This window comes from Hibiscus syriacus, unplaced genomic scaffold (assembly GCF_006381635.1).
Source record: "Hibiscus syriacus cultivar Baekdansim isolate YM2019G1 unplaced genomic scaffold, ASM638163v2 tig00111644_pilon, whole genome shotgun sequence".
Classification (NCBI taxonomy): Eukaryota; Viridiplantae; Streptophyta; class Magnoliopsida; order Malvales; family Malvaceae; genus Hibiscus; species Hibiscus syriacus.
The window spans coordinates 1,196,909-1,268,997 of NW_024063144.1; the positions used below are offsets into that span (position 1 = coordinate 1,196,909).

Genomic DNA, 72,089 nt, shown 5'->3' on the forward strand with positions numbered 1-72,089 from the left:
TATAATCTAAAAAATAAAATATATACTAAAGTAAAAAAGTAAAAAAGAAAATGTAAAAAAATATTACATGAAAAAAAAATAACAAAACAATTAAATAAAATGAGTAACAAGGGAAATGTGCATATAAATAAAGTTAAATAAATATAATAATAATTAAAACGTAAATGTAAGAGATCGAATCAAAGTAAAAAGATGATACCTTTTATTTCCTTTTTGAATCATTTACAATAACTTTATCTTTGTATTTTCCATGCTTTTCTCTGTATTTTGTATGTAAATCGTGTCTTACAAATGGGTAGGATTACATGTATTTATAGTGAAAAAACTAACTATTTTTAGAATCCTATTAACAATAGAATCCTAATGCAACTAGACTCCTTGCTTGGTTGTTGCAAGTTTTTTGGTGTGGTTGTTGCTTTAAAAGATATGGTGGTGGAAGAGTCATCCTAGGAGAGAAACTCTTGCTAGTTCTATCTTTTAAGAAAATGAGTGTCTACACTAACCTAACACTAAAAATTAAGTAAAATATTTTTTTTGAAAAATCAATTATAGTGAAACAACAAACCTGAATCAAATTGATGACCTTAAGCATACTTCAAACAATACCAAAATTTAGGGGTGTTCAAAACTTGGAACTTGCATTTTTAGGTATCCAAAATATCGGGTCTCCAAAATACAGACTACTTGAGATTTTCGGATATTAAAATATCGGCCTATGTCCCGATTTTTTAAGTCTAGATAATTGAACATCGGGTTGCGTCTCAGATATTTGATTCATTTTTTCTTTAAATTATGTTTTTAAAAAAAGATAAACATAGAAAGAAAAAAAATTAAAATTTAAAAGGATACAATACATAGTCCACACATTAAATTTAAAAATTCAAATTAACTAATTGTATGATAAAATTTATTTAGAAGTGCAATTAAATAAATATAATTAAATGGAAAATATTAAAGTTGAAAGAAATAATTTAGAATATTAGTGTGAAATAATTTAAAACTTTAGAATTTAGAATTTTATAGTGAATTATTTAAGAAATTAAGAATTTATAATGTTAGGATGAAATAATTTGAGAATTAAGAATAAAAACTCTAATATAAAATAAAAATAAAAAATATATAAAAAGTCAGATACCGAGTAATCGAGTACCCGACTAAGAGATATTTCATAAAGCGAGTCTAATCCAAAAACCCTAAGGTGACGTTTGGTCCGTTGGAATGTTTATGAGAGAATTGGAATCTGTGAAGGAATTGGAATCTGTAGGAATTGGAATCCAATTCGATATTCTGTTTGGTTGGCAGAAAATGGAATTGGAATCCAATTCCATTTTCTGTTTTGTTCGCAACATGTCAGATGAATTTGATTTTAGTAATGTAAATGACAGAATTGCCCTTCTTGTTTTTTTGCTTTATTTTAGTTTATTTTACAACTTACATGTAGTAATATATTATAAAAAATTAAAAAATATTAAATTTTCATTTTATTAATTGATTATTCATTTCAATAAATTATAAAAATCATGCTAATAAACATTATAAGTTGAAATCATCGCAATCAAAATATGTTAATAAGTTACCAAAAGATAGAGCAATATTTCGATACATTCTAATAGGAGTATGTTAATTAGTTACAAAAAAATATACCAAAAACTATTTTTATTCAATATATGAATTAGAAACTCGACCCGACACGACTCAAAATAATAAAAAATTATTTTTATTCAATAAAAATATTGACTTAATTGAAAAAAAATTATATATAGATGGGTATTATTGTAATTATTCTTAAATATATAAGGTAAAATTATATTTTTTTTCGGGTCGGTCCGGTTTTTTTCACCCTAAACTCGAACCCGACCCGAATATCACACTTAAAAAAACCCGACCCGACTCGACCCAAATATCACACTTAAAAAACCCGACCCGAATATATGAATTAGAAATCCGACCCGACCCGACCCGAAATAATAAAAAATTATTTTTATTTAATAAAAACAGTGACTTAATCCGACCCGACCCGAATTATATATATTTTCAGGTCGGTCCGGTTTTTTCACCCTAAACCCAAACCCGACCCGACCCGAATATCACACTTAAAAAACCCCAACCCGACCCAAATATCACACTTAAAAAAATCCGATCCGACCCGAACAAAATAAAGTTTCATCCGACCCGACCTGAATATATGCATTAATCCAACCCGACCAGACCCGACCCGAAATAATAAAAAATTATTTTTATTTAATAAAAACAGTTACTTAATCCGACCCGACCTGAATTATATATATTTTCGGGTCGGTCCGATTTTTTTCACCCTAAACCCAAACCCGACCCGAATATCACACTTAAAAAAATCCGATCCGACCCGACCAAAATAAAGTTTCACCCGACCCGACACGAATATATGAATTAGAAACCAGACCCGAAATAATAAAAAAATATTTTTATTCAATATATGAATAAGTTACCAAATGATTGATAAGGGTAGTATAGTCAAATTTCAATTCCCTATTGAATTACATCCATCAAATTTCAATTCTCATTTGATGGAATTGAATTCCATCAAGGATTCTAATTTCCTTGAAAAACTTGAACCAAACATGGAAAAGTGGTGGAATTGGATTCTAATTCCCATCAATTCCAAGAGATTTCATCCAACTAAACGACACCTAAAAGTAACGGGACAAGCACCCAACCCGGTTTAGAGGTTTAACTACTGTATATATTAATTTGCATCTTTCATACTTTTTTTTAAAGTATGTAATAATTTCAAGTATGTAGGGATATCTGAAGAGATGTTATGCGACAGACAACATATGGTTGAATTATTTACCATCAAGGTCTACAGAAATCTATGAGTAATTATTTTTTAATAGTTTGAGGATATCAAATAGTATTTATTTATAATTTTTTTAATAATTTATGCCTATCTTTTTCTGCTGTCTTTTTCCAATAGTTTAGGCTCCCCTGTATTGCACTGAATGCATGGCCCCATTTTTACCATTTTCCTTTATTTAGTATGATCTTACTTGAAAAGTAATTGTTCCTTTGTGTCAAAGTCGGTCTATTCTAGACTTGGATCCAAAAGCAAATTGAAAGCGAAGCTATCACGCTTGGAGAAGAAGCTCCATTATTTGTACATGTAAATTTTCTTTGTTTTGACAACACTAAAGTTGTTATTCTCGATAATATAGGCTAAACTTCGCAGTTAGTCACATAATTATGATTTTAGACCCTAAACAGGAGAGATCCCTAGGTAGGTTCCCCTCCTACCCATGCTTGACTATGGGCCTGAAGTTCATTTTATATTAGAATTTAATATTATTGTTACATGCGTATTCATTCTCAAAAATATTTTAAATCCGTTATTTTAACTTTATTATTAGAATTTATTATTTTTAGATTCTACTTTGAATTATAATTTTTTTCAACAATTTATTTATGAAACTATTTGTTGAAATAGTTATTAGATTTTAATAAATTTCATTAAATATTCTCGATAATTAAAAAATGTATTTTTTTCTAAAAGTCTTAAATTTGAGTAGTTACATTCATAGGGTTATTAATTAATTAATAAAATTCTTAACAAATAATATTTTATAATCGCTCTAAATTATTCAAAAAAATTTATTAAATTCCAATAAAATATGTTTTATTAAAATTTAATATACAATTTTATTCTAAATATATTCACTAAACTTGTCAATATCTATTTATTATGTTATAATCTTTTATATGGTGTAATTGATTCAAATCCGACTTAACAAACACATGTAATTATATATAGGGAAAGAAATTAGGAAAAATTAAGTTTTATTCGGTTTTTTGAAGAAGAAAAATCTTAAATTCTACCCTCAAACTCTAATTTTAAACCTTCAAACCCTAAATCTCAAATCATCATTATTCCTCCCCTCTTTCAAAGACCCAAAATTCTAATGTATCTACAGTTAAAACTCTATAAATTAATAATGTCAGGACCGGAGAAATTTATTAATTTAGAGAGTTATTAATTTATCGATAAATTAATAATTATTAATTTAAAGAGTTTTTAAGTAATTATAATGTACATATCAAACAAAAAGGCAAATTAGTCTATGCCTCTTAGAATTACGTTGCAAGAGATGAGTTAAATTAATAATGAGCTCTAAATAGACTTGAACTTTAAAGGAAAACAGACAACTATTGAATCATATTTCAATAGAGTGTAATATATTTTTTCAGTTTCTATGAATTATTAATTTATGATTTTCTTGGGACCGAAAATTATAAAGGGATCTCACGAAAAATTATTATCTTATTATTTTATCGAGTTTTTCAACTTTTTACATTGGCTCAAGTCGAGACCGGACAAATTTATTATTTTAGAGAGTTTATTAATTTACTGAGTATTAATTTAAAGAGTTTCTACTGTAGTTTGAATCCTTTTCGGCTTTTAATATCATAAAGCAATGGTTTCATCTGATTACTTCTTGTGACAAGCCTAATTCAGTGATAGTTCTAACTCACCCAATTTTGAGTTCACCCTATCCTTCAAGTAAGAGTTCTATGATGCCATCCCCAGGATTTTTTTTTTTGGGGAGAAGTGGCAAGTGACTAACAATCTAAACTTAATCTCAATTTTCAAAACTGAATTTCCTAAACCATTTGGGTCTTCATCGGATTCTAGGGATCTAGAATTTGCTTTTGATTTATGATAAGGATGGTAGGTAATTCTTTTGGGGTTGGGAACAACCCACGTTCTGAGAAAGAGCAGCGGATGTAAAAGCATCGCATGAAGGTGCTGCCATCTAAGGTAAGGTGAGAGTTTGTAGGAATTACAATTTAGGATTTCGGGTTTGGCTGATTTTGGAATATTTTCCAACACTAATTTGCATTCAAAATGGTGAGACATGTTTAGTGAAAGATTTTGAAAGTCAATGATTTTCGAACACAATAACCGACGATAATCAAACAATTATGATGACCGAAATCTAGATTTATTCAAGTTGAAGAAAGAAAGAGAGAGATTGAGAAAAGGAGGAAGAAGATTAAATGAAAGTGGAGGAAATTTTAATTTTTTAATTTTATTAATAATTAAAAAATATTTATTTAATCCACGTCATAGTGTCATTAGAAAGTTAATGATGGAATAAGTAAAAAAATTTAATGTATAAAGTTGAATGAAAATTGAAAACATTTAAAGTAAAGTTAGTGAAATAAAAGAAAGTTCAACGAGGAATGATGTAATTTATCCTTAGGTGTGTTTGGTTCACGGAATATAAGATTACCAATGAAAATATAATATTATTAAGGAATAGAATTACTGAGAATATTGTATTTTGTGTTTAATTGGTTTAACAAGAATGTAAAATTATCATATTTAATTAAAGGAATAAAAAATTATAAAATGTATTTAACCAAATTATCTTTATTATATATTTATTTTTTAACAAGTTAGAAAATATTTATATATTTTTCTTAAAAAATTAAATTCATAAAATTTATATAACTTTTTTACAAAATATAAATATAAAATATTTAATAAAAGTGTAAAATTTTATTTTAACCTATAAATTTCATATAAAATTTTAATTATAAATTTTTTTATAAATCTAAAATAATTTAAGGATAAATTTATAATTTAACATTCGTCGAATTTTTATTATTCAATGACAAAAAAAAGGATATTTTTGAAAAAAAAATTAAAGACATTTTAGTCCAAAACGCCGGTAATCCAACAATACCTAAAGAAAATGAGGTAATAACATTCCCAGTAATATACTCAAAATAATCTACTATTGATAATCTTACATTACCGGGAATGAAATTCTCAGGTTATCCAAACGGGAGAATGTAGATTTTATTCCCATGATAATCTCACATTCCCCAATCCGAACGCCCCTTAATGTAAACATGAAATGAAAGATCCCTGGGAGCCCGGGGTGATCTTTTTCACTATGATCAATGAGTAACAAATCACTAGCAACCATGTATATATATCACATTTCACGGGTCATTATCCCTTTAAACATCCAAACCGCACTTTGTAACTATAAATACTATAATCCAAAAAATAAAAAAAATAAAAAGACTTGTAATCTACAGTGTTCTAATCAAAGGATTGCCTGGGAAAATGGAGTAAGCATGTCCAGTGTAGCAATTACTTTGTTTATAAACTAACAAATGAGGCAGTTGGCAGGGATTGGTAGCTTTAAAACCCTTTGACACAAGATAGCTGAAGCTGATTATTTCAAGTTTCTGGATATAACCTGCAAATTCAAGTCCACATCTTGAAATGAAAATGAGAAAATTAAAGGAAAACTTGCTTTTTTGTTAGAAAATACATGGTGAAAGGTAATACACCCAGTATGGTAGGAAAGGGAGAGAAATGAGTAATACTTTCCACTACAGATATAAATCAGGTAACTATCCTTCTATGGTTCAAGATCATACTGTTTTATTTGACATCGGTTTATTGAGAAACATCATATAAAAGATTAATTTTTTTTAATAATAATAATATAATAATAACTTAAGGATCTAACCTCTGATATTAACGGCTTAGCATGTTCTTCCCACTCAGTGGCCCATCTTGCTGAAGAACCTGTTTCCAGTGCACCATTCTCGAGGGATTTCAGAGTATCACATTCATCTGGAAAGCCCCTGAAGAGCATCTGCCAAAGTTCACAAGTAGAATTGAAAACCAAGAAATATTAGAAATCATCAACTGTAACAGTCAGAAATAAAATTACAGTTTACAATCAACTACATAATTAGTTATCCCGGATCAAGATTATAATAAGGTTTAACAGCCAAACGCGAGCTAACAAAGATCACATTGAGACACTAGGACCAGATTCCAAATCAAAGAATTTGTGGGTACAATTGGTGTAAATCCATCCCAAAGACACCTTGGCAAACTGCTTTAATTATTAGTGTTGTTGAACCAATAGGCCGAGGGAAAGAAAAGCAGAGAATTTTTAAGGAATTTGGCAGATGAACAATACTAGGGGATTATTCTTCTTCGTTTTTTAAGAAAACGTTATCGAGCATTCCAATCTAAACCAAATGGGTAATCAGTGGAGGGAGACTAATACTCGACAGATGTGGGATATTACCACTACATTCCACCTCACGTGTAGCTCATAGGGCAAAAGGAGCTACGGTTTGAGAGTCATCATGACGCAGTCATGTATGACTGTTCATTTTTGGGGAATTTGTTGTCGTGGATTAAGTTCGTCATATTTAGACACGCGGGAGGAGCATTGTGAAGTGTAGTGGAGTTATTCTCAATTTGCCCACAATGCTGCTCCAACAAATAATTTAGATTTAGGTGAATGGATGCTTAAAAAGAATTACCATAATTCCTGAAGGGCGGGTTGTACCAAGAGAGTGAATTATCCGTTTTTACTTGAAAGTACCAATTGTCTTTCTGAAGTACAAAACACTTACCAAGAGCTCATCAGCTAGCTCAGATGACGATGAAAAGAGCAGTCCATTTTTCTCAACTTTAACAAGTTCTTCAATGCTTCAGAAGTCAAACGTAGCAGATTACTAGAGAGAGTTTAGCATTAAAAGGAATCAAATTACAAGCCAATAAACCATGAAATGATAAGTGCGACACAAGTTTACCAAGAGTAGGAAACAGCGCATACTGGAAGTCCACAACCAAACATATCCACCACCTACAATCCAACACAAGTTTTAGTGATGGCCAAAAGGTTTCAGTGAAGTCAGAAAGTTCTATCACTGCAATGTTCTTTATCCTAATAAGGCTTTAAAAGGAACTCCATAATGACATACCTTCATGGGAAGGTCTAATCCTGAGGATGAAGTATGCAGACAAACACCTAAATCTGCTGAACCTGTAAAATGAAGCAAGAAATGTCAAACAGGTAGCATGATTCATGAAGCACTTTTCCATTCTTCCTAATGGACTACAAGGAACGCCAGAGAAATAGATGAAAAATATCATACCAAGAAGCAATGGATAATCCTCAGCTGACAGCCACATGGTACGAAATGCAACACGTTTAAGATTTAGCCTCTTTATTTTCTCTTCATACTTCCCCTTTTCAGGACCTTTGCCTAAATGAAGATTGGAAATTTTTAAGAAAAAATGGAGCACAGAAAGCTCATGCTTCTAGGACATACAGAAACATTACCTGTAATGATGAACAACAACCTTGGGTACAGGTATTGCTTTCCACGAGAGATCTCCTTCCAGAGGACCCCTTCATCAATGGAATCATTTTCATCCAATAGAGCAGCAACTCGTCTATCATACATTACTGCTGCTTCCAATAGAATCCCAAAATCTTCATCCGGCGTCCTGGGAAGATGTTATTCTCTAAAATGAATTACTTAATTGATTAGGAGATAAACTTCTACGAGTATAACTACAATGAAAGGAAGGAAATGGTTGCAAATGACATTAAGTAATATGAAAATAGAACGGGAGATAAACTTCTACCATCTAGGATCCAAAGCAACCAAAAAAATAATTTCAATCAGAAGTTGCCATCAGAAAACCATCATAAGTCAGCAACATATTAGAAAATCAAATATCATGAAAAAGTCAATTTTAAGAACCAAACTTGATCGATTTGAGCATTTTTCTAATTCCACAGACTACCATCTATCAGCATATCCTTCCAATTATCACTCTAACATGATTAAAGCTTAATAATGCTAGGGTAATTAAGGGTACAACAAAAAAGAAAAGAAACGTAGAAAAATTGAGTGCACGGAGTGCATGAATAGAACTTTCACAAAGGATGGTCTCACCAACTTGTACTGCTAACAACAAGAGCAGGCCTGCTTGGCTTCAATAAGATATCAGAGCCAACCTGAGTTGTAAATAATGTTTCATTTTGGTCATCGGACCCAATTCCTGTAGTTGCTGCATGACGGATGAAATCAGTCAACAGTGTTCTCTAAGGCTGCTCAATCAAAAGTAAATTCAATTATTTATTAGACTTACTAATAGTTACACAATCTCGAACACCAAGAGGATGACAAAGATCTCTATTTAATCTACAAAACAACTAAGAATGGAACACAATTACAAAATAGATATTAGAGCAGAAAGCTTTATGAAAACTTAAAAACATAAACCTCACCTTATGCTTCTCCTGAAGTAAAGTTGGACAAAAAAACTCGGGAGGCTGGTCATATAAAACTGTGGCTCTACAAATTTAACCATTATAACATGCAATATAATTATACATTTTCCCATAAAATTTCATCAAAAAATGAAAATAAGTAACCAACAATGAGCTGGAAATCTTACTTAATTCCCCATTTTTGAGCTAATTCATGTTGCATTGCCCTTGTTACACATAGGGAACCATTTGCCATCTGCCCATAACGCTTCTCCAAACTAAGGAGATACTTAAAATTAAAATCACATACATCCATCAAACAACTCAAGAAAGGTCCTCTTCAAAATTACTCACCAATGGTATATTGAGACAAATGGGCTGCTTCTTCCCACAGACAAACCAAGTAAGGTATATCCAAAATTATGCCAATCAACAATGAACGCTGACTTTCTCAATGAGCTCACCCATTTTACAGCTACTAATGTCGGAACAGAAGGAGGATTCTGCACAAATGGAGGAAACATCCAAGATATTTTTTATGGAGAAGGAAAAAAAGAATTCCATAAAATAAAGAATATGCAAGACCTAGCAAAAAAATTTCTAATGAAAAATCAGGCATGTACAGCTTTTAAAATCTGCAATGAGGAGAAAAAACAGCTAACTGAAAAATATGATAACTGATAACATGGGAAATATAATAAGATGATAAGACATGACCTACAAAGGAACATTACAAAGTTTCAAGTCGCAACTTGAGATTTTTAACTCCTAGGTCTATGGTCGAAACATTGGGAAAGCAGTGGCTTTATAAGAAAGAGAAGAGTTTTACCCCCAGTTGCATAGACCAAATCCAAACAGGATGCTATGCATACCAAACACAAAATTACGATGATAGGGTCCCATCACCACTTATCGATATTGGCCTTATATGATGTCAATACTAACACTGGTACATCATGAATAAAACGTATAAACAACTAACAGAAAACAGAAGAGAAAACTCATAACAGAAGAAAAAACACTGGAAATCTTCTTATTTTCTGTTCTCAATAACAAAGGATGTCATGAGAGAGAGAGATCTCCACCAAGACTCCTCCGGTGAGGAATGGACAGTCTGTACGCACGAGTTCCATGCATAGCCCCACCTGGCGACCTTCGCTTCTATTCCTCCACTTGATAATGCCTGCTGCACCAGCTCCAACTCAAAGGACGATTTGATAATCCCAGTTAAAGAACGTTCCATCCAACTCTAGTCCTCTAGAGGGATGCGCATCTCCCAAACATTCTTCATCCTTGTTGAAACTTGCCGATTACACCCTCTGTTCTCCAAGGTTCCAGGTCCATTCATCACCTTCTCTTCCGAAACCAATACTTCTTTGTAGGATCTGTCATCCCTTACACTTCTTGGAGACTCACCTCCCTCTCTGGATATCCTCTTTTCACCACCAGCTAACTGTTTAGCTTCCACCTGGACTTTACCTGTAGCGCCTTCTCCCTTTCGAGCTTTCTGATATTTGGCAACACCCACTGAGACTCTCTTTCCATCAATCCATGATCCATTATTATTCGCAGTAGCATTCATCATACCAGACTCATTCGCAAAATGAACAAAGGCGAAAGTAGAAGTTTTATACTTTGGCTTGTTCATAACACTCGGGATAAAAACCCTAATGACTGGACCATGGAAATGGAAGAGTTCCCTTAACGTTCTCCTTAATACTTTGTTGCTCAGATTGTTGACAAGACTGTCCATTCCTCACTGGAGGAAGGTTGACGTTTCAAGTTCTCTCTCGCTCTCTCTCTTTCTCTCTCTCTCAGGACAAAGATCTTTCTTGCTCAGATCCCTTCTTTGCTGCATTGAAGGTTGTTTTTCATTCCCAAATTTGCTGCATAATCTATGTCTGTATGCTTCTAGTGAAAGCCTGGATTCATTTGATGTTTAAACAAAATCCCTTCCAAGGCTGCCTTTCAAGTATTAAAATATCCTATTTACAGCTTTAAAATGTGATTCTTTGGTATTGTGCATGAACTGGCCGACTACACTCACCGTAAATGCTCTATCTAGTCTTGTGTGTGATAGATAAATCAATCTTCCAACCATCCTTTGATAGGATCCTTTATCTATTGTAGGCTCTTCAGGGGCATCACATAATTCATGATTTATTTCAATTGGAGTTTCGACTTGTTTACAACCAATTTTTCCTGTCTCTTTAAGCATGTCAAGGACATCTTCTGTTGGGAGATGAAGATTCCTTGCTTTGAACGTGCTACCTCAATGCCTAGGAAGTATTTCAGTTTTCCTAGTTCTTTGATGTCAAATTCCTTCAGAAGACATTTCTTCAACATCATTACCGGCTACTACGATGTCATCTATGTTCACCAATAATGTTGTAACCAATAAGCTGCCACTCATCACTCAAGCTTTAGAAAGCATTTATTCTTAGCCTCTCGAGCAATTAATAGAAGAGCTAATTTATGTTTAATCTCTACTTAAAACTTTGATACAGAAAAATAGTACATCAAAATCTTTGAAAGACATATTCCATTGAAAGGATTCTACAAATTCTGGTGGAAACGCCATAGCAACATTTAATAGCAGCTAAGACTATTTGTTCTAAACAATTTGAGAAAACAGAACTTGCACTCTCTCTAGTGGAAAATAAAAGCTCACCTGCACTATGAAAGCATCAGGAGGAGGAACTTTGAAGCAAAGAAACCAAATAAGCATTATAAATTGAATGATAGTCTTCAATAAGAGCATCAGTGGATAAAGTATCTTTAGCAAGCTATGAGAGTTTTTTGGCCATTGTATCTGTGGATCAATAAGAAAATAAATAAATAACAGACATTAATAGCCTTGTAATAGTAACTAAGCCCCAACATTATTCCTCCAGACGATACCATAGTGTGAATATGAATAGATTCATTCTCTATAACAGCAGGGTGGGGTTCCGAACCTATCAAAACATTGAAATTCATATTCAATTAGTAAATTTATTAAAATAATAAATTATTAAGATAGTATCTTTAAATTTATATTTTGAAAAGAATACTCTCTCACATTTAGTGCATACTGCATAATGCAAAATTTAGGTTCAGTAAACTTCCAGTCTTCCATCCTATAGGAATATTTCCCTAAGTTTTTTCTTGATATAAACTGTTCAGTACACATGATTATCTCCTAATAAAATTTTACTAAAATAAATATTCCACGGCAGAGAAGTGAAAGAAGAAAATGTAAGCAATTTAACTCATCATTATGTAGAAAGGTATACCTCCATAAGCAACAATATCCACTTCCAAGGATGCCTGCAAAAAAAAAAAATTGTAATCAGAAATGAGCAGCTTATTCATTTATTTAAATTGTACTTTTCTTTTAATGGGAGTTCTACACATAATTTATTACACACAAAAAAAAGATATTTTACATGATAACCCGAATTACAATTTTCTTTTTCTTCGTTTCTAAGACAAATTGAACCTCCTAGAACAGGTAACATGCTATCTTTACCATGTTCGGTTTTTCTACTATTTGTAGAGCATGTAGGAAAAGTATGTCATTACATCGGGCAAGTATCTGCAGTGTGGCAGATATGAGAGGATATGATGGGACTTGGGAGAGGGTGCCTATTTGGGCAAGAGAGGGAAAAAAAGGAAACAAAGCACTTATTTGCAACTAAACTTTTAGTAGTGAGCTAACTTTACAAGAGCTAACCTTACAAAAAAAATTCTTTAAATCCGATAACTGAAAGTATGATAACTCAGAAATTTTAAAGCCCATATTTATCAGAAGTAATTTCTTCCTTCCAAGACTTCCAAAAACTATGGTAATGACTTGGGCGGTTGGGCCTATCCACCAAGGATTGAGCATCGAAGAACATTGATATCACATAAAGAAGTTAGAATGAATTTTTTCGAATTTGTTCCCTTCCCATCAACTAAACTCCATTTTGCTTAATGTAAATGTTTCAGCTCAACCAAAATATCAAGCATGTTAAAACAATTAATTTCAAAGAACAAAACCCTAAATCCAGATTACAAAAGAAAATTAGTTCAATACCTGGCGTGCAAGTGAAAGGGCATGATACTGCATACGAGGGCTACGGCCAAGATCTCCTAGAACCACCAAGCATGCTCTTCCCCTCTTCCCCATCTTTTCTTTTTCCTTTTACCCTACAAATATGTAGTCAGGATGTCAACCCAAAATTTTCAGCTATCTTCTAAAATTTCTGAATTTTTGGGTTTCGTGGTATCGAACAGTGTTGGTAGCCACTATTTCGCAGTAGCGAGTAAGGACCTCAATAGCAGTGTGAGAAAATTTTCACACCAAGAATCAAAGGCACTAATAATAGTGTAGCAGAAAATAGGGGAGATCACGATCCGTTATTTCAGCTAAACCGAATCATATAAAAGAAAATCAATGAATCAGATTGAGAAGCAGTGGGATCGAAGACTTGACATGAAATATGACAGAACGATTCAGAGGTAGAGAGCAGATAACACAAGCCGAGACAAAAATTGAAATCCCACGACACAAGTAGAAATCGTCAAATTAAGTTTAGGGTTTCAAAAAGTTACCTTATTTAATTTCTTGATATTTTGATTGATCAGTCGGAAACTTGAAGACAAGTTCTTAGGAGGGGATGACAGTAGGTCGGATTGTTTTGGAAAGACTTAATTTTTTGAACAAGGAACACATTTTTTTAGTAACTCTTCATCTTTTATTTATAGGATTAGCTTAGTTCTTCATATGTCGAAAATAATATTATTTTAGTGTCAATCGGATCTTATTTGGATCTAAACTATATTTGAATTAGGTTTGATTCCGGTATTCAATCTTGGTTCTGGTCTATGAAAAGTTAGTTTAGGTCGGCCATCGGATTAGGTCAATATCGAATAGATTTGTTTCGGGTTTAGTTAAGTCAATTTTAGATTGATCAATTTTCGAGTTAAGACAATAGCGAAATAATTGATTTTCGAGTCGAGACAATATCAAATTGGTTAATTTTGATTCCGATCAACATTTAGATTTTCGGATCAATTCAGATTGAATTAGATATAAGTCCAATCGAGTATATATAAAATTTTTGATATATTATTACAAAATAAATCTTTTTATTTGTCAATCTTATTATTTAGGTTCAAGTTCAACTCTTAATCATTTAATGTTTTTAATTCAACTATTATTTAGAGATGATAATTTGACTCGAACCCAACTCTATAAGATATATTTGATTTTTATAACTTGAATTTCGTATTTATTCAGTTCGAAAATTTTGTAGTACGACTTTAAATTATAAATTTTATTTTCAATTAAATGTTTGATTTTTAATTATAAATATAATATTTAGTTAATTTAAAAAATAATACTACAATTATAATTGAATGAATGCTTATTTAAAAAATATTAATATTGATTTACATTTGATAATTTTTTAATTTTAGATCATAAATAAAAATAAATATTTGTATATCACAAAAATAAGTTATTTATCAATTTTGTTTAAAAATAAAGACTTAGAGACTGTTTGTTTACTTCAGAATGATTAAGTGCTAAATGATTCAAATGTTGAATGATTCAGAGGCTCTGTATGAATTAGCTCTGAATGTGACATGTTATTTGATAATGGCTCTGAATCATTCAGAATGTACTTCTGTACTGAATCATTCAGCACTGTTTTGTTGAATCAGTCAACACTGAATCATTTAGATGTGAGAAACAAACGTACTGAATGTCAGCACTGTTTTGTTGAATCAGTCAACACTGAATCATTTAGATGTGAGAAACAAACGTACTGAATGTTGAACGGTTCAACATTCAGCACTGAATGGTTCCATTAAGAGGTAAACAAACAACCCCTTAGATTCTTAAATAAAGATGATACACATTGTTGACATGTCATTTTTGCAAAGACAATATCAAAGTAGTTTAAACGACTAAACCCTAATTATATTTATTTTTCATATATATTAAATTTGGTATCGTCATCACTCTTTATCATCATAATCGTCAGTGTTGCTTTTTAATACTTGTAATTCATTGAATTTCAAGTGAACATATATCGTCATGTCCTAAATTTTGGGAATGGAAGCTTTAGTTTAAATCAATCCATCGATAAATATTTAAAATCTAAAATTTAAGATCATTAAAATTTTTGGAAGTGTAAGAATAACTTTATAAATCCTAAACTTTCTTACTACTATTAACCTTCAACAGTTTTATACTTTTATAATTGATTATCATGTTATCATATTTTAAAAAAATACACAAATTATATATATTATTGTTATCTCTTGAAGTTCAAGTATCATATATACAAGGATACGAGTATTCATTGTCACATGTATAACAAAAATTAGGATGTCTTTTTTTAATTAATCATTAGTATCTGATCTATTAACTAATTATATTATTCTATTCGAAGAGCGATAAAGAAAAACAAAATTCCACACGATGCAGGAAAGCCTCAACCGAATGCATGAGTCAGGTCATCGTGAGCAGATAATACAAGATGCTGGCAATTGTCTCTTCATTCTTCAGACCGCTGTGAACTTAACATCCAAGAATCGAGATGTGAACCATTTGTCCATACCTGATAATGTTGCGGAAGACGGCTATCGGATAGAGCAAAATAGCAACTGATAATTTGAGAAAATAAAAATGAAGATAAAAGAGACACAAATTTTACGTGGAAAACCCCTAAAACATTTAGGGTAAAAACCACGGGCAACGGTAGAAGAATTTCACTATGAGAAAATAGGAATTACAACCTCTCTCGATCTACCAAGGAGAAAACAATGATAATTCTCTCTTGATAAAAAAAGGAGAAAACAACTCTCAAGAAACTCTCTAAATTCTCTCTAGTATTGGAAGAAAGCTAGAATGCTTTGGGATGGTTTTGAAGCTAAATGAGATAGGGTATTTATAGCTAAATCTTAAGGACTTAATCTTGTAAATACCCTAAATTTTAGTGACTAGAGTTTGTAATTTGACCATATAAAAATAATAAAAAATTATGCACCTAATTTTCGGTGCCAACCCATTTATTATTTTTGACTTTCTACAATCTCCCACTTGAAGATTTGATTGGAACAATCATATCTTCACACCATTATTTCTACCTTGTACCATCATGTTGCTTACGTCTCTGACAGGCCACAGGAGGATCGACACCAAGTAAATTTATCAGTATTGATCGCCTTCGTCATGAAATCTGCTATGTTGTCTTTGGTATGGATTTTCTGCATATCTATCGTCCCTTCTTCCACCTTTTCACGAATGAAATGGTATTGAACTCGTATGTGCTTTGTCCTTGAATGAAATGCTGGATTCCTTGCTAAATGCAATGCGCTTTGACTATCACAAAATAGAGAGACATACTCTTGATTGTGCCCAAGCTCCTCCAATAGCATCTTCAACCAAATTGCTTCTTTACTGGCTTGTGTAGCTGCTACATATTCTGCCTCTGTTGTGGATGTAGCCACAACTGACTGTAATTTTGAAACCCAGCTTACAGCTCCACCAGCAACTTTGAATACATATCCTATAATAGATTTGCTTTTATCCAAATCCCCTGCATAGTCAGAATCTACATACCCATTGATTAGTAAGTTTGATCCTCCGTAACATAATGCAACATTTGAGGTCCCTTTGATGTATCTCAGGATCCTCTTTATTGTATTCCAATGCTCTTTGCCTGGATTCGCCATGTACCGACTAACCATTCCCACTGCTTGTGCAATGTCTGGTCTTGTGCATATCATAGCGAACATTAAGCTTCCCACTGCTGATGCATACGGTACTCGAGACATCTCCATCCTCTCTTCTTCACTGCTAGGACTCATACTGGAGGATAATTTGAAGTTAATAAGAAGAGGGGTAGAAATTGGCTTACAATCTTGCATGCTAAATCGTGACAAGATTTTCTTCAAGTAATTCTTTTGTGAAAGTCAAATCTTCCTATCACTTCTGTCTCTGTGAATTTGCATCCCTAGAATCTTGTTTGCTGATCCCAAGTCCTTAATTTCAAATTCCCTAGCCAGTTGTGCCTTCAATTCTTCAATATGATCTTTGTTGGGTCCTGTAACCAACATGTCATCCACATACAACAACAATATAACAAAATCGTTATCACCAGACCTCTTGAAATAAGCACAAGGGTCAGCATTAAGTCTGTTGTATCCAAGGCACATAATGAAGGAATCAAATCTCTTATACCAACACCTCGGCGCCTGCTTTAGACCGTACAGAGATTTGTTTAACCTGCAAACCAAGTTCTTCTTTTCGTCTTCTTCAAAACCTTCAGGCTGGAGCATATAAATCTCTTCTTCAAGATTTCCATGAAGAAAAGTTGTTTTAACATCTAGTTGCTCTAGATGTAAGTTCAATGTAGCACACATTGCCAAAACTACTCGAACTGTTGTTAGTTGAACCACAGGAGAAAATATTTCATTGAAATCAATACCTTCCTTTTGAGCATATCCTTTGACCACCAGTCTTGCACGATACCTCTCAACTTGATCGTCATCATTTCACTTAATTTTGAAGACCCATTTGTTACCAATTTGCTTCCTTCCTTGTGGTAGTGACACAAGGTCCCATGTATTATTTTTATGAAGGGCTTCGATTTCTTCTTGCATCGCCATCATCCACAGTGAAGCATCTGAGTTGTTTATTGCCTCCTAGTATGTTGATGGCTCACCGTCATCTGTTAAAAGACAGTATGCAATATTACCTTCTATAACATAATCTGAGTGCCAATTGGGACGTCTTATCACACGATCTAATTGACGAGTTGTTGGAGCTTCAGAACTCTCTGGTTCTTGTTCATCATGTGCTGGTTCTGCTTCAGAAGAATCTCCTTGTTCAACCTCCTTTTCCACATGTATCTGAGTAGTCTCTAACTTTTCAGTGCTATCATCGTCTTCTTTTCTTTGTAGTTTATCCTCTATAAAGATAACATCCTTCCTGATGATCACTTTACGGGTAGTGGGATCCCACAAGCGATACCCCTTGACTCCATCAGCATACCCCAAGAATTTGCATTTCCTGGATTTTGGATCCAACTTTAAAATTTCTTGGGCGTTGTACATCACGTACACAATACTTCTAAATACATGGAGGTTTGAATAATCAGCTGGTTTACCAGTCCACATCTCTATTGGTGTCTTCAGCTCTATTGCAGTTGATGGAGCTCGATTCACCAAATAACAGGCGGTATTGACTACTTCTGCCCAGAATGATTTTTCTAGGCCTGCATCCATCAACATTGCTCTTGTTCTTTCTAACAAGGTTCTGTTCATCCGCTCTGCCACTCCATTTTGTTGAGGAGTGTTTGCCACTGTGAACTGTCTTTTGATGCCTTCTTTCTTGCAAAAGTCATCAAATTCTTCACTTGTGTATTCTCCTCCATTATCTGTTCTGAAACACTTGATCTTATTTCCAGAATCAAGTTTCACCCGCGCGCTTTGAAGTTTTTGAAAGTGGAAAACACATATGACTTCTTCTTAATAGGGTACACCCAACATCTCCTTGAGTAGTCATCAATAAATGAGACAAAGTATTTTGCTCTGCCTAGGGATGTAACTGGTGCTTGCCATACATCAGAGTGAACCAATTCTAGAACACTTTTTGGCTCTAGAATTTGACGTGTTGAATTTTAACCGGTGCTGCTTACTTGTTACGCAATGCTCACACAAAGGAAGTGTTACCTTTGTTAAGCCTGGAAGTAGTTTTTGCTCCACAAGGACTTTCATTCCTTGTTCTGACATGTGTCCAAGTTTCTGATGCCATAACATTGCAGAATCTGAACTACATGAGGCAACAGAGGCTTCTGCTTCTAGCAAAGTCTCTCCCTTCAGCATGTACAAGTTTGCTGCTATCTTTTCGTCTTTCAGCACCACAAGTGCTCCACGGAACACCTTCATGATTCCTTTATGTGTTTCAATCTTACTTGCATTATTATCCAACAATCCGTAGGATAATAAATTTTTCTTCAGGCCTTTCACGTGCCGCACATCTCGAACAACTTTAATTGTTCCATCATACATCTTCAATTTGATGGTTCCCACACCAATGATCTCTAAGGCATGATCATTACAACTATACACATATCCTCCTGAGACATGTTCAAAATGATGGAACCATTCTCTTCTTGAGGTCATGTGATATGTTGCTCCCGAATCAATGAGTCATATATCTGTAAATCGTTTTCTACCTTCCACGGTGGTTGACGCTTCATAGCATAGAGCATCTCCATCACCTGAAGTGTTTGCGATATTGCCTTGTGGATTGGAGTTTTTATTTAGACTCCAACAATCCTTCTTCAAGTGACCCTTCTTTCCACAGTGGTAGCACTTTAAATTCTTTTTGCTTCTTGACTTCGATCTACTATGTTTGTGACTGCTGCTTTGGCCACGTTCTGTTGATCTCCCTCTCATCGTTGTCAAAGCTTCTGCTTGTTGCATATTTACTTGTCTGTCTTCCTTGTTCTTGCGCCAATTTTCTTCTTGTAGAATAGCAGCTGCAACGTCATCAAAGACTAGACTGGTGACATTATTATTTGTCAAGTTGATGATGAGTTGATCATACGAATCCGGTAGACTTTGAAGTAGAAGTTCAACATGTTCTTGTTCTCCTATTTTACATCTTAAGGATGTAAGTTGAGAAAATAAAGTGTTCAGCGTGTTTAAGTGCTCCGTCACTGAAGTAGATTCTGGCATCTGGAGAGTGTACAATTTCCTCTTAAGGAAAATTTTATTGTGCAGCGATGTGGCCTCATACAATTTGGTGAGATGATCTCATATCTCCTTAGTTGTCTTCTTCTCCTCGATGCTTGACAATACCTCATCTGCTAATGCTAGATGAAAGTTTGCCATAGCATTCCCGTCCATTTCGATCCATTTGTTGTCATCTGTGAAATCCACCGGCCTTTCACTGATAACTGCTAGACAACCGTCTTTTCTCAGGATGACCTTCATCTTCAATTTCCACAATGAGAAATTTCTCCCATTGAATTTTTCAATATCAAATTTCGTTGCCATAGCTTCTTTTACGGATAGCTCCCACTATTTCACTATCGTGAATAGTTCTCTGGAACCTTCAAAGAATGGGTAATAACTTCTTATTTTCTTATGTTGGAGGATCCACCTTTTGGTGGCAACCACAAAGACAATAAGCAGATATTACACACTCTAATCTAGCTCGGATAACAATTGTTACGGAAGACGGCTATCGGATAGAGCAAAATCGCAACTGATAATTTGAGAAAATAAAAATGAAGATAAAAGAGACACAAAATTTACGTGGAAAACTCCTAAAAATTTAGGGTAAAAACCACGGGCAACGGTAGAAGAATTTCACTATGAGAAAATAAGAATTACAATCTCTCTCGATCTACCAAGGAGAAAACAATGATAATTCTCTCTTGATAAAAAAAGGAGAAAACAACTCTCAAGAAACTCTCTAAATTCTCTCTAGTATTGGAAGAAAGCTAGAATGCTTTGGGATGGTTTTGAAGCTAAATGAGATAGGGTATTTATAGCTAAATCTTAAGGACTTAATCTTGTAAATACCCTAAATTTTAGTGACTAGAGTTTGTAATTTGACCATATAAAAAATAATAAAAAGTTATGCACCTAATTTTCGGTGCCAACCCATTTATTATTTTTGACTTTCTACAGATAAAACCTGGCATCAAAGAGAAAACCTTTCATTTCAACACAACAACTAATTAAACTTATTCGATTACATGTATGGTATAGCAAGAGAACCAGCTACAGAAAATGGTAAGGTGACACTCCAAATATCGAGAAAAATATTATGATGAAAGCAGGGATAGAGCTAGGGAAGGAGGCAAAGTATAATTTTTTTAAAATTGGGGGACAATATTATAGTTTATCTCATAAATATTTAAATTTTATATATAAATTAAAGGTAAAAAACAAATTTTTGGCTGGATGGAGAAAGCCACATACCCTCCCAAGCCCTTAGTGGCTCCGTCCTTAAGAAAAGAACGGACCATATCAACTACTTGGATCAGTTCGATCAAGCTAGAATATGGCTTCGTCCAGTTTTGATCCCCAAGTATTACGTATAAAATATATGGCTTAAAATTACCCCCAATATTTGTACAACTGATCACTCTGCCCCTCTATTTTTTGGGCATTTTATTCTTATAATGTTTCAATTTTTTGTTAAAACATATCATATTGGATCTTGGTTAGTTGAGTAATGATCAACACATGTTGTTGACGTGATATTTTTTCATGTGTTCAATTAATGACGTGGTATATGCCATGTCACTCAAAGTAATGACATATCATGTGTCACGACACTCAAATGAATAACATAGGATTTTGCTATTGTAAAATGCTCTAAAAAAAGAATTGGGTACAAAGTGACCCATAATTTTGTCATTATGCCTAAAATAAACTAAAATCAGGTTCAACCATTCAAAAAAATGGGGTTTTGCTATTGTCCATCAAAACTATTTTTGTAAGAGATAGATCTGAACCTTCATACACACAAGATTATACCATTATGCTAAATACATAATTTTGTTAACTAATGACTATGTTTATTTAATTTCAAAACCATATAATTAATATAGAATTCATATTTTAATTGAAAAATCCGATTCAATTGGTCCAACCGATGACCGGAAGTTAGACCAGCTTGACCTCCCAACCTCCTTTATTTGTTCATTGATAAAATGTATGCCAATGTACAACAAGTTAATCTCAGGTGCGCAAAATCATACCAGCAACACAGGCACTTTTAGTGTTCCAAAAGTTTGATCTTCTCAAGACAGTTCTGAATATGATGGGAAACATCAGCTGAGAGTCGTGCTCCGACCATAAGCTTGTATTGCTCAATCTTTAATTCATCACACTTCAAGGCAGCATTTTTACATGCCTTTATACTTCCTATATGAAAAGGAGTCAATCTTAAACAATCTGTTCTGTTTCGAACATTTCATGAATTTCACACCCAATTGTGCACAATGTTCAAATCTCATTTCAACATCAAAATCATGTAAAAAAAATGGAGTTGTAATACGATAATGTGGGCAGGTCGTGGTGGGGCAAATTCGAACATGCGTACTGGCACATGAACTTCACGCATAAATGAATTAATTCTCTAATTCCAAACAGTTCACCCCAAAACTTGAGCTTCAATTCCAAAAGTCTATGAACTAAATCAAATGCATGCAATAAATTCTGGTACAAACTAAAATATATGCAAAATAGTTATAGAATTTGAGGAGAAGCATTCTAGAAAACACCCCAAATTGGAGACATGGTGGATTTCAATAAGTTGAAAGATCATTAGAAGCAGAAGGGGGTGGGGGGGGGGGGGGGAAGGAACTTCCATTCAACAACAATCAATGGGAAACTGAAGTAACAAGAATAGACACCATTGTTTACATTAAACCTTGCAAGATCCGACCGAAGAAGCTAGACCACATTCACCAAAGTTGAGAAGAATGCTATCCTTGATTGCTTTGGATATGTTAAATTGGGTAATTACAATGGGATCATCCCCTGAAATGTCTTTATTTGGATCCAACACTACCTCCATTACCTTGTATCTGTTCTTAAATCCAACCATTGTACAGCTTTACCTGATGTAAAACACAAAGTCTCATCAAATAGTTCTGACAATTCATGGATTTTTTCTCATCATTAGCCAAATTTCAATGTTTTTCAACATATATAGAAAGAAATAGCACTACAACACATATACTTCATTGAGTAATTCAAAAAGCTATCAATTTTATTAATATTCTCCAACTCTAAACAAACATAGGCTCATTAAGCATAAAACGAAAACGAAAGACCCAAAGTGGCTTTAACCACGAATCTCAAAATTAAAATACTCTCAAGTTAGGGCTGTGAGGGAAGAAATAAGCTATGCAACTCTCAATTAAGGAATAAAAAACAAGAACCACAAGTTATAATCGAAAAGCTATCATTTATATTTTTAAATAATAATAATAGTATTACATCTTTAATTATTAATAATTTTGTATATCAAATTAAACTAATAAAATTAAAAAAAAAATCACCCAATGTATGTTTAATAATTAATATAATATTTTGTTTAATAATATAAGTTGCATGTTTTTTTAAATTAATAATTTGAAAATGATAAAAAGCTGGGTACTCGATTACATGAATTACGAGTATCCGCAACATCCAGGTCGAGCCACGGGCCAGCCAATCAACTACCCGAAGACTCGGGTACCTGAATTTGAACATCCCTAATTTTGAGGGAACAAATACAACAAACACAAACTAGTTAGGATCTTGTTAGATAAAATACTCAAAGTTTGTACTAATTAGTCGATTAGTTTTGAAGTTTGAGTCTTTTAATTTTGTATAATATATACATATTATATATGAAAATATTGAAGAAATATATATGCATTACATATGATTAAAAAATGTTTTAAATTCAAATGAAATAATATCATAATATTATTAATATTTATAATTAAATTAATAAATACTCAAACAACTCGACCCGTTTTAAATTTTATAAACTTCACTCGTCTCAAATTATTTTAAAAACAAAGTTTGAGTTAAAAAATAGAATTCGTCAACTCATATAATTTTAAAAAATTTATTCGATTCGACTCAATCAAAAACTCTCCCTTAACAATGGTGAAAAAAATTAAAATTATTGACCATCAAACGTATTTTTTGAAATATTAAACAACGTCGTGCAGGAAAGAAATGTTCAATGATTTTTTTTTATAAAAGACCTAAATCTAAACTAACACGCTCTTGTAAACTATGTTGTTTGAATCGAAATTGTTGAGCTAGAATAAAATTTTCTTAACCATTAAAATCATCCTAAGGGTGCGTTTGGTTCACAGAATGTAAGATTACCAGTGGGAATAAAAGATTACCAGGGAGTTGTATTTTGTGTTTGGTTGGTTTAGCAGGAATGTAAGATTATCGTGTTTGGTTAAAGGAATAAAAGATTATTGGAATGTATATTTGACCAAATTGTCCTTATTATATATTTGTATAATATTACAAATTGTAAAATATTTATATATTTTGTTTAAAAAATTAAATTCATAATATTTATATAATTTTTTTTACAAAATTAAAAATATAAAAAAGGTTTAAGGTAAAATTTTTTTACCCCTGAACTTCATATAAAATTTTAATTATAGACTTTTTTTTTGTAAATCTAAAATAATTTAAGGATAAATTTGTAATTTAACCTTCGTAGAATTTTTATTATTCAATGACAGAAGAATGATATTTTTGAAAAAAATAAAAATTTAAGGGAATTTTAGTCCAAAACACCGGTAATGTTACAATACCTAAGGGAAGGGAGATAATGACATTCCCGGTAATATACCCCAAAAAATCTACTATTAGTAATACAATATTACCGGGAATGAGATTCCTGGCCAACCAAACATGGGAATGTGGGATTCCCACAATCCTTGAACCAAACACCCCTAAGAGTTGAATACATTATATTTTAATATAATATATATAGTACATTCTAATCCTGTCTATGCTAACTTACACATTTACCTTTTATATGTATTCTTGTTTTGGTATGCTTTAATTGGTTATAATTTTATAAATTTTTTAAATTTATATATTTAATTGATATTTTATAAAAATAAATCTTTTATACAATTTTTAAAATATTTTAAAAGTATCAAATTAATATTTTTAAAATTTTAAACTAATAATAGATTTAATATTTTTAATTATGTAACATCCTAAACCCAAATGGGCCTAAGTGCTACATTGGGGATGTCGAGAGTACACTGATTTTTAAAATCTATTCATTTTCTTTTTGAAACATACATCATGGTATCAAATGGACATACAAGACAATTATAAAAACTTTTATAAACACTGATTTTTAAAATCTATTCATTTTCTTTTTGAAACATACATCATGGTATCAAATGGACATACAAGACAATTATAAAAACTTTTATAAAGTGGAGCTATGTGACATATTTTTAAACCAAAATAATACAAACTCAAAGTTTGATAAACCAAATACATAGTAAGGTTCTAAGAATACATATGTCTACTAAAGCTACAATACAATACTCTGAAGGAAATGTTGGATGTCCTGCTGCGACGGTGCACCTTGAACGGCTCAAGCTAATAACATGCGAACGAAAAAATCCAAACGTTGAGTTTATAAAGCCCATCAGTATAATCGCTAATCTAGAGCAGTATTATGAGTCTCATAAACATAAACATTCTAAAGACATGGTACTAAGTAGTAGGTACATGCATGATCCTAATCAAGTGCTACCTACTTACGGCTCAATAATTATACCTCTTTAGTGTAAGTCTCATGCTTCCCTTTGTCTTTGCTAAGGGTCTTGTCATGAGTAACGTATACTAGGTCTCTAACCTCAGTATCATACTGCAATGCATCATTATGCAACACACAATAATAGTATCCGATATCATAGGGATGCCGATACTATCACACAACAATAAGTAAGCATCATGGTGTATCTTGGAGTTACATAGCATTAAAGAACTTACACCCGTGTTTGCTTACTAGAAATACCTTGGGTAGACTTGAGTCACACAATAAAGAGTAGAAAGTTTAACTTGGGTATCGAAGCCGGTAAGAGAGTACACCTAGTTAAATGGCTAGATGTTTGTCGTCCATTCAAGCATGATGGTTTGAGTTTTTGGAATATTGAACAGCAAAATTATGCATTTATAATGAATAATGCTTTTAACATTTTAGCCAAGAAGGATCAGTTATGGTTGAATTTTTACGGTCTAAATACAAATGCAATGAAGAAGTCCCAGATGCAATCCGAAGGTCCAACTGTTCTACGATGTGGAAGGGAGTGATGTGCATTTGGGTAGATATTAGATAAAATATTAGTTGGTACATTGGTAATGGACGCACTGTAAATTTTTGGTTTGATGCTTGGTTGGGTGATTACGAATCACAAATCAATCATGTAATGTTAGCTGGAGCGATCGATATGCATCGAGTTACAGTTGTAGATATGCCCAATGAGGAAGGGAACTAGTGCTGATCACTTTTCGAGTAGTATCCTCCATTAAACATGTTGTTGAATATTACAGTGAAGAAAGACCCATCACAACAATTTGGTATGGATGTCGTTGGTTGGAGCTTGCGCGATGATCGTCATTTTATGGTTAAATCAGCGTATGATTTTCGAGTTGGATATCCTATTGTAACACCCCCAACTTGTATCCGACACGGATACGAGTCTGATATGTCACATTGACTTTTTGAAACAATGTTCTTACAAAATATTAAAACATTTGAACTTGTATTAAGAAAATACGATAATATACCATTGAATTATGTTCGTTATAACAAATTTAAGGAAAGAAACGTTTTTATAAATAGTATTATATGGTATGAACAGTACTGTGAACAATAATGAACAATATTGAACAGTACCGAATGCTAAAATTTTCCAGAATACTACAGGGGTATCGATACCCTGCTACATGGGCAGGGTATCGATACCCTGTTACAGTGTACCGATACCCTTGCTACAGTAAATTTCGGTCCACTTATATAAAACTCATAAAAATTTAACTTTCATCACCATAAAGATTACCATTTACATATATACGTTTAAAACATTACAAAACTCAATCATATGATTTTACAAAACCGATTAGAACATATTGAATTCAAACCTTTATTTACATGTCAACCACAATTAGTATTACAAAATACATACTATTCATTTATTTTCTAATCTGATCTTTGGAAAGGAGAAACTGACCTGCCTTGCATAACTTTTATCAGTCTTCCTCTTCTCGGAACCTACGTATGAAACAATTACACGCTAAGTCGTTGACTTAGTAAGGCATATAAAACATATAATAAAACCATAGAACATTTCATATAACAAAATGCATACATGTACATATATACTATCATTATCAACATCAACATCAACATCATTATCATTATCATGATCTCTACCATTATCATTAACCCATTTATCATATGATATTGTACTTATCAATTCGATATATCATGTAACACATATATCATATAATAATGCAAACACTTTTGATATCTTCTATAAGCCCATGTACATTACTGAGAACTTTAAGGTATTTGAGTACATTGAGATTGTGCACTTATGCTGTCACCACAGCTTGTATGGGGTCCCACTAGGGGCATGTGAAATTTGTCCCGAAGGACCTATGTATTTGTCCTGAAGGACCTATGCATTTGTCCCGAAGGACCTATGCATTTGTCCTGAAGGACCTATGCATTTGTCCCGAAGGACCTCTGTATACTGTATATGTCCCGAAAGACCGTGTAGACCCTCGACTCTTGACATGCCAACTATACCTATAGCTCTCGTATCATATAACATGAGCAATTTTTCTTATGCTTCATATATTCATGTACTCATGTCATTTCTTCTATCACATATCACATATGCATATAATCATCCATCTCATATCATATAACATATGTCATTCGAATACGTTCCCATATTATCTATCATATAGCTTATATCATTTCTCTTGTGTTCATGTAAACATGTATGCCATATCTAATTCACATATGTTCGTATATACATCATATATCACATAGAATAACATATAAACTTATACATGTATTCATGTACATACTTTCATATATTCATGTAATTCAGTATCACATATAATAACATTTGACACATATACTCATTTTCATGTACTCATGCACACATAAAAATCACAAGTCAAATAACATTTTAGGAGTCACTTCTTACCATAGTAACTCCATCACTAGCTCATCGCAAGTCAATGTTTGTTCGATAACATAAGTACAAATTAAATTGCACTCACCTTGACACTTTATATATTCAAATCCACTTCTATGATTTATTTCTTTGGATTGATCCTATCTTTGCATTCGTTTCAGAACTTGCTTGTGTTCGATATCTACACAATCATACATTTTTAAGGTAATTATCAGATATCTACACATTGTAATTTGATGCTAATAACTTAAAAAAATTTAATAGACCCATATTCACTTTTTTCCTTTAGGGGGTATCGATACCCTCTCTAAGGTATCGGTACCCTTGTTATATTCTGGAATTTTTCGTTCAAGAGGGAATCATACACATACATAGGGTACCAATACACTGCCAAAAATAGACTTTTTCACCCGAAAATTAATCATTTTCAGCTTAAATTCTTCATGTTCATTCCCTTTTCTGTTCTTAACTCAAGTACATATACTTAAACTAATTTCTACTCATTCAATACATCCTTAACCTCAAAATTCCATCTTTCATATGGAAATCAATAATCATACCAAATTTTCAAGATACTCTAAATCCAATTCTATCACTTCATATCTCTTAATTAAGTTGATGAAAAGTCAAATTTAATTTCAAATTTAACTTATCAACTCTTTTCCAGAAATTCACTTAACTCATTCTCTTTAATTTTTCATAACTTCTTCATCTTTTGATTTTAAGACAACTTAAGCTTTCTTTAAGCTTAAGTATCACTTAAGGATCAAAACTCATACTTAAAATCAACAAATAATCAACTAATCAGAAAACTTACCTTTGCTTGGGGTGCTTCACGTTGGAGAAGAAGAAAGAAGATGAAGAAGAAGTGGAGAAAATATCTCCTTATCCTTATCTCCCATACATATATATCCTTATCATATCCTATTTTTAATACATTTCCAGGTCAAATGACCATTTTACCCTTTAATTCCTTTGATAATTACTAACAACTCTCACAAAATATTTTCAAATAAATCATTCAACTATTCAACTTTAATCACCAAATTTTAAAATTTTACAATTTAGTCACTAACCCGATATTGAGAATGTTACACCTATTGTTCCGGGGAAACAATTCGGGTGGTAATTAATAAATTTTGAGGTCTTCAGGAAGTAAAAATGTTCTTATAAATGATTAATAATGATCAAGTGATAACAAATGTAGAACGTATGAGGCATCATTTAACTACCAACAACAGATGTCTATTATGTCCAGACAGTGACGGATCTAGAAATATTTTTCAGGATAGGCACACATATGTTAACAACATGAAATTTTTAAAAGAGACGAGTACAAATACAATTTTAGGATGGGCACCGTCCGTAAAATAAGTAATTAATCGAATAAAATTCAAATTTCAAGGTAGGTAGCAATAGTGAAATAAATAATTAATCGAAAAAAACTCGGATTTCATTGCGCAGCCTCACTAATATGTGGCTCCGCCACTGTCCAGACTTGATAGAAGACGCTTATCATTTATCACGATTATGCCCATCCACACTATCCATATGGGTTGCCCTGGTGAAGCCAGAGAAGTTGCTAGCTTTTATTGCAATAGACATTAAAGCATGGAAAGTTGCGAATGTCAGTAATGCCAAAGAGTTTGTGGGACAAATTGAGAATGAGGATCTTTGATTTAGATATATAGTCTAGCACATGTAGTTATATCACAACTTGGTTGTATTCGATTCATCGTTAGAGGTTGATCAATCAATAATAGAACGAAGCAAATGTTTTGTGGAGACCACGACTCGAGCTCTGTCAATGAATTTGCAACAAAGAGTTCCGACTACGAGAATAAATACTCGCGTAAATACCTGGTAGCGACCTCATCCTAGCTGGCTAGAGGTGAATTCGGATGGTGCCCGATACAAGGAATCCGACCTTGCCTCGTGTGGAGGAGTTGTTCGAGACCATGATAGGGAATGAAAGATGAGATTTACTAAATTTATGCTCTGTTCTGGAAGCTGAGATTTGAGGAGTGTGTATCGGACTGTTATGTGATTTGAGGAGTGTGTAAATTATGCTGCTTAAGTAGTTTTCTTTCATTTATTTACCCAAAAAAAAGGTTTATGTATTGTAGACACTTATTTTTGTCTGGGTCTACAAAAATATTTTATTATATTTTTTATTATTATTACTAATTTATATACTATAATTATTTTGTAGGCCCCATGCTGAACTCTACGTATCTCAATTGTTGCTATTTGTGGGAATCAGGTTGTGCACCCATTATCTCCTCACATCTTTTACCGGGCAAGGGGGAAGAGAAAAAAACGCGGAGTGGAGATCAGTTGGTAATTCTATAGTTATTTAATGAGGGGACGTGCAAACCAGCGAAAGATGCATTTCTCTTTCCGTTCTCCGTATCATTTCTTCATTCCCCCTTCGTTGCAAGCTTGAATCCTCTTCTCCAGTCGAACAACCGCATTTGATTCATCTTCACGCCTCTTGCTTTTATGAATTTAAGACAGCCATGGTTTTGGTTGGAGATGAGGAGGTTCACTTAGTGGCAATTCCGAGTAAACAAAAGAAGTTTCAGCGCTTGTGGTGCTTCTCTGTTCCTACGGATTGTACAATTCCTGCTTCGGGATGTTGAACTTGAGGTGTCTCGCAATTTTTGATCTTGATGAAACGCTGATTATTGCCAACACGATGAAATCTCATATTCAAGCCTTGGAAAACTGAAGCTGAGGCGAGCAGTGTTTTCATCCCGTGGAGTGAGAGATATGAGAAATAAACCAAATTGAAATATGGTTTTCAATAACACGTGTGGTTGCATTTTCTAAGGGGTAACATGTTGGTCTTGGAAGGTTAGGACCAAATTGTTGTTTTAGTCCTTCTAGGTTTGGAGAAATTTTATTTGTTTGCTTAAAGTCATTTCTCATTGTGATTTGGTCCCCTAACTTTTTAATTTTTCTTTTACAGTTCATTTTTTAGTACCAATTTAATCTATCAATTTTAATTTATTTCAATTTAGTTATTTATTTTTTCCTTTTTAATTTTAGCATTTTTTTATTTTAGTTATTCATTTTTGTCTCTTTTAATTTTAGTGTATTTTTTTTTATTTTTCTTATTTTTATTTTACCTTTAAAATCTAACAATTTTTTTTATTTTTTAGGGATATTTTCAATCGAACAAAGGTAATTATTGGAACTAAATTTTTAAATTTCAATTTAAATTTTTAATTTTCGTAAATAAAGACAACTGACAAATTAATTGGTACCGAAAGGGCAGTTCAAGGGTGTTAATCCTTCCTTGATCGTAACCGACTCCCGAACCCGACACATTTCTGGTAAATGCAAATCAGGTAAGATGGTGTCCGATCTACTTAAATGTTTTTTAAAATGATCGGTGGTGACTCTAACCCGTTTATTCAAGTCGAAGCCCAATCCAGGGCCCAACCGAAAGACGGTTCTGACAGCTTGGCGACTCCGTTGGGGATAGGTAAGTGAGTCATGCCAGAATTAATTTTCGGTTGTCTTTTTATGCAAAATAGTAAATTTAAATTATAATTTATTTATTCGATTTCAATTATTATTTTTGATTATTTTTTAAATAAATAGTTGTACTGACATTTTTTCTATGATTTCAGATTTTCAAAGTTTCCATCTAAGGCTCTATACCGAGTTCTGAACCCTATTTAAGCGGGGGTAAAAGCGACGCCTTCGTGTGAATTTATTTTACCGTGCGGGCCTAGCAAGTAGCCTTCGGATTCATATACCTTATGCCTTCGTGTGAATTTATTCTCCGTATGGGCATAAGGGAATGTTTATTCTCGAGTTTAACTTAGTCCACACAAGCTTGTAATGAGCTTAGGACTAAGGTCTAGCAAGCCCAAGGGGCACCGACAAGGAGAACTCGGGTACCGTTTTTTAGAACTTAACCGAGAGACTACAGGGAATTAGAGCTCACCCCAAACCTCATTTCAACCCTAGGATGCCTGAATATTTATTGCTTTACTTTATGTTCAAAGCATGCGAACTAGACAAATATGCGGTTATATTTGTTTGAAATTAACATGCGGGATATAGATCATGTCCGGGTAGGAATAATGAGCATGTTTGGTAGATATCATGTGGGGTAGGATTTTTATTATTATTTTGATTTACCTCACTAACTCTTTTTGTTCTCTTTTATTTCGTTTTCATCATTTGCATCATTTAAAAGAGATGTTGATCTACCAAAAAAATGTGTTCGTTAACCATAAATAATTTGCATTAATGGACAAAGGGTTGTAATACAAGAGATGAAGAACGCAAACTATGGTCAGAATGGACTCAAAAAGAAAAGGAGGACAATCTGCAAGGCAACTATGTGTCACATTCGATCAAGAAGACGTGGTGCCCACAATCAAGTACATCAAAAGTTAACTTTTCAAAATGGGTTGACAAAGGTGGCAGGGACAGAGACGAAAAAATGTTACTAATCTTGAGAGTCCATTCAAAGACAACAAGAACAAGATGACAAGTCATTGTCGACAAACTCAAGAAACAAGCAATGAACTTCGGATAATCCCTTTGATGGAGGATTTCAATGGAGTTTCCGATTCAGTAAAGGATGAAAGCCAGAGATGCAGTCATTCGATACTTTTGGGAACCAGTACAAAAAATAACTCAACATTTTCACGGTTCATCCAAAGAGGCCGGAGCTGTTCGACAGGTTATTCAACCGGTGAAAGACGAAGGCAAATGACTAGTCAACCTGTTCTGGGTCTAGAAGATTTAGTTCAGAGTCCCTTTAAATATGTTTATTGTCTCTTAAAAGATAAAACACTTTTGTCCCAATAAGATTATTTATAATACAGACATGTTTTTGGATAAATGCCTCGAATATTTCATGCATTTTTGCATTTTGCAATTTGAATATACATTTCATTTTTAAGCATTTTCATAAACATGAAATTTCTCATGGAGGATTCGATGAAGTGGTTTTAACCACATGACACCACATGGAAACAAGATTGTAACATCAAAAGAAAAAAACTGAAATCACAACGAATGAGCCCGATTAGCTGGTTGTATGACTAAGCCTGCCAGGATGATCTGAGAAAAGAGTCCACATATCTTAAGGGCTACGATGTTGAAGCTGTTTGCAGTTGCCACATAGGATGCTCCAAACATTCCTCTGAGAAATATAAGGTACTGAAGCGCGAGATCTAAAACCTGATGGATTCAGGGGCATGGACAGCCGAAGAAGGGGGCATTGTATATATCATTTGCACTTAGAGGATTGTTTTGTTTGAACACGCCTTTGATCTTTCATGTTTGCTTAATCTTTTAAACGATTGAATTTATACTACTTTCTAAGATGGAGCAATTGAACAAATTTTAATCTTTAGTTCTTCGAATATTAATGAATTAAGGATTCTTTTAATTCTTCAAGAATTATAGATTTTTGACATATGACAAGATTAGATCTTTCTTATCCTGTCTCAAACCCTAAAATAAAATACCTTGATTCTTTACCCAAAATAACTCATGATCATTACCAAAAGGACCAAATTTTGACATTACCTCCCTTTGAAATTTTTTAACAATGTCTTTATCTTTTTGATACACCCATACCTTTCATTTAGTCAATAAAGTCACACTATTTTCTTTTTAGACTTAAATTGACATTTTATACCATTAAAACCCAATGCATTGAGTTGTTCATTTGAACATAATTTCTTCTAAGACACAACTTGGGGCATCTCGCAGGAGCCTGAACATTGAGACACGTTGGGGGCAAGAAGCAGAAAGAAGAATTCACTCGAAATAATTTTATCATGCATTAATTACACTGTTTTCATGTGAATAAAATTAATCCTGAAAATCTATCCCCCCTGGGATACCTCTTTTGTTAAAGCTTCCATGTATGAAATGATGAACGACTTTCTTTCTTTACCCCTTCACAACAGGAGAAAATATATATCCCTTGTATCCCCTTTTGAGCCTATAGTATTTTTCTTCTGATTCAACCCTAACCAAGGATCACCCTCCACACTGGGGGAAAAGTGGAGAAAATCTGCTCGCATGAGTGAAGACATTGATTCAGATAAGATACCGAAAGGTGAACCAAATGCCAAGTGCAAAGATTCAATCAAGAACAAAAAAAGAAAAAAAGAGAGAAAATCAAAGAGAAAATAAAAAGAGAAAAAACAAAGGAAAATTGAAGAAAAAAAGAAGACAAGATGCATATGAAAAGATTCCCTCGATTCAAACGACGCATCGAGATTCAAACTATGAGATTGATCAAGCACAATCATTTCCGAATCATTGAACCGCTTCACTCGAAGATCATAGAGCATCAAATGAGATTGATCAAGCATAATCATTTCTGAATCACTCCACTCGAAGATCATAGAGCATCAAGAGAGAGACACATATGAGCAAATTCAAATTGAGCAAGATATAATTGAAGACATCATAATGAATTGATCTTTGGTTGAATCACCCTTAAACACTTGTTTGGGCCTTTTATCCCTTTCTTTCATAACCATGAACCATGACCTACGTTACGTGCCTTAAAAGTCCCTTCTAATCATACATGGATTTCTAAACAGAAGAGACTATCTTCAGATTTCATCCCGCCCATCAGGATTAATCTTTATTTGCAAAAAACAGTGTAATTAATGTATGATAGAGAAAAATAGCAAAGGGGGTTCAAGACGTAAATTACGAATGACGTCTTGAAACCAAAGGAGAATTCAAGTTAAAAACCTGAAAAGGCGGCTTGAATACAAAAATTGGGCAGCTGAGGCGATTACACAAATTCCTTGACAAGGCATCATACAATCCGAGCGTGACCATGAAAGCTGGGAATCGGAGAACACTTCCAATAGAGGAGCATGCAAGCTACCCCATCAAACCTTTGAGCATCAAGTAAACAAAAATGCCAAACCTTTGACCAAACACAATAACCTGAGACATTTTATCTTTTCCTTACTTAACCATTTCCAAAATATATTTGATCTTGGCACATGTCAAATAGCTATAATTTATTGAAGGATTAACAATGTAATTAATTCTTTGATATCCAATGAACTCTAGTTTTGATTTGTCTCAATTGTAAAATCGTGAAAGGGGCAATATTTTCAAAACTTTTGATTAAATATTTTTCAAAACTCTTTTTTTGATATTTTCCTTTAAAAGAGAAAGAAAAACATTTTTTTTCAAAACAAGACAATCTCTCTAGAGTGGATCTTGGTAAATGACATGTGGCTCTCAAACACAAAGTTCATGCTTAGAATCAACGCTGAAGCAAGAAATGAGGAACAATGAGGGCATCTTTGAAGATTCAGCATCAAATACTGGGGCATTTTTTGAGATTTAACATCAAATGTTGGGGCATTTTTTAGATTCAACATCGAATATTGGGGCATCTTTGGGAATTCAATATCCTAATTCATTATGCATGCATTTTAGAGCATCATTTTTTCACATATATAATTTTTGCAGCTTTAGAGTCAAGTTTCAACTTCAAGACGAAAGATACTCGATTCAAAGCACATTTAGAAATTGATGGTGGTTGCTCAACTTCACAGCGAAAGGGAAACTGTCTGTCGAAAAATACTTTCCAATTTCATTCAGGGTCAATTTCAACTTCACAGTGAAGGATATTGGACTCAAAGCGACACAATTTGCTCGAGAGTAGATTTCAACTTCACGACGAATGATATCTAGCTCAAAGCCAAACTTTACAATAAAGGGGTCATCCACGGTTTCAACTTCACGACGAAGGGAATCGTGTCCACCCGCCACACACAATACTTGGATTTCAACTTCACGACGAAGGATATTCAAGTCAAGGCTCAACTTCACGATGAAGAGGCCATCCGCGATTTCAAGTCCACGACGGAGGATATCGTACCCACACATCCATGATTTCAACTCCACGACAGAGGATATCGTGCCATTTTGAGGCTCAACTTCACGACGAAGGGGCTTCTTAGTTTCAGAACAATTTCAACTTCATAGCGAAGGATATTGGACTCGAGACAACACAAGTTCAACTTCACAGCGAAGGGACGGTTGATTGTCAACAAATAATTTCCCAGTTCTAGAGCCAATTTCAACTTCACGGCGGAGGATATTGGACTCGGAACAATACAACTTACTTGGATTTCAACTTCACGACGAAGGATATCCAATTCCTGGCTCAACTTCACGACGAAGGGGCCACCCACGGTTTTAACTTCACGACGAAGGGAATCGTACACACAAGCAACATCCATCACCAGATTGGATTTCAACTTCACGACGAAGGATATCCAACTCAAGAAATGAGTGTCTGTCAATAAACTTTCCAGTTCATATCCAATTTCAACTTCACGGCAAAGGATATTGGACTCGAAACAACACAACTTTCATTTGATTTCAACTTCACGACGAATGATATCCAGTTCAAGGCTCAACTTCACAACGAAGGGTTCATCTACGGTTTCAACTTCACGACAAAGGGAATCGTGCCTACAAGCAACCATGTTATCCACAGATTGACTTCCTTAAGCCAACGATTAGAGCTTTGAGAAGATTTCTTTAATATGCAGGAACAAGCAGATTATCAGTTGCCTTTGAGATTGTTTTTCTCGATGACATGAGGAACTACTTTCTGGAAGAATTTCAAGCCGAAATCTTTAAACCGAGAAGAAGACAAATACCCAATTCCAGGAAGTACCGGACAAAAACTGGTTATCTTTTTTTCGTCTTTGCCCTATTCTTTTTAACACAAAAATGTGCAAAGAGGGCAGCTGTAGACAACTATTTTTGTCCGGGTCTACAAAAACATTTTATTATATTTATTATTATTATTATTAATTTATATACTATAATTATTTTGTAGGCCCCATGCTGAACTCTACGTATCTCAACCGTTGCTATTTGTGGGAACAGGTTATGCACCCATTATCTCCTCACGTCTTTTATCGGGCAAGGGGGAAGAGAAAAAAACGCAGTGGAGATCAGTTGGTAATTCTATGGGACCCTCCAAAAGCTGGTTATTTAATGAGGGGACGTGCAAGCCATGGGAGGGATTTCGAGACTCCGGTCATAAGCCACAAGAAACAAATCCTTCTTCGCTTCCCTATTCGGTTCCTTCTCTACAACTCGCCATTTTCCTTCTCACACAACCACCAAAACTCCGAACAAACCTTAAGTATCAAGGAAATTTGAAAAGAAAATTCAAAGAAATAAAAAGCTTTGTCTGCGTTCTTGTGGGGATGGCGAAACTAGACAATTGTTGCTCGACATAATTGATCGATGGAGATGAAGAGTTTAATGTGGATGGACCGACCAAAACCTATCCAAAATAACCTAAACACTTCGGTTCTCCCTTCTCTTACCACCACACCTCCCCTACCAGCGAAAGATGCATTTCTCTTTCCGTTCTCCGTATCATTTCTTCATTCCCCCTTCGTTGCAAGCTTGAATCCTCTCTCCAGTCGAACAACCGCATTTGATTCATCTTCACGCCTCTTGCTTTTATGAATTCAAGACAGCCATGGTTTTGGTTGGAGATGAGGAGGTTCACTTAGTGGCAATTCTGAGTAAACAAAGAAGTTTCCGCGCTTGTGGTGCTTCTCTGTTCCTACGAGACTGTACAATTCCTGCTTAGGGATGTTGAACTTGAGGTGTCTTGAATTTTGATCTTGATGAACGCTGATTATTGCCAACACGATGAAATCTCATATTCAAGCCTTGGAAAACTGAAGCTGAGGCGAGCAGTGTTTTCATCCCGTGGAGAGAGAGATGAGAAATAACCAAATTGAAATATGGTTTTCAATAACACGTGCACTGCACTGGTTGCATTTTCTAAGGGGTAACATGTTGGTCTTGGAAGATTAGGACCAAATTGTTGTTTCAGTCCTTCTAGGTTTGGAGAAATTTTATTTGTTTGCTTAAAGTCATTTCTCATTGTGATTTGGTCCCTTAACTTTTTATTTTTTCTTTTGCAGTTCATTTTTTAGTACCAATTTAATCTATCAATTTTAATTTATTTCAATTTAGTTATTCATTTTTTCCTTTTTAATTTTAGCATTTTTTTATTTAGTTATTCATTTTGTCTCTTTTAATTTTAGTGTATTTTTTATTTATTTTTCTTATTTTTATTTTATTACCTTTAAAATCTAATATTTTTTTACTTTTTAGGATATTTCAATCGAACAAATGTAATTATTGGAACCGAATTTTTAAATTTCAATTTAAATTTTTAATTTTCGCAAATAAAGACAACTGACAAATTAATTGGTACCGAAAGGGCAGTTCAAGGGTGTTAATCCTTCCTTGATCGTAAGTGACTCTCGAACCCGACACATTTCTGGTAAAATGAAGATCAGGTAAGATGGTGTCCGATCTACCTAAATGTTTTTAAAATGATCGGTGGTGACTCTAACCTGTTTATTCAAGTCGAAGCCCAATCCGGGGCCCAATCGAAAGACGGTTCCGACACGTATAGTATAGAGACTAGTATACTTTAATCTTCGTTATGCTAACTTACACATTTTTTTATAGTATTCTTATGGGTATTTTTAATTTTTTTCTTAATTTTATACAACTTTATAAAATTTTTCATATTTAATATATTTTGAATTTTTTTTGTAACTTTAAATTTTTAATACATATATTTTACTTTAAATTGTAGTATAAAGAGATATAAAGTATGCTATTAAGAGTACGAAATTTATACTTTTATCTATAATTCAAGGATTTAATTAAAATATTAAAACTTTCTTTAACATCTACATCCTTGTTTCATTATTCTTAAATTAGGGGTAATTTATTTTCAAAATAAATAAATAAATAAATTAGGGGTAATTAATAAGTAAATAAATAAATTAGGGGTAAACATTTGATCGAGTCGAGTTGACTAATTTATTTTTGAGTTATTTGTGTCTACGAGTCCTATATAATAATTTAAACTTTATTTATTTTTCCTTATCGAGCCAAGTTTATAAAATGAGAGTCAAGTTGTTCAATTTTTTGTTTAAATTTAATTGTAATATTTATTATATTATGAATTATTGTATACAAATTTAAATAATTTTCCATAATCATACAATACACATATTTTTTTTTCAAATGAAAACTGAGCCTATAGAAATACAAGGCAAGTTAACAAAGTCGGATATGAGACTTAACTCAAACTTGAAACCAATTCCCTAATTATTAAAAATTTCAAGTTATTCGAGTTTTATTTTATAACTCGATTAGAATTTAAAATTATTTCAAGTCAAATCGAGTTTATAAAATTACAACACAAATTTAATTCGAATAAAGTTTTTTTGAGTTGAGGTGAACAAAGTCGAAAAGATTAATTTTTAAATCGATGTAAGTTTCACTCATCCCTATCTTAAATATGAGCTAACGAACCAATATGCGACCAAGATATAATAAATTAATAATTTGGCATTACTGATGAAAATATAACTCTTCAAACATTAAATCGCTAAAACGAAGACACTCAAAGTTAAACGACTATTCCACATAGTTTTATCATATGGGTTCCTTTTTTTATCTTTTCCTCCAATCCACCCTCACTTCCTCTCCTATGTGCCGCTCGGAGCAGTACTGAAAGGTGACTCCGGCGATACCTTTTTCTCTTGCCAGACTTTTCCGTCTGCTACAACTAAAACGACATAGTTTCCGTTGAGAAACAGCTATGGCGGGTTCCACTACCAATCCCTCAGTAAACCCTTCTGCTCCCAAAATCCTATTAGCCAAGCCATCAGTTGGGCCTGTCCCTGGTAAATTTGGACGCGGAGGTGGTGAAGATGATACGGCGCCGCATCGGACCCGTCTCCCTCCCGTTGGTTCCCTCAACCTTCTTTCTGATTCCTGGGAGTTTCACATTGATCGATTTTTGCCTGTAAGTTCAAAAGGAAATTGAGTTGTCTTCCTATTAACTTTTTATGAATTTCGACTCAAAAAATTGATTTTCTCAACTCACTTGAAAATTGATTTTTCGACTCGAAAATTTCTATTAGAATTGATTTGAGTTATAATTTTATAATCTCATTTCAAGTTCAAATCGAATTATAAAATACAATTCAAATAAATTAAATAATAATTCAAATAACTCTACATTTTTAGTAATTCTAAGTTTGAGTAGAGTCCCCAACTCAATATGATATATATAAAAAATTATGTAAATTGGAATTAAATGATATCACAATAGTGCAAATATTTATAATTAAATTTAAATATAAACTTAAATTTTTTTTACTTGATCGAACGCACACCCCTCATTTCAGATGGAATGGAACTGGAAATAACTTCTTTCAAGATTATATAATTTGTAGTTTTGGGTATCCATTTGATTTATTGTTTTTTGGCTATTTGAAGATTTTTAATTTAATTTGTGGAAGATAATAAAATTCTGATAATATTTGGAGCAAAGGTACCGATCATAGGTAGACTAAACTATGAGTATTTTAGATGAGGTAGAGAATCAAATAGCTTCTTCGGCCAAAATGTTTTGGGTTTTTATTTTATTTTATTTTATTATTATTATTATTATTATTATTATTATTTTTTGCAGTTTTTGACTGAGAATACCGATTTTAAGGTGGTTGGAATCATTGGTCCACCAGGTGTAGGCAAGTCGACAATCATGAATGAGCTTTATGGTTTTGATGGAATCTCTCCTGGTGTGTATCATTTTTTTAGTTGATACTAGAATGCCTTGCTATTGCTTTTGAAGTTCAAATCTTTCTGCACATGCTAATTTGCAGGGATGCTGCCACCTTTTTCCATACAATCAGATGAAACCAGAGCAATGGCAAGGCATTGTACTGTAGGTATTGAACCAAGGATTTCCGCTGAACGGCTAATACTACTTGATACCCAGGTTCCAAGCTTACCACTCTCCTTTCTTCGTTTTCCTTTTCTATAGACTATAATCACGAAATGATATATATATTTTCTTCTGAAGCATGTTTAGAATTTTCAGAAGTCTAGTTCAGGCTACACGAAGAGAAATTATGAGCTTTTCTGATGTAATTATAAAGTTATCTCTATTGGAGAAGATTATGGCAAAGTACCATTTTTAGGGAATACTAGAAGAAAGTTGATCACCTTCGATGCTTTTCTATCGACTATTGATCCCCCGGGCCAACTATATTTGACAGCGTGTGAAAGATTAATTTTTAGAGGTCATTTTCATAATTGGATAGAAAGTCTCCAAATCATATTGAGCTTACTTGGAAGCTTTACAGAAATGAAAAATCTTGTCTTAAGTAGGCATGAATGTGACTCTCCTAAGTGTTCTGAAAATTTTCTTTCCTATCACCATATATTACTTTTTTCACCTTGCCAGATAACGCCACCTAATTTATTTTGAACCTTTCCGGTTTCCCTTGTTTATATTATCTTTGTGCTTTCCTGAAAAAGAAATTTCAAGCATTAGTCCACACCATTTACTTTAACATGTGTTTTTCTGCTTATATATCATTCTACTTGTTGTATAGTTGGGTGCCTGGATATTTCCAATCTAAATTCTTCTTGCCTCTGTCTTGCATCCGTGTTTCTTGTTTTACATAGCGAGATTTTTACTGGTTTGTGAGTCATCAATGTACATTCTTTGACATGCAGTCTGTTTTCAGTCCTTCGGTTTTATCTGAGATTATGAGACCTGATGGCTCATCCACAGTTTCAGTACTAAGTAGTGAGTCACTGTCTGCTGAGTTGGCACATGAAATTATGAATATCCAGGTAACTGAATTGCAAGCATTGGGCCTTTTGTTTTATATATTAATGCTCGATATTTCATTTACATTATATTTTCCGGCTTGAAGTAAGATGTCTGATAGTATATCTCTTATTGGGATGCTGCAAGGAATCTTTTTAGCTTGGTGTTCTTCTAGCATCTATGCCACATTTTCCTCGTGGTGTCTGATGGAGTTCATGATGACAGAATGTGGAACATCATGCTGACGGTAATATTCTTGTCTTTCCCAGTTTAGATGTCCATAATATGCTTGTAGTCTGTACATTGGTAATTCATATAAAATACTCCCTCCGTCCCATTATTTGTGTCTGATACTGTGTTTTAAAAGGCGCGAGGCGCTCCAAGGCGATTAGCTACCCGAGAGCCTCAATTTTTGAAGCGCTTTGAGGCGAGGGATTCACGCACGCGAGGCGCTTAATTTTACAAAACATTTGTAAATATTTTATAACCATACCTCAACACAAAACAACTTAATAATTAACTTAATAAACAAAAACACCAAGTAGCATATGTCATATTGTATCTCAAAAAGACATAAAAAAACATCATCAATAATCAAAATGCCTAAATGTCATATGTATCACATCGTCGGTGTGATGATTCCGCTATTGGCCGCTACTTTTATGAGACAATATTGCAGAGGTGGTTTTGATGGCTACTGGTTAGCTATGTTTTGGTGATGTTTGGAGTGGTGGGTGCTTTGGTTGAAGAATCCTCTGTTGAAAAGTCAAAAGTAGCATTAGATAGGGCTACACGTTCGATCGAGTCGAGTTAAGAAAAAAAATTAAGTTATTCGAGTTGATGAGTCCTATTTTATAACTCGAACTTGACTTAAATTTTTATCAAGTCAAATCGAGTTTTTGAGTTTCTATTTAAATTTAATTGTAAATATTCATAATAATATATTATATGATTCCAATTTAAATGGTTTTTTTAGACTCATTATAATACATATATATTTCTTCATATTGTTTATATGTGATATACATATCATATAGAGTCGAGGGACTTGTCTCATACTTGAAAATCAATCCACTAATTACTAAAAATTTGAACTACCATTCGAGGTTTTCAATTTGTATTTTCTCCATTTGAACTTGAAATTTTTTCAAGTCGTGTTTTTGAAATTACAACTCGAAGTCAATTCAAGTAGATTCAAAAAATAATTTTTTGACTCGAGTCAAGTTTTTGCTCACCTCTAATGTTAGATATGATTTTGAAAGAAAAAAAAATAGTTGAGCGACTAAAAAGGAATTGCAGGAATATATGAGTGACTAAATATGAGTTTACCCTAAAAGTTATTGTATAACTATGACATTTAGCAAAATCTTTGAAATTCAATAAAATATTTTAATAAAATATTAAAAGAAAGTCCGCAGCACTAACCCAAATCAAGTCCTAAAACAAAATGAATCTGGCAAATAACGCGTCCAGGTTCATCTCTTCTTCCCCATACCATCTCATTTATTTAAAATCTCATTCGTCTCTCTCCACTTCTGCCATTGAAAGAAGAAAGAAAAAACTAAAAACTCCTTTAAACATCACCGAAATCTTCCATTTCTCTATTTCCTCAAAAGAAATGAAAGCGAAAAAACAGATGGAAGAGCCTCCTTACCATGTCCTTCACAAGCTTCCTCCTAGGAACAACCATTACGTTCGAGCCAAACATGTTCAGGAAATTTAAAGCCCAATCTGAAATGGGTCATTGTACGTGAATCGTTAAAAGCATCGCCCCGTCTCCTCTCGCCGCCTCCGACGGCTGAATCGCCGCCTCATGTACTCGCCGCCGCCTTGGTGGTTGGAGGCTTTCTTCTAAACCCCTCGCCTAGCGCCTCAGGCGCGCTTTTTAAAACACAGGTATGATATTGACTTTACATATAGTTTTAGGAGATATATTTGACTAAGATAAATGACAAAATTATCCTTAAAAGGTGATTGATAGATTTGACAGATTTGTTTTGATAGGTATAAAATAGTGAGATATAAGGGTAAAAAAGAAAATATAATGTTGTGTTTGTTGACTTTTCTAATATGACACTTTGAATGGGACAATTTTAAAAACCAAGAGACACATTTAGTGGGACGGAGGGAGTATTTGGTTTCTATACTTCAGTTTTGTAGTTGTACGCTAATAGTGATTGTTATTCGAATCAAGAAATCCTCAAGGCTGATGCTCTATATTTTATTTTGGTTAGATAGATGATGATGTAGAGAGCCTTCAGTAATTTTCTGATTTTCTCTATTCCTTACATGAGTTTTGTTGGTATTTGGCCATCTAAAAGGTGACCAGTTAATACCTAGAAATACCGTATGATGTCTAAGATAACCACTTTAGAAACTTTGAAGAAAAATATCTGGCATTTCTGTTTCTGTTATTTAGCCTATGTTCATTCATTTGGATTTCTGATGGGAGAAAAATGCAATTTTTACACTTGAATGAGCTACAGGAACAAGGGAAAAGGAAAAAAGAACATGCAAGTCTCTGAGTTAAGATCTTATGCCCCCTTAATTAGAGGAGAATATAATCCAAATTCTCTCCTTTTGATTCTCCATATGCCAAAGAAATAACCTGATTATGGCCAAAAAGAAAAAAAAAATGCTGATTATGTTTCTTTAATGTTTTGAACTCTTGCAACAAAATCTTGTTTATACTAATCTTTCTCTCTGCAGGTTGACTTAGTGAAACATGGCATTCCTGATCCGTCTTCTTTAGCCCCTCTCCATTCACAGAGCTCTACATTGGGGCCTGACAAAGAGAACAAAGATAAAGTTCATGAGGCCGAAGAGTATATCGGTACTCCTGTTTTTGTGCATACAAGGTGCGTTATATTTTCCTCAATGATTCTGTTAGAATCATTTTACAATAACTTGGTAGTATATTATGTCTATTATTTTTTATGTCACAGTCAACAATCCATGACTGATGACGACTTCTCTTTTTCCATAGTATTCACCTCTGCAACCCTTGCCACTATGTTGCCACTCCCTCACGGTCTATCACCACCAGCATAACCACTCCCCCTTAGAACATATTATGATCACCGCTGCCTTTATTACATATTAAGTTAAAGGGCAATGCTCGGGGTTTTGTGGCTATTAATTAAGAAGACAACTATTAGGCTTTCAAAAGTTGGTTCTCTAACAGCTTGGTGATAGGACATTAACCATTATTTTTTTATTGGTATTTTACTTTCTTTTGGATATTGCAACTTTTGTTTATCCAAAAAGCAGCAGACAAGTGCTACGCATAAAGTCATCTTTCTGCAGTAGAATCTGAATCAGAAAGTTATGTAGTCCCCTAGCATTACAAAGATTCTGGTTACCCGAGTCCCCTGCAATATTCCCAATATGATAGAGCTTCAAAACAATAGCTGCAGTGATTAGAGGAAAAGAAAGAAGAAAAGTTCCTGATTGGAGCTAATAGCAGATTATTATTTGTTAGAAGTTTTGCTTAAATTACTGACTTGTGTCGTTTTCACTTATTTCTTTGCATATTATTAAGAAAAATATTCTGTACCTTGACATATGCAAGGTTTGTGAATTGGTTTCGGTGTTTTTCTGCATGATTTAAAAGTTGGGATTCCATTATTTACTTTTTATCTTAAACAGATCTGATGGTTATTACATTAATGTAATGCTACATTAACTTTGTTGTCTTTTCATATTGATAAGAATGTGCTAGACAAGTTACATTTATTCTACTTGTAGATCGTTAAAGATCCACAACAGTAACTTATGTATCTGTGGTCTTATTGTTTATAGGCTACAAGATCAAGAACTTTCTCCGTCTAATATTCTCCAAATGAAGAAGGCGCTTTTACAATATTTCAGTTCCTCTTCATTTATGAGACATAAATGTGGAAAAAAGCCCGCTGACCAGCTGGCTATGAGTCAGATTAATGGTAAAGATAAAGAGTTGCTCGATTTATTTGTGATCCCTAATAAGAACAAAGATGACTCTCCCAGAGCTCAGTGTGAAAGCTATGTCTCCTCGCTATGGAAGTTACATGATCAGGTCTCTTTCTATGCACCTTTTTCTTTCTATGTACCTTTTTTCTTCCTGCGGCTATTCACCTTGGTCCTGCTTCTTTGTTTCTCCCACATTTAAAGGATCATTCAATATTCTAGCTTTTCGTAAGTCATATATATATATATATATATATCAGACTTGTAACAAGTGTTGTTCACAGGTTTTGTCGATGAACTGCCCTTCTTTTACAAGGAATGTATCAGAACGTGAGTGGTTAAAAAGTTCAGCCAAGATATGGGAATTGGTGAAGAGCTCTCCTATTATTGCCAAGTATAGCAGAACATTATCAAGTTCAGGTATTTTTAGGAGATGATATCGTTGCTATGGTATATTAAGGGCGATTTTCTTTATAGAGCCTAGTCTTGCTTTATTTGCTGTTCTCAACACTGAAAATACCTTTGTCATGTCCAAGTATCCTAGGGTTGATGAGATTTTTTATTTGATGGGGGTATCAACATTATTGTCACACCGTTCTCCTGGTTGTAATGGAAAACCATGACAGTGCTGTAGTTGAAAACCACCAATGTTGAAAACAATCTTACCAGTAAAATGGTTTTCTTTATTGAACATGTCCACCACCACTGCTATCCATAGACTCAATTTGGGAAGACTGGAGATGAAATCCAAGCCCCAACTTGATTTGGACCGGTAATGTGCTTGCAAGAGATCAGCTGGTTCAAGTGTTTGATACTTATTTTGTTGTTGCGAAACCAAACAATTCTGCTTCACATATTTTTCCGTCCATGTGGTGAAAGCCGCTGTAAAGTTTTTTAAATACACACCATGGCCATTTTTCATGGAATTACGTTCTTCAACTTCCCCCATGTCTTCGGTGAAAGACGCACGAAAAACATGATGTTTTTCCCTTGCTTGTTTGGGGGAATGGCAAACAGTGTTTAAGATATTTTCTATTTACTAAAGCATACATAAATAAAATTTTCCAAGTCAAAAATCAGGAAACAACTAAAACAATAAAAGATATCAAAATGGCTACGTCTATATTGAATTTAGACAACAACTAGAGTTGTTTTAAAAGCTACACTCGTAAACATGTATATCTATATTCCATAAACGTGTTTGTATTAAGAAGCAAAGAAATAAAAAAACTGTTTGTCAAATTTGGCGTGAGATCCCAGCCCTTTTATACATACATGATGCATCCTCTTAAAATTTGGTCAATTTTGAAAATGGTTCACCAAACGTTAATCACGATGCCTTTTACGAGGACAATGGCATTTCACTCTCATGTGAATTAATGGACACATCGTTTGAACTGGTGGAGGAGGGCCTAGTGCCTCTTTTGATGCCTTGCCCGTCATTTTTAGCTTCACCCTTTTTAGGAGAATTCGGTCGAGGGTCCGCACCCACATTAGGAATTTTCTCACCATCGATATCATTATTACAGGCAGTTGTACCACCATCACCACCACCACCACCACCACCACCACCACCGGTGCTTCTGTTGCCAGCACTCTTGGTGGTAGCGCTACTATTACCGTACAAGTTACCGGCGACCATCCTAAATCCGATGGCCCTCGACGTTATCCGATACAATATTGTTATGATCCAAAACAGCCAAGGCATGCAAACAAGGACAAAACCAAGAATGGGAAGGAAATCCGAGGATGGAGAACGAGGGGAGGTCATATAAACCAAAAGGCAGCCGGCTCCAATAGCTACACAGATAAATAAAATGCAGCTGATTGTCCATATGTATATACGGCCGATATCTGGTTCAGGCATTTGGAGAATCCACAAAATATGTTCAAACACATCGTCATACATGTTTTTGAATACTCAAGCCATAAAAATGATCCATTTGAGATGGAACACCTAAAAAAATTATGTACTTAAAATATGATTAATTTGTGCCAAAATGGAAGAGAAGAAAGAAAAGAGAAAAGGTCCGATAATGAGACAAAGATAACGTACGTGTTTGGTTCATATTCCTATCCTGTCAACGATGATGCTTACCTACTAAAACAAGATTCGTTGCGTAGATAAGATTTGTCTGCCTCAACATTTCAGACAAGATTTAGCATTACTATATATATATATACATATATAAAAGACCTAATTTGAATCATCAACTGGCCTCAATGATGAAGGAGAATGTTGTTTTCTTTAGAGTCCCGAGTTTAAACAGTTATATTTATAAAATGTATGTACATTATCAATAGGTTAAAAAAGTTTTGAACGTGTACTTGAATACCTTGTCAATATTTTCACGTACATGCAACGATTAAAAACCTTCACTTATAACTTGGATATTCATGTGAGGCTCCTGTCTTCCCACTTCCAACTATTTTTTTGCCACTCAATTTTATCATTGTTTCTGTTTTGGGCAATAAATTTAAAAAAAAAATTAATTTCATCACTAAACTTTTGAATTCCACTCGTTTTCGTCATTTGATTGTTAAGTGTCTAATGCTAGCATCAAAACACTGCATTTTGAGGATTATTATTTATAAGATTTTCCTAAATGTTTAACCTTCGTCCTCTTGGATGTAATCTTTCTCCATTGTTGTTCGATTGTCACCGACCATCGTTTGCGATGTACCTAGTGCCAGAGACGGACATATGATTTTTCACCGGGGGTGTGAACTTTTATAAAATTATATTGAAAATTTAAGGTGCAAAATTACACACTTCTAGAGCATGATGTTGGTAATGCTCAATCCCACATAGAGTTGGAAATACTAGTGGGAATGGTATTTAAGGTTTACATTCTACATTCCCTTTGTTGAGTGATAGAGAACAAGGCGTGGTAATACGTGTCTTTGATACGTCCACATAGATACTATCTTTTTAGAGAAAATTCGTAAGGAATTTTTCTCTGAAAGATTAAATAAAAAATGTGAAAGATTCATCTGATATTTATAGGCTACTGAGACTGTTAAAGTTCGAATATTTCAGATGATACAGCTGATTATTAGTTGTCTGAAATTAAATAAATTAAACAGTTATTTTTCTAAATTAAATCAGAATTTAAGATGTATCTGGACTGATTTCCAACTTTCTTCATGGGAGAGACAAGCTGTTAATATCAGGAGTTACATGAGTTATATGATTTAATTTTAGGAGTTATAACTGTTTAATTTTTATGCAATGAACATTGACTATTTTTTGAGCCAGATTCATCAAGAGGAGTTACAAAAGGGTTTAAATTCATAATTAAAATCAAATTTAATTTGATTTTCTTGTTGGACGAATTTACCCTTACTTCTAGCCTATAAATAGAGAGATGAATTCAGCTTCTCAACTCACACTCTCTACAATTAGAATTCACTCTCCAAGTGTTTTCTGAAGTTGTTCTCTCCGTGGTTTCCGATCAGAAGTGCAATACCACCAGCAGTCCACTCCGGTTTCGGGTGTATGGAATTTGGAGCGACAATGTTAACCTCGGGGGGATGGTCCGCCTACTGCAGCGATTACACACATCGGGGCGAATTTGTTTCTAAGGCAGTGGATAATACCACGACACGGTTAATATGTTCTTCATGTATATATTTCAATATATATCTTTCTTGTCAGTGCTAATGTCTCGTTTTGCAGCAGTCTATTTTACCAACAATTTAGAAACGAATTATATACTGTTGCTACAAACGACAACAGTACGATATGACGGGCACATGTTTTTGCATTGATTACCAAAATATCTAAAGAAAGGAAATTGAGGCTATCGATTCCGGTGAGTCTCTTGATTTATCATGTTTTCTCAGTACTTTGATAATGCCATGATCAGAAATATAGTAACAAACTTGTGGTTGTTAATGTTTAGAAATTTGTAATGCTTTAATTTCATGATTAATTTATAATAATTAAGAACAACAGTAAACATGCATGACAAGGTTGTTTTCCTGCATTTAAATATTGGAAACTTTAAAGCATGAATTAAAGTTGGGAAAATGCATGGAATTGGAAACATTAGTATTATAGCTGTTAAACACTTCTTAACAGTCGTTTATAATCCATTAATATTTGAATATTTATAAATTTTATATTATAATAAACATTAATAGTATTTTGATTTCATAATAAGCATTAATGGTATTATAAGGTCTTATGGACTAAAGGAACGGAAAAAAAACGTTTAATTAGTCGATGCTTTATGAAGCAAGGAAACGTTTTACTTTTCAAAATACATTTTTAATGAATTGTCTTTATATTGCAAAACTGAAAAGATAATGGAGACGTGTGTTTATTGCTTTCTAATGGTATTAGGCTATTATCAATATATACTAGTCAAATAGTATAATAAAAGCAATATTTATTGATAATTCATTGGGGATTTTAATGCATAATAATGCATGAAATGTTGGTATGAATATTATTTCGGTTCCTTTCATGTATAAAGCAATTAGCTTTATACTATATTAGCTTTCATTGTGCTTACTGCTTTAAAAAGCATTTATTGCTTTTAACGTGTATACATAGATATATTGGTGAATTAGCTATTTTCTCATTTTAATGAATATATATTGCTATTATACATGGGTATATATTGCTAATATTTGTGCAATAAAGATTATGATTTAATGACTCCATTATAATGGAAATTGATTCTCTTGGAGAACAACCTTTGGTTCATGTGGAGATGTGTAACTATTTATTTTCATGTGGGGTAAGATTATTCAGCTTCTGAATATTAAGTTGAAAATAAATATAAACTATTTTATCATACTAATAATTTCTTTTGAGAAATTTATAAAGATAACAAAACAGTTGTAATTTTGGAGAATCATGAAGGTAATGATGTTGAACGAGGGGATTCTCCAAACTGAATAGTTGTTAAATTTGAGTTTGATTTCCACAATCTCTTGAAGATAAGGAACCAGAATCCTAAAGATAAGGATCTAGTCACTATCAATATTTTTTTTAATTATTGTTAGTAAATTAATTTCGTGACTAACCATGTATATTCTTCATTTAACTTCAGAAGATACAAAAGAGATGTTGGTTCAGATGAAGTGATTGTCATGATGGATTTTGGGATCATGCTGATTAAAAATGATGATGCAAAGAAAGAAGTTGTATGCATGGTGAACAAGTCTATTTGGAATTGTGATTCTACCTGCGAGGTTAGATTATTTAGACTTGTTGCATGTTAATTCATGCCTTTTAAATACATGAATTAGATTGCATGAGCCTTTAAGATAGTCTTTAAAACTCAGTGGATACTATGAAATGAGATAAAAACCACTATTAAGACTACGGTAGTACTATTAAGGCTAAGGTGGTAGTGTGAGCCCAAAAATATATATGCTTAATAAGATACTATTGTGAGTAAAAGTATCAAGCATAATTCTTTAAAGAGATCTTATTTAAAGAAAGAGAAAATTCATAAATGATTTATTGGAAAGTAGTGTGATGAGTATGAAAGTGCATGTCTAGGATTGGTTCTATGAAGACTTGGTACTTAAGCGTGCCTAGTGCACTACCTCTCTTTCATAGAAACCTACCTGGTGCATTGTTCATTACTATACTCACTATTCCAATACTATGACTAGATAAAAACTCTTAAAACTTAGTGCGGAAGTTAAAAGAGTAAAGATTAATTTGGTTGAGTGAAATACCAAACTTAGTCATAGTAAATAAATATGTGATGATCTCTTTAAGGCTAATATGTTGAATATCATGAATGAAAATATGATAGACACTATTGCTACTAAGAGTGTGTTGTAGCTATTAAATCTCTTTAAGTGATTTTCCTAAGTAGAGGAAAGAAAAGAGATTATCTATTTCATAATGGTTTATGCATTTTAATCTTAATGATTTGTAACTTCTCAAAACTTTGAGAATATAATTATGTGTAAACAAAACCTGAGTTTGTTAAAATATAGTTTTATGGCTAAAACTCATAACAAACTTTACTCTAGTATGATTGAGTATTTGTTTACACGTTTTACAAGACACTTATGGATATCCTAAAATGTTAGAAATGTGGGGGTGTCTTAAAATGTAGATTAAATGCATAAACTCAAATAGAAAATATTCTATCCACTTCTTATAGTATTCCTACTAGGTCTTCTCAAGAAATTAATTTCGAGCCTAGAAGAAGTAAAAGACTATTTGGACCAAATTTTACCACTTCCTTTATTTTTTAGATAAATGATTTAGACTCTATTTCTGATCATATAGCTTAAATGTTATATGAGGATCCTAAAAAAGCTATAAGATCTATCGATGCTAGTTTCTAGAAAAACGCTTTTAATGATGAACTAGAATTGATAATGTCTAATCATACTTGAGAATTAGTTGACTTGCCTAGAGGATTTAAACCAATCTGTAGAAAATGAATCTTCCGGAAGAAAATGAGACCAGATGGTTTGATCTTGTGGTACAAGGCAAGGCTAGTTGTCAAAGGGTTCACTCAAAAGTTTATTTTAGACTACTTTGATTCTTACTCTCCTGTTATGAACATCTCAATGATCTATGCATTATTTGCACTACCTCCATTCATAAGTTGTGAGTACATCAAATGGATGTTAAGACTGCATTTATGAATGGAGATCTAGATGAGGAGATATATATGAGAACAATGATACAAAAAATTTCATAAAACTATACTTAGTTTTGGTTTTATTGTGAATGGTTTGGATGCTTATGTGTATTTGAGGATGTTTGGTACTGATTACGTCATCATAAGTTTTTTATGTTGATGACATATTAATTTTCAGTTTTAACATTGATCCCATTAACAAAACAAACAATTTCTTGTCCACTAAATTTGAGATGACCGATCTGGGAGAAGTTGATGTAATCTTAGGAGTCAAAATTATTGGAAAGGGATTTTCTTTATGTCAAACACACTATTTTGAGAAAGTGTTTAAGAAATTTGATAGTTTTTATGTCGTCCCTGTTCGAACCCTTGTGACACTAGCATATATCTCTTTAAGAATAAAGGAAGTAACGTTTCCCAAACAGAATATGCTAAATTAATCGAAAGCTTAATGTTCTTAATGAACTATACTCGGCCTGATATTGCTTATGTTGCGAGTAGATATACTCATAATTCGAGTGATGAACATTGGATTGCTCTTAAACACTTACTAAAGTATCTTAATGGTACTTTGGATTGGAAACTTGAGTTTGTTGGCTTTCCTGTGGTACCAGAAGGATATTGTGATGCCAACTGGGTTTCTGATAATGATAATGTAACCTCTACGAGTGGGTATGTTTTTACTTTAGGTGGAGCAACAATCTCGTGGAAATCATCAAAGAAGACTTGTATTGCTCGTTCTACCATGGAGTCAGAGTTTATAACTCTTGACCTAGCTGGGCAAGAAGTCGAGTGGCTCAGAAGCTTGTCAGCAAATATTCTGTTGTGGGGAAGACTGACTCCTCCGATTTCTTTGTTGTGTGATTCACAAGCTGTGATATGTGTAAAATGGTAAGAAAAGACATATTCACATAAGGGATGAATCAATTAGACACTTAATAAAGAATGGAGTGCTCTCTTTAGAGTATGTGAAGTCGGAAAGGAACCTAGCAGATCCTTGGTCTTAGATTCGTCGAGGGGGATGGGTCTAAAGCCTATTGGTTGAGGAATTCATGGTGGATACCCAACTTAGTTATCTAAGTTCCATGTGGTCAAACGAAACCATGGAAAGACTCATAGTGCACATTCCTACTGCCTATCCCTATGATGAATAATGTGCATGCCCATGATGAGCTTAATTGCTCTTAATAAATTTATAGCCCAGACTTCGGGTGGTCTTAGTGAGAATGACTTATTGAATTTACCGATTTTGTCTGAATATCTATTCTTAATAAGTTCATAACCAGAGTGAGTGGGTATTCCTAAATGAGAAGGAAATAATGAACTTACCGACAGAAAGGTTGAGTTTATTTGGATGGTTCTAGTGAGAAGGACTTATTGAATTTACCGATAAATGAGGTTGAATATTTATTCTTAATGACTTCTTAGCCCAGAGTTTGGGTGGTTCATTAATAATGAACTTGAAGAAAGTCATCATACCCTTTGTGAGGTTGAGCTATTGTAAAAGCTCTTAATTATTTCATATCCATGTTAAGGGTGGTTTATATCGAGATAAACTTGATGAAATAACCTATGTAAGTGAGAAGGGTTAGCCACCTTCTATGAAAAATATTGGGTCATTTTTCTAGCACACTTACTAGAATCCTGAGGTAAGATGGCCAAATATTTACTTTTGTATATATATATATATATCTTACACATCGAGGACTCAAGTGGATGAAGGGGTTAGTTGCGTGTTATGAGTTTACCCCTATCTTAGAAAGTTCCAGACTAGTTTCACTTATCTAAGAGAATGATTGCTCATCATCACTATGTACTAGTTCTAGATACGTTCACTAGTGCTTAAGCAACTAATCTCGCTATTGCTCTTCTAGAAAGATTATTTTCGAGTTTCAGAAGAATTCTTTCGCATTAATGAGGGAATGTTGGTAATGCTCAATCCCACATAGAGTTGGAAATACTAGTGGGAATGATATTTAAGGTTTACATTCTCCATTCCCTTGTTGAGTGATAGAGAACAAGGCATGGTAATACGTGTCTTTGATACGTCCACACATATACTATCTTTTTAGAGAAAATTCGTAAGGAATTTTTCTCTGAAAGATTAAATGAAAAATGTGAAAGATTCATATGATATTTATAGGCTACTGAGACTGTTAAAGTTCGAATATTTCAGATGATAACAGCTGATTATTAGTTATCTGAAATTAAATAAATTAAACAGTTATTTTTCTAAATTAAATCAAAATTTAAGATGTATCTTGACTGATTTCTAACTTTGTTCATGGGAGAGACAAGCTGTTAATATCAGGAGTTACAGGAGTTATGTAACATCCTCAATACCGGGTTAGTGACTAAATTGTAAAATTTTAGAATTTTAGAATTTGAGGATAAAAGTAGAAAAGTTGAATAGTTCAATGATTTGTGTGGAGATATTTCCTGAAAGTTATTAGTAATTATTAAAGGAGATTAAGGGAAAATGGTCTTTGTTATCTAAAGATAATTATCTAATCTCTTTATTAAGAGATAAGCTTGTGGGGAGAGTTATCTGGAAAACTCTTCTCCATTCTTCTTCCTCCTCCACGTGAGAGCTCACGAAAAGGTAAGATTTCTTGTTGTTGATTATTAGCTGAAATTTAAGGTTGAGTTTTGATTATTAGGTGATAATTAAGCATAAGAAGAGCTTAAATTATCTTGAAACAATAAGATGAAGAGAATAGAGGGAATTAAAGAAAAGAGAGGAATAAGTGAAATCTTAAAAAAGGGTTCTTTAATGAGGTTTTAGAGTGAATTTGACTTGTCATCAATCTAATTAACATGTATTAAGTGTTAGAATTAGATTTGTAATATGTTAAAATTTGGGTATGATTCTTGAATTTCTTAAGGAGAATAAGATATGTAGGTTAAAGAAGTGATTATTGAGTAGAAATGAGTGCAAATATGTATATGTAAGTTAAGAATATGAAAAGAGATGAAATATGAAGCATTTGAGTTGAATTAAATGGATTTTCGGGCTTAAAATGTAAATTCTGGGTAAGGTGTATCGATGCACATTGAATGTGCATCGATGCACTCTTTAAAGAAGAAACATCGAATGCAATTGGTGCATCGATGCATAAAGAGTGCATCGATGCATTCTTTTAAAATGAAAACATCGAAGGTAATTTGTGTATCGATGTATGGGTAGTGCATCGATGCACATGTTAAAGAATACATCGGTGCACTGTAGAATGCATCGATGCACTTCAAGGGGAAATTGAAATAGACATTTCTTTTGGTCTAAGAAATGATAGATTAGTGTATATCAATTGGATACTGATATGTATCAATGTATGATTATATAGATATCGAGCACAAACAAGTCCGGTTCGATTGGCAAGTTAAGATTCGATCGAAAGAGAGGAAAATCATAAAGTGTATTGGAACGTAGTGAGGCCAAGGTGAGTGAACATTAAGATAGTGAATTATGTTTAATGGAAATAAGACTTGTGCCAAGTTTATTTCCTATAGTAGAATGCTTGAATTCATTAATATGAGCATATGTTTGATATGTTATGTGTGTGTTATTGATTGTTACATATGTTAATGATATGAGTGAATAAATGTTTATATGATACATGTTAAGTGTCCATGATATATGCACACATGATAATATGATATAAGTTAAATTATGTAATATGATACATAACTATGAGATAAGTGAAGAAATGTATATATGATAGAGATTATGTATGTGATAAATGAATGATATGAAAAGTGACATGAACTACGTGAAAAGAAGCTATCTGATTACAGGTACATGTGAAAGAAGTTATGAGTTTATAAGAACATGTGATATGAATGTGTATATGTGATACTTGAAAGTGAATCATATTATTATATGAATATGATAAATGATATGATAAAAGCTATGAGCATATGAGATATGACTATGTGAAATGATATAAAAGAGAATGCCCATGTAAGTGTTAGGAGAGCTAGAGGTATAGTTGGCATGCCAAGAGTCGAGGGTCTACACAGTCCTTCGGGACATATGTATTATATGTAGTCATTTGGGACATCTACGTGGTCGTTTGGGACAAATTCTACGCTCCCCTAGTAGGAATTATACGAGCTGTGGTGACAGCATAGTGCACAACCTCAATAGACTCACATATCTACAGTTCTCACATGTGTACATGGGCTAATAAAGAGATAATTGTGAAATCAATGTATGTGATATATGTATATGAATTGTATGATATGATATATGAGTGATATGGGTTATTGTATCTGTTACATGAATATATGTTGATGTATATGTGAGTGAGTATAAATGATTATAAGTTATAGAATATGAATGAAGAGATCATATGAATAAGAAATAAGAGATATGAAGTATAATAGTATAGGAGCAGGATAAAAACATAAATGATGATATGTATGTAATTGTTATATGAAAAGCATATGAGTGAGATGATTTGATATGATGTGTATGATATGATCATAATAGTTGTTCCTGCATGATTACAAGTTAGAGTTTACATTATATATTTATTCGCCTCACTAAGTCATTGACTTAGCGTGTGAGTGTTTTACACGCAGGTTCTTACAAGCTTATGGATTGTTGAGGTGCAAGTCAGGTCAGCATTTTTCCTTACAAAGTTTCAGATCAGAAAATAGATGATTTAAATGTATTTTATGGTAAAAAAGTCTAGTTGGCATATATTTAAAAGATTTGAATTGTATAAGCTCTGAATAGTTCTGTAAACGTTTTGAATAAGTTATATGTTATAAAAGTTTTTAAATGTTATAAAAGTTTTTAAATTACTCACTATTTTATACAAGTAAATGTTTTAAAAAGTCAATGTGACACATCAGACTCAAATCCAGGTCGGATTCGGGTTGGGGGTGTTACATTTAATGGTATCAGAGCTAAGGTTTAGCCGATTCTAGGCTAAAAACGAAGTCAAAAAATGTTTTAAAAAGTACACATGCAAACACAAAGTGGAAAATTTTCTGATCTGATAGGGTAAGAAGTGTGTTGTCTTGTTAATAAGTTAAATTGTTATGTTATATAAGATAAGTGAATACTTGAGAATGATTTATGAGATATATATGTTTATATGATGTGATAGAAGATATGTGAACATATACAAATGACATATGTTATATTATATGAATTGGATGATCATATGCACACGTGATATATGATAGAAGAAATGATTTGAGCACATGAATCTATGAGAGCTTCCAAAGTGAAGCACAAGGCGATAGACCTGAAGGTAATAGCATTCACCTGCCCTGACCAGGCAGGGAGAAGAGCGAAAACCTCAGGGAATACCTGTATATGATTAGAGAATGAATCATGATGTAGAAAGGTGTTCCAATGTGTTTTCAATTTTATACTTCGTTAACTCATAGAATGAATGTATCAAAATAGTTAAAAGAGTTATGAGCACCCGAGCTCAAGGGTGAATTTGAGGAAGGTTCTGTTGTTACAGACCTTTGGATAAATGATATTAAGATAATGCTAGAAGGTGTTTATTTCTCCAAAGTGGAGAAATTAAATTGAGAAGTTCGTTATTACGTGGATAATATAGAATATGGTGAACAAATGTCACCATAAGAACGTTAAAAGATCAAGTGATGTGGTTAGAATTTGAAAAGGGATTCAAGAATAAGTGCATCAGTGATACGTTTATAAGATGAATGAAATCATAGTTATGGATATGAAACCAAGGGGTAGTACTGTGTATAAGGAAGAGTGTGGAAATAATAAGGGTTTGTACTCTATAAGAAAGAGTTAGCGTTGGCTAACAAGGTTACACGATGAAAAATGTGTTGATCATATGAATGTGATATAGTGAAGGAAATAACGATTCTTATGTTTAGGGGAAAGTAAGAATTGAAAGAGAAATATAAAGTAATATGAAAAGATCATGTGCCTTAAAGTACAGATAAAAATTAAGAAATGATGAAAGGTTGGATGTATATGATTGGTTAATTAAGGCTTGTGCTCTAGATTGAACAGTTTTTATTGACTAGCCGTAAGAGTAAATGTGATAGAGTTAAAAAGATTAGAAGAAAAGATAAAGTGAGTTAATTAAGTATGATATGGATTTGAATATGGTTTTGTATTTGGATTATATAGATATTATGAAGACAAAGAGAAGAGTATTTACAAGTTTTAAAGAGAGCTTTGAGGAAGAAAAATATAAGTGCAAAAGATGGTGAAGAATAAGGTTTTGTATAAGTAAAACTGATTATTAAAGTTATAAAGTGATGGGAATGGAGGCAAAAGTAAGTCATTGGTTGGAAATTGATTTTCAACGGTCAAAAGTAAGTGTATAACCAAAGAAGAGAAAAGATCAAAATGGATTGAGTTATTTGGAAATTGAAGGCAAATCATTAGTTGCAATTGCGTAAGGAATAAAGTTGTGAAAGCAGCATAAGAACATTAAAAGATATGTTTTTATTGGTATGTACAATGAAAATTCGAGGACGAATTTTCTTAAAATGATGGGAGATTTGTAATATCCTTAATACAGGGTTCGTGACTAAATTGTAAAATTTTAGAATTTGGGGATAAAAGTAGAAAAGTTGAATAGTTTAATGATTTATGTGGAGATATTTCCTGAAAGTTATTAGTAATTATTAAAGGAGATTAAGGGCAAAATGGTCTTTGTTATCTAAATATAATTATCTTATCTCTTTATTAAGAGATAAGCTTGTGGGGAGAGTTATCTGGAAAACTCTTCTCCCTTCTTCTTCCTCCTCCACGTGAGAGCTCAAGCAAAGGTAAGATTTCTTGTTGTTGATTATTAGCTGAAATTTAAGGTTGAATTTTGATTATTAGGTGATAATTAAGCATAAGAAGAGCTTAAATTATCTTGAAACAATAAGATGAAGAGAATAGAGGGAATTAAAGAAAAGAAAGGAATAAGTGAAATCTTGAAAGAGGGTTCTTTAATGAGGTTTTAGAGTGAATTTGACTTGTCATTAATCTAATTAACATGTATTAAGTGTTAGAATTGGATTTGTAACATGTTAAAATTTGGGTATGATTCTTGAATTTCTTAAGGAGAATAGGATATGGATGTTAAAGAAGTGATTATTGAGTAGAAATGAGTGCAAATATGTATATGTAAGTTAGGAATCTGAAAGGGGATGAAATATGAAGCATTTGAGTTGAATTAAATGGATTTTCGGGCTTAAAATGCAAATTCTGGGCAAGGTGTATCGATGCACATTGAATATGCATCGATGCACTCTTTAAAGAAGAAACATCGAATGCAATTGGTGCATCGATGCATAAGGAGTGCATCGATGCATCCCTTTAAAATGAAAACATCGAAGGTAATTTGTGTATCGATGCATGGGTAGTGCATCGATGCACATGTTAAAGAATGCATCGATGCACTGTAGAATGCATCGATGCACTTCAAGGGGAAATTGAAATAGACATTTCTTTTGGTCTAAGAAATGATAGATTAGTGTATATCAATTGGATACTGATATGTATCAATGTATGATTATATAGATATCGAGCACGAACAAGTCCGGGTCGATTGGCAAGTTACGATTCGATCGAAAGAGAGGAAATTCATAAAGTGTATTGGAACGTAGTGAGGCCAAGGTGAGTGCAGATTAGATAATGAATTATATTTAATGGAAATAAGACTTGTGACAAGTCTATTTCCTATAGTAAAAATGCATGAATTCATTAATATGAGCATATGTTTAATATGTTATGCTTGTGTTATTGATTGTTACATATGTTAATGATATGAGTGAATAAATGTTTATATGATACATGTTAAATGTCCATGATATATGCACACATGATAATATGATATAATTTAAATTATGTAATATGATACATAACTATGAGATAAGTGAAGAAATGTATATATGATAGAGATTATGTATGTGATAAATGAATGATATGAAAAGTGACATAAACTACGTGAAAAGAAGCTACATGATTACAGGTACATGTGAAAGAAGTTATGAGTTTATAAGAACATGTGATATGAATGTGTATATGTGATACTTGAAAGTGAATCATATTATTATATTCATATGATAAATGATATGATAAAAGCTATGAGCATATGAGATATGACTATGTGAAACGATATAAAAGAGAATGCCCATGTAAGTGTTAGGAGAGCTAGAGGTATAGTTGGCATGCCAAGAGTTGAGGGTCTACGCGGTCCTTCGGGACATATGTATTATATGTAGTCCTTTGGGACATCTACGTGGTCCTTCAGGACAAATTCTACGCGCCCCTAGTGGGAATTATACGAGCTGTGGTGACAACCTCAATAGACTCACATATCTACAGTTCTCACATGTGTACATGGGCTAATAAAGAGATAATTGTGAAATCAATGTATGTGATATATATATATATATATGAATTGCATGATATGACATATGAGTGATATGGGTTATTGTATCTGTTACATGAATATATGTTGATGTATATGTGAGTGAGTATAAATGACTTATATATGATGATATAAAAAAAATTTATAAGTTATAGAATAAGAATGTAAGAGATCATATGAATAAGAAATAAGAGATATGAAGTATAATAGTATAGGAGAAGGATAAAAACATAAATGATGATATGTATGTAATTGTTATATGAAAAGCATATGAGTGAGATGATTTGACATGATGTGTATGATATGATCATAATAGTTGTTCCTGCATGATTTCAAGTTAGAGTTTACATTATATATTTATTCGCCTCACTAAGTCATAGACTTAGCATGTAGTGTTTCACACGCAGGTTCTTACAAGCTTATGGATTGTTGAGGTGCAAGTCAGGTCATCATTTTTCTTTACAAAGTTTCAGATCAGAAAATAGATGATTTAAATGTATTTTTTGGTATAAAAGTATAGTTGGCCTGTATTTAAAAGATTTGAATTGTGTAAGGTAAACATTTTGAATAAGTTATATGTTATAAAAGTTTTTAAATTACTCACTATTTTATACAAGTAAATGTTTTAAAAAGTCAATGTGACACCTCAGACTCGGATCCAGGTCGGATTCGGGTTGGGGGTGTTACAAGTTATATGATTTAATTTCAGGAGTTATAACTGTTTAATTTTTATGCAATGAACATGGACTCTTTTTTGAGCCAGATTCATCAAGAGGAGTTATAAAAGGGTTTAAATTCATAATTAAAATCAAATTTAATTTGATTTTCTTGTTGGATGAATTTACCCTTACTTCTAGCCTATAAATAGAGAGATGAATTCAGCTTCTCAACTCACACTCTCTACAATTAGAATTCACTCTCTAAGTGTTTTCTAAAGTTGTTCTCTCCGTGCTTTCAGATCAGAAGTGCAATACCACAAGCAGTCCACTCCGGTTTCGGGTGTACGGAATTTGGAGCGACCGTGTTAACCTCGGGGGACGGTCCGCCTACTGCAGCAATTACACACATCGGGGCGAATTCGTTTCTAAGGCAGTGGTTAATACCACGACACAATTAATCTATTCTTTATTTAGATATTTCAATATAAATCATTCCTGTCAGTGCTAATGTCTCGTTTTGCAGCAGTCTATTTTACCAACACATGAAAATTAGAACATAATAGAAAATAAATAAACTATATGAGAATTTGAAATTTCTTGGGGTGCAACTGCCCCAAAAACTCCTCTTGGTTTCTTACTAATGGGTACTAAAATATTTCATCATCTCTTATCTTTCTTCTTCTTCTCAGTTTGATTTTTATCGGAATTCTCTTAAAATTAACAAAATTCAAATAAAAACTTCAACCTTATCTTAGTCTGATTTATAATCTCTACCGTATGATCAATGTGGAACCAAGTTATTTTGTGTTTCTCCTCCTTCCCGACTTCTTCTCTGTTTAAATTGAAAAGAAAATACTTTGACGCTCGTGCAATGACCAAAAGATTTAGTCAATATTTTGGTGTTGACCTGGATGTATCAATTAATATGTGTAATTAACCAGTTAAGCAAAGTTTGAGCCTAATCAAGGGAGAATGGAGCCCAATTTATGTAAAAGAGAGAGACAGAGTCAGAGAGAGATTTTTGAATTAAGATAAATTGAGAAAGACTAAAAATACAATATTTCAAGTAGGGGAAAATCAAATTTGATCTTCCTTCAATTTTAATCATTAAAGAGGGAAAAAGGTAAATTCGTTTTAATCATCTCCATATTTAGAGCTTTAAGATAAGTTCACTATGCTTTTTTGGTATTAGGAAGATGTTTGAGTTTTGAGAGGGTTTGGAGGCTCCATCAAGGACTTTATTTCACTTTTGAAATTTTAACTTCATAGTTCTATCTTTCAATTTCCTTTTAGTTGTTATGTAATCTCATTTCGAACTTGTTTAAATTTTGAAAGAGAATGGAGAGTCTTCTAAAATCAAAGGGAAAAAAAAGATTTAAAGAAATGATCGAAGGACTCACATTTGTATTTTGTATTAAGGTATTCTACCTCGAACTTTGAAACACTTCATGAGAATCACATAATATGATGCTTTATGGGTCAAATGTATGACATAGGCGTGTCTTGGTAGAAATGCATAAATTAATAATTTGAGTTATAAATTTCGTTGACAATTTGAAAACGATGTCATGTCATGTTGTAAAAGTACCATGAGGTTTAGAGATTGTTTAGAGCATCAAACGTGAAATTTTATGTAAGTTTGAGTGATTTTTTCTTGTCTAGAAAGACCTTTTATATACTTTGATACTGATATCATTCATATAATATCAATATCTTTTGAAATTTCATAAAATTCTAGACAGAATGAGGAAAGAGTAACAATACTCATTCTTGAGGTGTCGATAATGCTCGTAGAGTATTTATATTTTAGGTAAAGTATCAATATTGTAATAGTAAATGCATCTATTATGTTAATTTGGTATCATTACTACTTAAGAATATCAATAATATAAAGGGATTTTTTTTTTAAATTATACCTAAAATTTAGTTTTTGATTCATTTTAGTACCCTACCACTAATAACTTTAGTTTTTGTTTTATTTTAGTACCACATTCAAAGTTCAACATTAAGTTTTGAAAAATTGAAAGTTAAGATATTAAAACAGACCAAAACTAATAGTTTAGGTACTAAACGTGTTAAGTTTTAACGACTTATACTAAAATGAAATAAAAACTAAATGTTAGGTATGATTTTGAAAAATTAAAAGTTTAAGTACTCCATAACTAATAGTATATGTAATAAATTAGTAATTTATCTTAACATAAAATGTTAAAAATTGACTCATAAATCACCCGAATCACTTACAATCATTTCATAAGATTTTAAAAATGATTATATAACTTAAAATTATTACTCCCTTTAAAATGTTATGCATTGAAATAGATGAACATAAATTAAGTATGAACTATGAGGTGATGTTGTCAAATGTCAAATGACTAAATGTCTATTGAAAATTGAACCAAAAAAATCTAATGCTTAAAATTCAGTAATTAATTTTTTAAAAATTGGAAGCATAATGAAAGTTAGTAAAGTTGTAATTTGGGTTTCTTATCCAAAAATCACCTAAAATTAAAATATTACCACTTAGGCACCGTTTTCCCAAATTTTATTGATCTAACCTTTCTGACAGAGAGACAATAAGACGTGTTGTGTGCAACATATTTTGTGCATGTAGAGGGAAGGCGCGTTTCAGGGGGTGGCTCTCATGGGTTTTGTCCGAGCTGGTAACATGGTGGATGCTGCAGCACGCGCCTTTGAAGGCGTATTTTGGGGCACACACCTTTTAAACCCATATATGGTTTAAAGTTTTCGGTTTAAGTTCTTTTGGGTTAAAGTGGTTTAGGTTTAGGGTTTGGGTTTTAATGTTGAAGTGATTTAGGGGTTTTAAAGTGGTTTTAGGATTTTTTTTAAGTGTTCTTGGGTTTTATAAAATAGTAGTAGGGATTTTTAGGGTTTAGGGGTTAGATAAAAATTAAAATCGTGATTGTGAGAAATAAACATTAAACCGAAATTAATGAATTTTAAGCATTAAATTGCCAAAAATATATATAAGAAAATGACATCTTTTAAAATAAACTAGCTCAAATGACATTAATTGAAAGTAAAGGAAAATAAAATAACACAAACTGAGATTTCAGAAACTACAATTACACGAGTTACGCTCAACGGTTAAGTTATGATAAAAGAGATGAACATTTTTTCTATCGTGACCTAGGTTTCTACAATGCCCACATCTTTTGTTTTCTTTTGACATCTATCGAATATCCATTTCATAATGAATTCGAGTAGATTTTGGATGACTTGCCTCCCTTAATAAGGACAAATTAGGTACAATCGTATGTCAAGCCTGAATCTCATATGGTCTTTCTCATTACCTATGTGAGAACTCAAATTCATATACCTTAAATACTTCTGAAAGTTGGTATGCGAGATCCAAAAAACGTTTATAGTCTTGATGGGAATGTGAGCAAGCTACTATGACATGGGAGCATAAATACTTCAAAGCTTGAAAAACCAATAGTCACACCACCTATCTTGTAGATTAACTCTGAAAGAGTTAGATTCGATCACTTGAAGAGGTCGTGGCATTTATGTAACACGAAATAATTCATGGGTTAGAAAAAAGTTTGCTACACATATTCCATTTGATGCAACAAATTTTTCCCTGTAGATCTGCTACTAATCTTGGGTGATAAACAAGGCCATTTTGTATCCAAGTTAGACTTGTCCCCCGAGCTTGGCAAAAAGTGCTCCCAAACAAAAATACACCGTTTTAACCAAAGCAATTATTGGTAAATGGCACGTCCCATTTAAGGTTGAATTGATAGCCTCAGCCAAGTTAGTTGTCATATGTCCATATCGATATCCACCATTATATACATTTGTCTACATTTCTTTGTTGATGGAGCTAATGTAATTATATCCTTGCTCTTTTTTCCTTACAAATCTTGAAGTATGGACTCAAACTTTTGAGGTAATAGTTCTTAACCTAAGCACCATATGTAGTACTTATTGTTCCCATAAAAAATGAAAATGATTAAGAAATGGAATTAGACATCGTGACATAACCATACACACAAGTAATTGGCATTCATCATTCTTCTTAAATTTTCCATGATAGTTTGCAATAATATGTTAGATACAATACCGATGTTGGACATGGGGTGGTTGCCACATTGGACCCAAAGAGTCCATTACTGCTTTGATCCTAACTCCGCGTATAATGACCCGAATTCTGGGTTAGTAGCTCGGGTCAACCCAAAGCCCAAAGTTGAGCCATTGTACTTTATATTATAGTTGGACCAAGTTTTTTTTGTGGGCTTAAGTTAGGGCCCAAGAGAGTTGTTGTTAGAGATGAATAAATCATGATAATAAAAGTAAAGAGAATAAAAATGTAGTTTACCCATAGTCATTTAGAAGCTGAAAATCCCTCCTTTATTTATGTTTTCACCATGAATAAACCCCTTTATACAACTCACTTAACATTCTTCCTATGTTCTCATATTTCTCTCTTCTTTATATTATTTAAGTAAGAATCTCAAAAGAATTCAAGCCTAGTTGGATCCATCCAAGGTAAGATTATTAAACCTCATCATTCTAGCTTCATTTTGAGCTCCCTTTCACTAGATTTTATCCATAGAACCAAAAATAGATCTTGAGAGATTTATGGGAATCTATGGATTCTAGCTAAGTTATGAGTTATAGGGAGTTTGCTTAGATGTTATTAAACCCCTAGATGGATTAGTAATTCATTTTCTCATTTTGTTTAGTGAATGAGATAGGAGAAAGCTCAATAGATAAATGAAAAGAAAAGTTGCATCTTAAGTGAGTTGAGAAAGTTTCTAGCCATCCAAGGAACAAAGTAATTGTAACGCCCTGAATCCCAGGTTAGAAGTATTGGGCTAACCCGAGATTGGCCTTGGTGTAATTCCTTAGCTTATAGGAAGTCTTGATCCAAATTAAAGAGGATTTGGGCTTGAAGTAAGCCTAATAGTGAATAAAAATGGTGTTTTTAATCTGTAGTCATAATTGGAGGGACCAAGGAAACAATTTTACCCGTGTACAAATTAAAGCTGAAAATTATTAAAATTGGGTGATAGCACCGTCTAATGAAAGATTCATCTTTTTCTATACTTGTTTGTCTTCTTCATATATTCTTCTTCCCGTTTTTCTCCTCCCTTGCAAAGTAAAGGTGTGAACTTTATTATTTTCCAGTCCCTAACTTATGTTCTAAAGTAAGAATCATAACCCTTTTATTTCAAGCTTTGGTTCAAGCTCTCAAACCACCCATATCCCATAGTTTTCAAGAATGGGTTTTATAAGGGTTTAAGAAACTAGATGGGTCCAACCCATTTTTTAGATATTTATAGCCTTAGAAAGTGTTTTAAAACCCTCCTAAATCCCTAGAACAATTAGTAACCCTTGTATTTGGCTTTGTTTAGTGCAAGAGGTTAGAGAAGGCTCCAAATATAAAGGGAATGAAAAGTCTACTTTGGGTTGAGTCTTTGATGTTTCCAGTAGTATATCATCAAAGGTAACTCACTCTTGACTCAACTATACCTTATGTAAGTCATTTAGATGAAATGTAGTAGGTTGCATAAGCTTGAAGCATTCCCATGGTAGATTTCATGTTTTAGAGTTATAAACATGTCTAAGGTCCTATTTATGCTCCTTTGTATCTTCATAAAACATTAATAATGTTTGGGGACCTCACTAAGGTATTTGGGGTAGTAGAATATGAGTTATTGCACTTATTTTATGCTCTCTGCAGGTTGAGGTTCGATAATTGAGGGATAATATCGAAACTTGTTATTATTCTCAGGAGAACCGTGAGTTTCTGGGCAAGAGTATTGATGCTCTTTCAAGAGTAACGATACTTTGGGTCATAATTTCGAAACTCCTAGAAAGTTTTGAAACTAGGCATGACAAAATGTTTAAAAATATCGGTACTTATATAAAGTATCAAAAATTTGCAGGAGTATCGATACTCTTGGGATAATATCAATATTTTCAGTCTATTTTGGACAAATATGCCAGTTTTAAGGGAATTAGACTGAAGGCACCCCCAACACTTCAGTATATCCTCAAATAAGACTTCAAACGAGAACAATAATTAATATCATAATATTAGAAACATAAATAGCTAGGTTTACATAAAACTAGCCTTGTTTGACACTCGAGAAACAATCAAGACACCCGAGTTCCTTTTAGAAAAAATATGAAAGTCAATGGATCCAAGTCAGTGCCACGATGCTATATCAGCCGACTGGGCTCATATGCCCCAAGACTCAACGGAGTAAGTCAGTGGGTGTACATTTCGATGCAGAATTTCAGATCTCACCCATGAGTACCCGATGGTGCTTCTGTAGTGCTAGAGGGGTACGTAAGCTCTGAGATGCAGAATCCCACAGTCGCACCATGATGTCAGCCACATATTAGCAGTCCAATAGTTGTATACTCATACCTGTACCACTTTCCATTTCATGTAGTGAATGCATATAGTATAGTACAATTTTTAGTGAGGTGTTGAGCTCATAATCTCATCGTTCAGAATGTGTTTTCATGCGCAGGTTCTTAGGGGTAGATTATGGGGAGCTATCATCATAAAATATTCCCGTGCAACAGAGTATATTTCCATAGACCTCTTATAGTACTTCTTGAGTCATCTTTAGATGGCATGTACTGCTATGGACTTATTATGTATTCAGTTATAACTCTTTTGAAACCCAATATTTTGTATTATTTTGTGGAGGTATTTTGGGAGCTCCTCAATATTTGTAAACCCAATTTATTATCATGTTTTTATATTAAATTATGAATATCTAAATTTCATATATTAATAAGCAGTTTTAAAAGAAAATTTTGGGTCATTATTTCGGTGGTTCCGAGTAACATTGTAATCCATGGATTTTTGGGTTTAACTAGATTAGGGTTTTATAATACCACATTTACAACTCTTCTATACTCTTAGTGAGTCAATAGAATTTTAAAATGGTTTAAATGATTGAGTTAATCACGATAAACATTTTCATGGTGAAATTCTTATTTTAGAGTTATAAACGTGTTTATAGCCTCTATTATGACACTTGTTGATCAAATAAAAATTTAAGCATGTTTGGGGATCTCACTAAGATCTTTGGGATTGAATTATAGCATTTTAATATGTGTTTTATGATTTCTGCAGGTAAAAGATCAATATTATTGGGATAGTAACGATACTAGTTCTTCGTTTTGGGCAAATTCGTGAGTTTTTTTGCAAGAGTATCGATACTCTTTCAAGAGTATCAAAACTTTGGGTCATAGTTTCGATATTCTCATAAAGTTTCGAAATTGGGCAGAACATAACACTTAAAATTATCGATACATATATATTGAAACTTTTACAGAAGTATCGATAATATTTGGATAGTATCGATACTTACAGTCTCTTTTGGGCAAAAATGTCAGTTTTTAAGGGAATTAGATCCGAGGTACCCCAACACTTCATTATATCTTCAAATAAGACTAAAGTGAGAATATTAATGATATTGATTACACTTAGAAACAAGATAAATTAGGGTGACATAAAAATAACCTTGGTTTATGCTTGAGAAACGATCAGGACACCCGAGTTCCTTTAGAAAATGCTAGCATTATCTAAAGTATAGATCCAGTCTGAATATATCCTGAAGTAGTACATGAGGCACTTAAAGCTAACTAGCTTGGGCGCAAGGTCTGACACTCAAGAAGTTGGCTAGTCGAGGGGGTTGACCGATGCAGAGATTCTGGGCAACCAACCTTAGTAAACTAGATGGTGTGTGAGCTCCAAGATGTAGAACCCTTAGTTGCACCATGATGTCTACCACAAAGTAAAGAGTGCAATTCACAGGTATTCTCATTATTTCAGTTTATCAGTTAGCTTGAGCATGACATGAACACTTTTCGTATGGTTTAATTATTAGTATGGAACTAGGCTAGTTAGCTCAGCGTTTGGAATTTGTTTCCTTACACAGGTTAATCGAGGAACAGTCTGAGGACTTTTTGACAGCAGTGATCCAGACCCAGATAGTTCAGAGTACGTTTCAAGTTTGTCTTTAAAGGGCATGTATAATTGTAAACCCCGATTTGTATATTTTGTATGAGTCATAACTTATTTTAAATTATGGTCTGTATGATTTAAATATTGTTTTGGGAGCTCCTAATGTAAACTATTTTATTTAAATTATAGTTGATTTTTTAGCACGAGTGGTCACAAATGGTCATTTTAACAATGGAAAATTTTAAAGAAAAATTTGGTTAGCCACTCCAGTAGTTCCATGTGGCATTCTGATCGGTCGACTGTGTGTCGTATTGGTTTAGGGTGTTACATCGCGGTTTGAAATGATGCATATTTTCCCCTCATGACAACATGTAAGCGTAAGTTTTTGAGGAAAAAGACTAAAAATATGTATCTTCTCCTTTAACAAGGGAAAATCAACTGGACGAATATTGCGATTATCATCTTGGACAATTGCCAATAGTAAAACTTGCTTGTGTTTTCCAAACAACAATATCTCATCAATTTGGACCATAGGCTTGCAGTATTTCACAACATTGATGCCCTATGGGTATGTCCAAAAAAACCGGTAGAATTGGCACGATTGTGAAACACTCGATCATTCTGGTATGCATGGCAAGTTTCAAAGTCGACTATTATCTCACAATTCAGTCTGCGCACTACGTTAAACCAACTTGGTAGTTCGTTGTAAGATGAATCTCATTCACCGTGTAGTTTTTTAATGGCATTCTGTTTTTCCTTCTATTCTTTCTTATATGAGACTATGTACCCATATTGAGATTGTATAGCTCAAATCAGCAGCGTAATAAAAATGTAGGAGCTTGTTTTAACCATGGGCATGATGGCTTGGCAAATAATATTGGAGTCCAAGTTAGGATGATCCTGGTTGAACCATCTAGCACATCATGTAAGAGGACCGTTGTATACAGTTAGTTCCTATAATACCCCAAAATTTTGGTTAGCAACCAAAACATAACTTTTGAAAGTTTAGTGGCCAAATTATAAAGTTTGGAAAAGTTTAGGGACCAAAGTGTAATTTTTAACAGTATGTTTTTTGCCCCGTAAATGAATAGTTTACCACCAAAAATGAGTTTTCGTAGGAATCAAATTTTTGATCTGAAAATTGTGTTAGAAGCTATAAAGTGTTAAAGTCCGATAAAAATTCAGATAATTGGATGAACCATAATTTTGAGAAGTTTAGAAGAACGATAAATTAAGGTTAGAAATATTATTTCCATATTTTAAAATGATGGAAAATAATATGTAGCATTGGATTTGAAAATTAATTTTCATGTTGATTATGGACTGTTGGATGTAAATGGCTAGATTGTAAATTTTGGAAAAATGCATGGACAAAGTTGGAAAGGGTAAATTTATTTGTTCATATTTGAATTTGGAAATGATAATTAACATGTGATAAGGTATTCTTGTAATTATCAAGATTTATGAAGGGTATAATTGCCATTTCTCATTAAATGAATTTTTAATTCATTTAAGTTAAATAAATAGCAAAGTACATGAAATTAACTAGAAATTTCATGACAAATCCTTCTTTGGATGGGAGCTTCACAAGTTATGGATAAAAAATTTAATTTTTTCATTTTCAACAATTTCCTTAGGTTTTGGAATAAAGCGTGAAATAGGAAATTGATATATTCGAAGAGCTTTATCATTTGGTACCAATTTTACATGCTAATCTTGTTTGAAATGTTTGGTTCCTAAATTTGTGGATGAAGTGGATGTTAGGGTTTTGTGATTTTATGAATAATTTTAATGTTATTGATGTTGTAGAATCATTTTCAAGCTTGTAGATGATTAAAACACTTGAAATCAAGCTTAATCATGTTCGACCTAAGCAAGGATTTTGAATAATTTATTATTTGATTAAATTATGTTAGGAGTTTGATTGGAGAAGCTTTGAAAAGTTGTTTGGAGGTTGAATCCATGCTTGAAACACGTTGGAAACCAAGAAAACCCTACCCTATAGGTGTTTTGAGGTGAGAAAAATCATGAAAATTATACAAGGGTTAAAAATGATGTAGGAAAGACTCTAAAAGCTTTAGAAAGTTATTAGGACCATTTTTAATTTTGTGAAAGTATAGGGACTTATTTTGTAATTATGAACAATTAAGGGATTAATGTGAAAATGTTAAAAAAATGGTCTGCTATGCAGGAATTGAAAGTTAGAATGTTGATTTTTATGTTAGAATGTGAAATTGGATTATTTTGGAAAGTTGGTGAAGTTTGAGGAATAAATTACAAATTTGGGAAAGTTGTAACTTAAGTGAAAACGGTGCAAATGTTGAGGTATTGTGATGGAATTAAATGCTGGAAATTTTAATTAAGTTGATGAAGCTTGAATTGAGGAAAAATGGCAAGGAACCATTTTGAATAAAATGGAAAAGTTGAGATGAATTATAAAAGAATTCATAATTAGTGGTTAAAATGTAAATTTGAAAATGTTATGTGAAGTTTTATGAATTTGGATAAAAAGGGGACCTAATGGTCAATTTGAAACATTAAGGTCGACATTGATGATATGATATGAAATTAATATCGAATGAGCATCGAAATATTTTTAGGAATTTATTTTCTATTATGTGCCTATGTTAGTAAGATTATAAGATGTGGTTTAAAATGTATATGTGTTGTAAATGGTGTTCATTTAGATTATGATTTAAAGCAAGATCAAACAATGTTAAAGCTAAGGAGAAGCTTAAGGATGAAATTGAATTACTAAGGAAGGTTTACAAGCTAAGGACACTAGGTGAGTGCATTTATTTTGTGTTTATGTTATCGAGTAAACCTTGGTTTGCGATGAGCCAGTGATGGAATTAAAATGGTAAGAAGTAACTCCTAAAGGTTATGTGAATTTATGCTTTATGCATATATATTTATTTGGTAAGCTAATAGAATTAGTGAATAAGCTAACGATGCAAATTAGT

The 72,089-nt window shown here is 33.0% G+C and overlaps 2 protein-coding genes and 1 pseudogene across 4 annotated transcripts; 1 reads left to right on the forward strand and 2 right to left on the reverse strand.

Annotated features, from left to right (window-relative positions):
- Positions 1-6,076: 6,076 nt before the first annotated feature.
- Positions 6,077-13,775, reverse strand: LOC120166738 (UDP-glycosyltransferase TURAN-like). Of its 3 annotated transcripts, XM_039175953.1 has the most exons (17): positions 13,662-13,768; positions 13,144-13,256; positions 12,359-12,392; positions 11,985-12,040; positions 11,755-11,895; positions 9,438-9,586; positions 9,272-9,361; positions 9,102-9,168; positions 8,963-9,026; positions 8,767-8,881; positions 8,145-8,311; positions 7,957-8,067; positions 7,783-7,844; positions 7,612-7,664; positions 7,432-7,507; positions 6,525-6,653; positions 6,077-6,248 (listed from the first exon to the last, which is right to left on the reverse strand). In XM_039175953.1, the coding sequence occupies exons 2-17, from the start codon at positions 13,234-13,236 to the stop codon at positions 6,225-6,227; spliced, it is 1,431 nt and encodes a 476-aa protein (XP_039031884.1). In that variant the 5' UTR covers positions 13,237-13,256; positions 13,662-13,768; the 3' UTR covers positions 6,077-6,224. The 3 variants fall into 3 exon arrangements, with proteins under 3 accessions (XP_039031884.1, XP_039031885.1, XP_039031886.1); XM_039175954.1 differs by lacking the exon at positions 7,957-8,067 and having other exon boundaries at positions 13,662-13,775; XM_039175955.1 differs by lacking the exon at positions 11,985-12,040 and having other exon boundaries at positions 13,662-13,765.
- Positions 13,776-39,416: 25,641 nt separating this feature from the next.
- Positions 39,417-46,108, forward strand: LOC120166753 (annotated as a pseudogene).
- A 743-nt stretch (positions 46,109-46,851) lies between these two features.
- On the reverse strand, positions 46,852-47,418 carry LOC120166709. The gene has a single exon (XM_039175938.1). The coding sequence runs from the start codon at positions 47,416-47,418 to the stop codon at positions 46,852-46,854; it is 567 nt and encodes a 188-aa protein (XP_039031869.1).
- Positions 47,419-72,089: the final 24,671 nt, after the last annotated feature.

Bases quoted from the DNA above. Each gene is read 5' to 3' on its own strand.
- LOC120166738 (XM_039175953.1), bottom strand. From the start codon at position 13,236: ATGGGGAAGAGGGGAAGAGCATGCTTGGTGGTTCTAGGAGATCTTGGC. The intron at 12,041-12,358 runs GTATACCTTTCT...ATGTTTTGATAG, and splicing joins GGATATTGTTGCTTATGGAG to GTTCGGAACCCCACCCTGCT. The intron at 6,654-7,431 runs GTAAGTGTTTTG...GAACTTTGGCAG, and splicing joins AGCTAGCTGATGAGCTCTTG to ATGCTCTTCAGGGGCTTTCC.
- LOC120166709 (XM_039175938.1), bottom strand. From the start codon at position 47,418: ATGTATGACGATGTGTTTGAACATATTTTGTGGATTCTCCAAATGCCT.